At 38.8% G+C, this 72,089-nt stretch overlaps 1 protein-coding gene across 1 annotated transcript; it reads right to left on the bottom strand.

The window, feature by feature from the left end:
* Positions 1–2,884: 2,884 nt before the first annotated feature.
* Positions 2,885–36,835, bottom strand: FDX1 (ferredoxin 1). Its single transcript, XM_057695743.1, has 4 exons — positions 36,451–36,835; positions 33,045–33,169; positions 16,129–16,258; positions 2,885–9,545 (listed from the first exon to the last, which is right to left on the bottom strand). Exons 1-4 carry the CDS (start codon positions 36,645–36,647, stop codon positions 9,419–9,421), a joined length of 579 nt encoding a protein of 192 aa, XP_057551726.1. The 5' UTR covers positions 36,648–36,835; the 3' UTR covers positions 2,885–9,418.
* Between the last annotated feature and the right edge of the window lie 35,254 nt (positions 36,836–72,089).

The following is a 72,089-nucleotide window of genomic DNA, read 5'->3' on the forward strand; positions in this document are numbered from 1 at the left end:
AGGGCTTTAAGGAGCTGATTTAAAAAAAAGAAAAAGAAAAAAGAAAAAAAGGGACTTCTCTGGTTGTCCAGTGGTTAGGACTCCATGCTCCCAATGCAGGGAGCAAGGGTTCAATCCCTGGTCAGGGAACTACACCCCACACGCATGCTGTAACTAAGTGTTCGAATGCCACAACTAAGAACCAGCACAACCAAATAAATAGATAATTTTAAAAAAAGGCTTAAAAAAAAAAAGACGTGAAGTAGGGAGGGGCAGGATGGGGGAAGGAGGTAGGAGGAGCTAGTATGGAATTAATATATTGGCAGGAATTGTGAGTGGGACAGGGAGGGATTCCTCTCCTTCTCAAACCTCATGGTCAAATGTTTAAAAGAAAAGCATTAATAGCATGACCTTCTAAGTTTTATTACCAATTAGAATTTAACATGCTTGGGAGTTTGGGATGAGGTGTTAAGTAGAAAGTACGTTAACCTGGGCAGGGGTGAGTTTTTTCAGTTCAAAATTAATGCCCCTACAAAAAATAAGAGCAATGGAATGTTTCACCCAGATGGTCTGGCTCTTTAATAACTACAAACATTTTGAAAAGACTTAAAATATTTTTCAACTTTTCTGTGCAGTTGCATTAGGTGATGACTGCTGACTTTCTTATTTCCTGTTCAGTTTTTCCTTTGCTCTCTCTCCAAATAACTTTTAGCTTGGAAGGCTGCAGTCAGTCCACAAAATTGGACTTGTGGCATAAAAAAGTTGTGTGGAACTTCCCTGGTGGTCCAGTGGTTAAGACTCTGCCCTCCCAATGCAGGGGGCGGACGGGTTCAATCCCTGGTGGGGGAACTAAGATCCCGCATGCTGCACTGCGTGGCCAAAAAAAAAAAATTAAAAGTTGTGTAATAATGGAGACACATGAGTACCAACAGGTGGTGCCCCCATCCAATGCCTTGTGATGAGCTCTGCTCCCCTGCAGTTCAGCATGGACTCTGAGCTTGAGGATGGATATTTTGAGGTGTGCACGTTAACCACATCAAGATGAGGCTCTCACCCTGTGGGACAGGGTCTCACTGGGGCTATGGAAGAGCTCCAAGACTCCCATGATGGCTACACAAATGGAACCAGCCAGATGGCTGAGAGCTGGTGCAACAGTCAGACAAATTTTAGTCCCTGGTGGAGGAAAGAAAAGCCTCGGCTACCTCCCTCTCTTTGTCCTCTACAATAACAGAAGGCTCCACATCCTAAAGGTGTGATCGCCAGGCAGGGCACCCCAGGACCCACAGTAGAAGCTGCTAGAGCTGGGTGCCAGGTCAAAGTGTGTCCCCTCCACTGATGGGTAAATTCTGGCAGCGTCCTTAAAAGAAATAATATTTTTGTCTTCCTGAAGAGTTAGTTCAACTGTCTGGCAAAAGTAATAAAGATTAAAATAACACTTGAGAGTCTGTTTCCTCATCATCCTGATAAGAGCTATAACCCAAGACTTTAACCTCAGAAGCTGTTGATGGTATGTAACCTTTTTCCTTTTCTTTGTTTGGTTTAGCGAACTCATTTAACATAATCACACTTATTTAATAAAAAACTCTAACCCGAGATTCTCCCCTCTCAAGCCCCTCCTGTTTTATCCCAGAAACCTTTCAGGGCACAGTAGTGGGCAAAGGAAGTAGGTCTTCTCATAGGAGCTTCATTCAACAAATTCAACCAATATTGACTGACCACCTACTGTGCATCAGATACTCCCCATAAGGCATTTGGAATGTAACAGTGAATAAAAGAGGCTCAATTTTTTTTAAAAAGAGCCATGGTCTTCAAATATGATCCGAGGTATATCTCATCACCTGAAACTATTGTACACATGAGAATCTGACTGGCAAGTTCACCTAATTGCCAGGACCAGCTCAAAACTAAGCAGCAGAGCACGCTACTCCCCGCAAGAGATTTACGAACTTTTCCCCAAAGTGTTTTAACTTATGCTTGAAGAATGGCTTACCTACCATGCAAGATCTACCCAATGATCATACTTTTAAAAATTAGATTGGGCTGTCAAGAAGTGCATAAAAAAATATGTGTGTGTGTGGTTTAAAAAGTATGTTAAGACTCTCGTGTATATCCCAATTTAGTGGGTTGGGGAGTAAGCTGATCACCGTAGTGCTGTTATGCTTTTCAGAAAAGTTTCCATACAGCAATCTGTATTTTAGTAGGATGAGGGGCTGTGCAGTTTGAAAGAAAAACTAAACAACTTATACTTCCATTTTCAACAACAGGTCCTTCCCTTCTTTCACTTTTGTTGGAAGTTGCTCCTTGCTTTTTCTGTCAATAAAAAGGCAGCGTTTTTTCCAGCCCACATACACACTGTATTCTTATTTGCTTCCTTTTGTAGTTATTATAGCCCAGAAATTTTCAGCTCATAACTATTATTTGAGAATTTAATACACGTGGTTATCAGTGGGATATGTCTCTAACATAAAATATAATAAAACACTTCCATATTTGGTGCATTCGTCAGATGGGTCGTTAGGTTTAAGAGTAATCCCTTTACACATTTGCTTTTTAAAAATAACTATTCTGAATATAAAAGTCAAAGAATCAAGTCTCATTTTCCAATTCATATGTAATAGGAATACTACCAATGTTTTAATGCCTAAGGGTAAAAGTTTGTCAAGAAGCAACAACCAACAATCACACAGTGCTTTGCAGTTAGCAAAAGTGTTTACACACAACATTTTTGAAATTAAATAATTACTAAACTTTGTCCAGTGGATATTACTGTACAGATGAGAGAGTAGTTTGGCTGAAGTATGGATATCATCATCCCTACTTAACAAATATGTAACCAGAGACACAGCAGGGTTAAGTGACCGTTCATGGGGGAGGCATAGCCAGGCCTCAAGCAGTCACTGTGCAATCTTTTATTAAGAACTCATACAAATATACAGTGATCACGTCAAAAATTTAACTCATTTAGCATGGGGATCAGCAGAATGACAAAGTTCTTTCAAAGAAAGACATGAGAAACTGATACACAAACACATACACACGCACAAAACAAAAAAGAATGCTGTAGTAAGACTGCAGAGATAGATACAAAACTGGATAATGCCTTACAAGGCAAGAAAACTGTAATTCTTGGATTTACCTTTTTTTACCAAACATATCCTTAGCAACTTACTAATCTTCTCTAAGTTATTTAACATCTATCTTTAGAGGGACTGGGTCCGAGCCAGTAGTAAGTACCAAGTCAAAGTTACCTCCTCTGGAGCAGGAGTCAGAGAATTTTTTCTGTATAGGGCCAGAGAACAAACACTTTAGGTGTTATAGGCCATTTGGTCCCTGTCACATCTACCTCAACTGCGTTGTTGTGGCATCACTGCAGCCATAGGCAATAAATGATAAATGCGCATGGCTATGTTGCCATGACATTATTTACATAAACCAGGTGATGGGCTTGATGCTACCCACAGGATACTTTGCCAACTCCCCTGCTCTAGAACATCACCGTGACCCTTAGGTGGCCCAGTTAGACAATCCTCTGACTACAACTTTGAAGAGACCTGCAGTAATCATTTTGCTTTATTTCCAAGTTTTAGATAATTTTTTAAACATACCCAGGTTTTCAAATGATAAATTTGCAGTGCTTTTCCAGCACTACATAAGGGAGCTTACTTTGCTAAGGCTCGTTTGGACTTTGGACTTCTGTTACGAAACAAAATAAGGCTCTATTAAGAACTTTACAACAAAGCTACTGAGTGTTTTCAATACCTGTCTTTGGCTTGCTTGGTTTGGAAAGATTCTGGGACTCCCTATCGATTTTCCATGGCCCTGAAGAATGCCCCATCAGGACCAACAGGAAACCTAATGCTGATGAGAATTCACTGAGGACCTGTCAGAAATACAGGATTGCACACTTCCAAGATGAAGCAGCACTGATTTACAGGCGTGGTCATAACAGTGTCACACGACTCAAGGGGATGGAGCCATGTACCACCTATAGGACCTCAGCACTCAGACTTCAGGAACCAATGACCAATAAGGTCTAAGACCAGCAAAGGAACCTGCATTCAGCTCAATAGTTTCAGCCAAGATGTTTAAAAAAAAAAAAAAAAAAAAAGACAAAATTTCATTCTTTTTGTGGCTGAGCAGTATTCCGTTGTATTTATACACCACATCTTCTTTATCCATTCATCTGTTGATAGGCACATAGGTTGCTTTCATACCTTGACTATTGTAAATAATGCTGCTACGAACACGGGTACACACACCTTTTTGAATTTTCAACTTTTCTGGATATATAACCTGGAGTGGGATTGCTGGATACGATAGTTCTACTTTTACTTTTTGAGAAACCTCCATACTATTTCCCACAGTGGCTGCACCAATTTACATTCCTGCCAACAATGCAAAGGGTTCCCTTTTTTCCACATCCTTGTACACATGTATTTGTGATCCTGATGATAGCCATTCTGACAGGTGTGAGGTGATCTCATCGTGGTTTTGATTTGCATTTCCCTGACGATCAGCGATGTTGAGCATCTTCTCACGTGCCTGTTGCCCATCTGCATGTCCTCTTTGGAAAAATGTCTATCCATGTCTTCTATCCATTTTTCTATACATCTTTATTGGAATATAATTGCTTTATATTGTTGCACCAGCTCTTGCTGTACAACACAGTGAATCAGCTATATTTATACATATATTCCCATATCCTCTCCCTTTTGAGCCTCTCTCACCCTCCCTATCCCACCCCTCTAGTTCGTCACAAAGCACCAAGCTGATCTCCCTGTGCTATGCAGCAGCTTCCCACTAGCCATCTATTTCACATTTGGTAGTGTGTATATGTCAGTGTTACTCTGATGCTGATGTGTAGAGGATGTTTATGTTTTGGATATTAACCCTTTATCAGTCATATCATTTGCAAATATTTTCTCCCATTCAGTAGGTTGTCTTCTCATTTTGTCAATGATTTCCTTTGCTGTGCAAAAGCTTTTAAATTTAATTAGGTCCCATTTGTTTATTTTTGCTTTTATTTCCCTTGCTTTAGGAGACACACAAAATATATTGCAGTGATTTAAATCAAATTTTTCCATTTACAACAACATGGATGGACTCGGGGGTATTATGCTAACTGAAGTCAGACAGACGAACACTGCATGATATCACTTACATGTGGAATCTAAAAAATATAACAAACTAGTGAATATAACAAAAAAGAAACAGATACAGAGAGCAAACCAGTGTTACCAGTGGGGAGAGGAAAGGGGGGAGGGGCAACATAAGAGTAGGGGATGAAATGGTACAAACTATTATGTATAAACTACAAGGCTATATTGTACAACACCGGGAACATAGCCAATATTTGATTATAACCATAAGTGGACTATAAGCTTTAGAAATTATGAATCACTACATTGTACACCTATAACTTATACAACATTGTACATGAACTATATACTTCAATAGAAAAAAAAGTTACAAAGATGACAAGTTGAACACAATCCTTTTAAATACAGTGGAGATTATCTGACCTCTCAAGAAAACACTCCTATGTATCCTGACTCCTGTTAAGTTGGAGTTAGGATGCAGGCACAGTATAAGGCCTATATTGAGCTCATGTAATCTCATCAGTAAAAGGTGACTACCAAAGAGCAAAATGCTAGAAGCATTTTCCTTATAAGACCAGGTTCTGATTAATTCACCTACTGTGGGCTAAACACCACAACAGAAACTGCAGTTACAAAGTTGAACACAACCCAGTCCTTACTCTTAAAAAGCTTAACCTATCAGGAGAAAAATGTAATAAGTGCCACATGTACAAACGCTAAAAAGGACAATCTGAGGCAGAGGACTGGGGAAGACGAGGGAGCAGTAAAGACCCACTGGGATAAATCACACTGAGGGTTAATGGCTTCAGAAATGACTAGCAGACAAAGGAAGCCAAAAAGGCACAATGGCTCTGCTTAATTTTATAAAATTATTACCAAATCAAGTCTAAAAATTAAAGGACAAATAGTATATCCAGATAATAAGATAAGCAAATGGGAGTCAAAAGGAAAGAGGAATAGGACATTGATTAGGTGATGTACTACTAACAGTTTTTATAGAAGCAATGCCTCTCACTGGAGAGATCTTTCCCACCAGCTTCCCTCTTAAGCTGCTTCCAGTAGATTTAAATTATCTTTTAACGTCCTATTCCTGTTGTTATAGCCACATTTATTTCTGTCTGCAAGTGATCATGCCTTCCTCCTGCCGGTTGGTTTTCTTATTTTTCAGTTTCTAGAAACTTTTAAACAGAAGAAAATCTGATAAAAATGATGATATCATGTGATGTACTGACATAGTAAAGGAATCCTGCTGTTGCTTAACCAAGATCATGCTTCTTTTCTTAAATATTTCTCCAACAGGAAACAAAGTTTATATGTAATGTCTGAACATCTCTGAATGGTTTACACTTAGAATAAAGTTTCATAGGCTATTTTTAGAAATGTACATACAATTACTTATTTTTTTTATTTAGAGTGACGTTACCGTATGAATAAGAAAGCCATCTAAGAAATTCTGATCCCAAAATATGATTTACCACAAAATTTCAAGTAGTTAAAAAAAGGAAAAGCAATTAAAAGAGTTGTTAAAAGGAAGAAAAAGAAAAGATGGGAAAACATATCCTGAATCTAAATATCCCTTAGAAAACATTTTTGCAGGTGAAATGCCATTGTTCTAATGCAGAATGACCAGTATAAAACCACATGGATCACCCACCATACGAAACTTAAAAAAGAGGAAAGCTGTCCTTTAAGACAAAAATTAGTATTTTCACAGTGAAAGTTAAGCAAAAGGTTTTGGGAATTCTTAGAATGCTTCACTTTTAAAAAAAACAAATTCAGCAGTTCTGAATTACTTATATAATTACAGGCTGGTTTTCATCTGCAAAAACCAAATACGACACTAAGTATTAGCATGTAACCAACAATTATATAGAGTACTATACCAAAGAAAGATGCCTTTCTTGACAGCAAAATGACAGAGAAATGTAAACTAAAATTACACAGCATTGAAAGGAAGCCCACCACTCTTCCCTTTGATTTAAATTAACTGTTAAGAAGAAAACTGCAAGGAGTCAGAGAATAAAACAAATGAACCATCATAATAAAGAAGACATAAGAATCCTTTGAAACACAATGCAAGAGAAAAATCTAACCCCTCTTAAAAAGTTTAGAACACTGTTAGTTAAAAAGCCAATTTTCAAAGGCAATGATGTGTCTGAAAATTAATCTGAAAATAATGGTTACTGTGATGGCTTTAAAACATGTTTGCAAATTCTTTAATATCCCCCTCAATTCAAATGATGGGTCAGACTTGGTATCTCACTTCTAATGAAAAAAACGGGCAGAAGTGACGCTGTGTGACTTTCAGCCTCCACCTAGCAATACTCACACGCTCTCTGTTAGGGCACTGGATCTCAGAAGCCAGCCACCACCTTGGGAGGAAGCCCAGGCCACATGGAGGGGCTATACGTGCGTGTTTCAGTCAACAGCCCCTGCAAAACGCCCAGCGGACACGACCATCAACTTGCTAGCCACATGAGGGAATCACAAGGCTTCAGAGGATGCCAGCACCTGGCCTTTAAGTCTTCTAGCTCAGGCGGCAGGCATGCTGAAGCAGAGAGGAGCCACCCCTGCTCTGCACTCTCAATTCCTGACCCAGAGAAACTGAGACAATAAAGTTGCAGCAATAAACTTAACACCATTACCTAGAATGCACACACATCAAACACATTTTTTTCAAACTGAAAAAAGAACTTTTATACAAATCAATTATAGAATATATGCTCCACTTAATACATTTAGTAGGCTTTATTTAAGTAATACAACTAAACTTCATCAATAAGAAGCTCTCCTGAGATCTGAGACAGGCTAAAGTTTAGAGTACTTAAGCTGGATGTCCTCATTAAAGTGCTCTGGAAAGGAGAATTTAGGGAATCCTTGCAAGAACACAGGCGAATATGGAAGCTAATTAAGAGAACACTGCTTTGAAGTACTTTAGAAGTAGAACACTCTCCACAAAGAAGGCACTCGATGGTTATTAAGCGTCAAATGAGTATCAGAAGCCCTGAGTTCTTCCTTAATCACTTTTTACATATTAATTAGTTTAAAAGTATTCTATTTGGCAAATTGGTCAGCTTAGTTGAAGCAAATGATTTGTGCATACACATATTTTATCTTTTCCTGATAAAAGGTGAGCTGAGGGTGTTCCTGACTGTGTTCATCTCCGTATCCCCAATGGACATAACACAAAGCTGCAGATCAAACCTTGTACTTGACAAATATTTGTGCAAATGCTCAAAGTGCACAGATGTACCTGAAGTTAACTCAACTGTACAATTCACTTTTTACTAATTTTTTCTGCTCTTCCCCACCATTAGTCCAAACTAATGTTTTATAACACTTCCAAGAGCATACTTCATAACCCTTTATTATCATTTACCAGTTTATTCACAGTAAAGATAAAGTACAAAGGTCTGCCATGCACAGATGGTGATGTGAGGTTCTCAAACCACCCCCACCCCCGACTGTGCCCACCGTATTCACTGCATACCATGCGGCTTTGTCCTCACCGAGCAGACGGCAGCCCACTCATTTCCTTTTGCAGCTCAGGACGGAGAAACCCTAATCTATAAGGTGTCCATCTGTCACAGGCAGAGATTTATAAATCAGCATTATTTGTAAAAGGTTACAAAGACAGGCCATTCTGATTAGGATAAAAAAATAAAGACATCTAATTTTTAGTTTATTCCTCCAGCTCAGTTAGAACTGAGAGCAAACATCTCTGACAGTGCTCTATTACCTGTGTTCAGACTTACACTTTTCACTGAATCAAAACTTTGAAATATTAATTTATAAGGTCATAACTGTCTCTGAAATTAATCTGCTTACTGAGAAATTAAATAGTTGTCCATACACATTCACATTTAACTACTGCTATAAATAAGATACTCCTAATTTCTCCAGTTTCAATCTGAACACATGACTTGTAATAATAAGATACAGTTCTAGTACTGACCTTCTAATTTGCTACATGGCCCTAGACAAGTCATTTTACATCTCCGCCTCCACCCACATCTAACAGAGATAGTGATACCTTTTTCTAGCCTATTTTATAGGTAAGCAGGCATAAGATTTACATGAAAACATTTTGCTAATGTCACTAATCAAACACAGGTAAAATATATAAGGTTTTATCATGTTTACTTTCTAATATTTGATTTGTTTTTATAACAATCAAAATAAAAATGGCATACTTTCAGAACTACAAAATCAGTTACACAAGGTGAATTAAAGTAGCAAATCTAATCATAATAATAAATCCATTCATTCATGTTCTCGTTTAATTACATTAAGAAATAATAATTATAAAAATAGGTAAAATGTTGTGAAAATATTCCTATTTATTCTCGCTTAGAGGAGCTCATGCCCATATCGAGGGAATCTCTGGCATCGGACACGGCATCAGGCACTCGAACAGTCATATTGTCCATGGCCTTTGTCAAACATATTTGGCAGCCCAATCGTGATCTGCATAAAAGAGGGGGGAGGTATGATTTAGTATTAAGTATATATTAGTCACAAGGCAATGCAGTTAATAGGACCTTTTCTTACCCAAAGCATAGGGAGTTATTTACCTTTTAAATTTACATTAAGCAAAAAAGATACATCTAATCCTTTCAACTAAAGGACAACAGAATGTAAATATGAAAAACGAAAAGTGTGATATGCCAAAGCTTCATTTTAATCTTTAGTTTCTATCATCTACTAATTGTTTCACCGGAACTACTGCTTTTCAGTGACAGGACTGACAAGCAATGAAATAATGAGAAGGCACGACAGTGGAGAAGAGACCTGAGGTTTTAGCAATGCCAAGAGAAAGATTAATCAATTCCCAGATAATTAAAAGAAAGCTACACTTTTTAAAGCCTTTAAAACAAGAAATTTGGAATAAACACATAGACATAAGTCATCAATTATCAGATGCATACTTTTCCCACGATTTTAATATCTCTGAAACCAAATGCATCTTAAAATCAGTGGCATCTTACAATCACAGCTACATTGTGAGGTGGCAGTCACATCAGAGGTGTCTCTTCAATTGAGTTATGGGAAGTATGTTAATACTGTGTTGAATTTCATTACCATTCAAAATAAGTCCAAAAAGATGACAAAACAAAAATTAACAATACAGAAACACAGCATAAATTGATATTAGGAAAGTAAATATTTATCATTGGAAGAATAACTATAATTCCATTTTATTTTTTTCAGAATTATGACCAATTTTTTTTATATTTTCCTTTCAAAACAGTGATGTCAGATAGCTTCCTCCACAAGAGAGCAGACAGCAGTATCAAGCAGTATCAGCAGTATTTCGTCTTGTGGAACTGAAAACCACAGCCACAGAAAGATAGAGAAAATGAAAAAGCAGAGGACTTTGTACCAGATGAAGGGACAGGATAAAACCCCAGAAAAACAACTAAATGAAGAGGAGATAGGCACCCTTCCAGAAAAAGAATTCAGAATAATGATAGTGAAGATGATCCAGGACTTTGAAAAAAGACTAGATGCAAAGATTGAAAAGTTTACCAAAGACCTAGAAGAATTAAAGAGCAAACAAAAAGAGATATGCAACACAATAATGGAAATGAAAAATACACTAGAAGGAACCAATAGCAGATTAACTGAGGCAGAAGGGCGAATAAGTGACCTGGAAGACAGAATGGTGATCATCACTGATGCCGAAAAGAATAAGGAAAAAAGAATGAAAAGAACTGAAGACAGCCTAGGATACCTCTGGGACAATGTTAAACGCACCAACATTCGCATTATAGGGGTCCCAGAAGGAGAAGAGAGAGAGAAAGGACCTGAGAAAATACTGGAAGAGATTATAGTTGAAAACTTCCCTAACATGGGAAAGGAAAGAGCTACCCAAGTCCAGGAAGCGCAGAGAGTCCCAGGCAGGATAAACCCAAGGAGAAACATGCCAAGACATATAGTCGTCAAATTGACAAAAATTAAAGACAGAGAAAAGTTATTAAAAGCAACAAGGGAAAAACGACAAATAACATACAAGGGAACTCCCATAAGGTTAACAGCTGATTTCTCAGCAGAAACTCGGCAAGCCAGAAGGGAGTGGCATGATATATTTAAAGTGATGAAAGGGAAGAACCTACAGCCAAGAATACTCTACCCAGCAAGGATCTCATTCAGATTCGAGGGAGAAATCCAAAGCTTTCCAGACAAGCAACAGCTAAGAGAATTCAGCACCACCAAACTAGCCCTACAACAAATGCTAAAGGAACTTCTCTAAGCGGGAAACATAAGAGGTGAAAAGGACCTACAAAAACAACAACAAACCAATTAAGAAAATGGTAATAGGAAGATACATATTGATAATTACCTTGAATGTAAATGGATTAAATGCACCAACCAAAAGACACAGACTGGCTGAATGGATACAAAAACAAGACCCATATATATGCTGTCTACAAGAGACCCACTTCAGACCTAGGGACACATACAGACTGAAAGTGAGGGGATGGAAAAAGATATTCCATGAAAATGGAAATCAAAAGAAAGCTGGAGTAGCAATACTCATATCAGATAAAATAGACTTTAAAATAAAAAATGTTACAAGAGAAAAGAAAGGACATTACATAAAGATTGAGGGATCAACCCAAGAAGAGGAGATAACAATTACAAATATATATGCACCCCATCTAGGAGCACCTCAATACATAAGGCAAATGCTAACAACTATAAAAGAGGAAATGCAAGGCAGAAATAGAGACACAGATGTAGAGAACAAACATATGGACACCAAGTGGGGAAACTGGGGAGGGCTAGGGGGGGAATGAATTGGGTGATTGGGATACCAAATTGTACACTCTAAATATATGTTGTTTATTGTCTGTTAACTATATCTCAATAAAAGATCTTAAAAAAAAAAAAAAACAGTGATGTATACATCTATGTCGAAATAGCTCTAAATCTAAGAATAGCTCTTTCAGTACACATGAGATGTTAAGTGATAAGATCATTTTACACCCTTTTTAAATCAGTAGAGCTTTTTCTTTCTTAATGGCACATAAAAATAAATATTATATTAGTCTTATAATCAAATTGTCTTCAGTTTGATGGAATGTGATAAGTAGGTCTTGGTTTCATCAACATATTCATCAAGCACCTGCTGAGCACAGAACTAAATGTCAGTGGGTTTGCAAAAGAACAACAACTCGCTTTGGTCCTTACAGAACACCTCTCACATGCTGGGCGCCAGGGATGCCGTGAGGAGGCAGTGTGGGGGTTAGAGCCAAACAGACCAGTGGTCCAGAAACCAGCACTGAACACGACATGTTCACAAGCAACTTTCTTAACCCTGCCAAATATCAGGTTCCCAACTTCGTCCTAAAGATGGATAATAAGTGGGTTCCTCACAGGACTGCTGTGAGGATTAGTGGCTAATATCTGTTAAGGTGTGAACTTTCACACAGAAGAGCTGAGGCACATTTGTAGATAATCAATGTGTGAGATTGTGACAAATGCTACAGAGAGAGAAAGCTGAAAGGTCTGAGGAGAAAGCATTGACTTCTGGCCACAGAGATGCTGTTTCTAATGGGCTTTGAAGGCTGGGTAGAATTTGAATATTTAATAAAAGATAAAGAAGAAACACATTTGAGGCAAAGGTAACAGGGCTTCAAGGCATGTTTAGGCAACATGGGTTTCTGACGTGGCTGCTGTGCAGGCCAGGCAAGGACAGAAGAGTGATGGGCTAGAGAGGTGGCCAGGCCATGGACAGCTCTGAACACCAATGACGGGGTTCAGGATTTTACTGGTGAGCAACGAGGGACCACTGGGAGGCTTCTGAGTAAGGAGTGTGTACTACAGCCATGGGAAATACTGACTGCTGATAGAAAAAAATCCCCTTTACCAATAATTCCTATTTGTTGAATTAGAAACAGCCCTGACAATACTCAATTATGCATTAAGCTCTGTCTGCAAGAGAGAAAATGAGGCAAGCCAATTTAGACAAATTCATCAGGACGGTGGTGAGCCCTAGAGACACTGCTGGGTACTCTCGGTGTTCATATAAAGATAAGCAGGGTAATGCCAGTCTTCAAGGAACTTTCAGTAAGGGGAACAGGATGGAAAGAGCCATCGACGACACAGGGCAGAACAGAGTAAGTGCAGTAACAGAACAAGAAGCGTGTGGGAACACAGGGAGGGGTGGCACCGAGAGCCCCTGCTCGTTCGGTAACCCCAGAAGGCAAGGCAGTGGCGCTGCGGCTGTTCTCACTCCCCTACTTCCTCCTGGAAGGTCTCCGGCTCTAAGGGCTACCAGCATAGAAAGTCTCTTACACCTCTACAGGAGGAGACAGACAGCAAGTCCTCCTTGATTTCACTATTAATCCCACAAAACCTCAGGCTTGTGCAAACCTTGAGACACTTCCTCCAGTCACTGTTGCCATATACACCTGACAGTGGAAATATACTAGGTGTTGTGTTAACTTTACTTCTAAAGTTTGGTTTTCAATGCAGAGAAGTAGCTTCAAATAGTAAAAAATCAAGGGCTTTGGGGTCCAACGTAACTCATTCAAACCAGGGCTCTGTCATTCTCTAGCTGTGTGGCCTTGAGCAAATCTCTGAGAACTAAGCCTTGTGCTAGAAAATGGTGATAATACTGCCTAACTCTGAAGGTTAGAAATAATGTTTGTTAAATTCGTAGGCAATGTATTAAATGTCTGGCATTTGAATTAATATTATTATAGTTAGAATGCCAACAACAACCATTTAATGAATGCTTTTCCACCAGACACTGTCCAAGGAGCTTCACATACATTTATTAGTTGACACGACACAACAACCCTGTGAGGTAGGTACTATCACTTTCCTCACTTTACAAGTATGGAAACTGAGGCCTCTGTGTAGATTATCCACAGAAACTGGCAGCAGGGAGCAATGACAACCAATAAAAATAGGTTCACAGATAATTCTTGAATCTCTCTACCAACCACCAATTCCAAAAACACTTGGTGACGTCCTCTGTAAATCAAGCTCTGGAGATACAATCATGAAATAACACATGGCCACTGCTCTACTGGGGAAAGGGGGACATGTAACCAGTACAATAAGTGCCATGTGAGCCCGTGTATCAACAATCCATCACTAATCAAGGTTAAGGACACCCTGCAGTAAACACTGAAATGATGTTCTTTTATTTTTAAAAAGTAAAGACACTTACATAGCACTTAATTTTAAAATAAACCTATGGGACTTCCGTGGTGGTCCAGTGGTTAAGACTCTGAGCTCCCAATGCAGGAGGCCTGGGTTCGATTCCTGGTCAGGGAACTAGATCCCTCATGCATGTTGCAACTAAAAGCCTGCAGGCCGCTGCTAAGAGCCCACATGCTGCACCTAAAGATCCTGCATGCCACAACCAAGATGCCACGTGTGACAATGTGGATCCCGCATGCCACAACTAAGACCAGGTGCCACTAAATAAATAAATAAATAAAATAAAATAAACCCAAGAACTAAAGACTGAGTTTCCTTGTTTGGAAGTATATGGTACCCTACATACAGAAGTTTACATGCAGTTACTATCTTTGAACAAAATAATTTTCATTCCAAATATGTCAGTGTTTTCTAAATCCTACCTGTGAAAAGCATTATACTCTTTTACCACAAAGCATCTCTATTAAAATTCTGTGTACTTAAGATTATCAGCTATAAAATGCCACAAAAGCTATTTCCTGCTTCCCACTGTCTTGTTCTAAAACTTCTGAATTTTGTTATCAAGGTTCTTGGCTAGTTTACACTTACAATAGGTCTCATATCTTCTCACACTCATGTAGTACCTCTCCTAAATGTAGCTCTCCTTTCATTTTTTTTTTCATTCAGAATATTACCTGTTACATGCACCTACAAATTTTATCTGAATAAAAGAGCAAGCAGTTAGCTACGATTTATCCCTCACATTGAGAGAAACAATTTTCAGAACCGAATTAACACAACCATTGAGTGTATTCTGTGTGTTATTCTTTAGAAAAACAAAAAAGGATGTGTTGATAGAGAATGTGGCATCTGAAGCTGTGAGGGAAGACAGGTAGATGGCAGCCACAGTAAACACCAATGGCCTAAAAACTTCTGTGAGGATTAGATAAGAGAGTTTATGTTAAGGGTCTAACAAAACTATGGTTACATCATACACATGAAATAAAGCTATTATTATTACTACTATATTTTTTTTAACTATTTTTCATTAAGGCCATCAAATTATAGTTAAACACCAAAGCCAACCTTAATTAAGTAAACTCTCGTTATTTTGTCCCTTCAAACAGTAAATTAACTACCTACCTTCCCTAACTCAAAGCAAAAGACTAGATAATTGAAAAAAAATTAAGGTATCACTTGGTACCTCTTGCTACTATAAATCTTATCACTTTTAAGAGTAATTCTACCTATTAATAACAAGAAAAGGCTCTGATTAATTTAATGTACAGTTAGAAATAGAACTATTCATTTTAACATAATTACTATTACATATTAAGTTTTTTTTTAATTGTATTCTTTCAAGTAGGTAAAATTTTCCATTATAATTTCTTTCAATTATCAAATCTATCCTTCAAGAATACCATAAAAAGCATTAAATTTAATCCCAACCCATTAAACTGTGATAAATATTAATTCCTAGAATAAAATGATGAAAGATTTCTTAGGATCTAGAACTTACGCTTTTTTAAATTTATTTTTTAATCAACTTTTTTATTAGTTACCTATTTTATACATATTAGAGGATATATGTCAACCCCAATCTCCCAATTCATCCCATCACCCACCCCACCCAGTTTCCCCCCCGATGTCCACACATTTTAGAACTTATACTTCTAATTCTTCCAATTAATTTTTTTTTTACTTTTGTTAAAAGTTTCATAAGGATTAAACTGTAGAATACATAGAGAAATGTCACATATTTGATATTCAAAGTTTGTGACTGTTGTCTATCTACACTGGGAGAACGACTATCACATGCAGAGACAGACATGAACTAATAAAATTTTTATCCTCCCACATTATTATTACAACAGAGGTGGTCCAAAAATCTTACCTATCTGTTAGTCCATATGCCAGATCAAGCATGTCATTCTCTTCATCAGTGATTGCTTCTAATTTTTCAAATATGTGCTGTTCAAAGATGAGGTGACAGGTAGAACAAGCCAAGGTTCCTTCACATGCACCTACAAAAGCAACAGACATTGAACATGCTCCCCTCTTACATTCATCACAACTCAAAATTGACTTGAATTAATTAAATTAAATAATTTCTAAATTTAAAAATCAGCATTAGCATACATTAAGAATAGGACTTTATTTCTGAATAATAATGAGAATTAGGGACAACCCCCATACCCAACACATGCACACACATAGTTTGAAATCAGTTTCAAATATTATTTTTAAATGCTTATGGACTAGATGCTGTGAGGGAAAACACAAAAATACAAATCCTAATACTTACAAGTTAATAAACAGACACCCATACATACAAAAATGTATGCATTTTAAAGTTATATAGTGATAATTTATATAACAGCTATGCAAGTTGCTTACCTTTTCCTGGAGAGCTCGACGCAATTTATAAAGCCTCACAGTACATAAGAGGAATCAGAAAGTATTCAAACCAACATCTCAAGTTAAATATTTTTCCCTATCAATTTCTCCTTATAATCAGGACAGAATCAAATAAAGCCACTTTAAGAGTCATGTTGGTTTCAAATAAAGACAGAAGAATACTTCTCCTGTTCCATGTTTTTAAAAGTCATTAATTTAACAGTTATTTATTGAGTGCATATTATACAGCAGGCATGGTGGAAAGGGAACTGAAACATCACCTAGTCCAACCAAACTCTGACTGAATCTGCTCTGCAACATCCTTTTCCCAGGGTTACCCAGCCTTTGCTTGAAAACTTCCTGACAAAGAAATTCACATTGGTTAAGCCAGCCAATTTCACCTTTGGCTTCTACAGAGCTAAAGCCTGTCACTCTGTAACTTTCCACCTACTGCTCCAATTCTATTCCATGGAGTCAAATCCTTTTCTTTCTGGCTTTACTAAGATATTATTCAAATAAAATTGTAAGATATTTAAAGCATACATCGTGATGATCTGATATACACTGTGAAAGGACTCCTCTCATCTAGTTAACACATCTGTAACCTCATATATATACTTATTTATTTTTAGTAAGAACATGTAAGTTCTACTCTGTCAGCAATAGTGTTACCACTGCAGTCATCATGATTTACATTAGATCCTCAGTCCTTAATCACCTTCTAGCTGAAATTTTATGTCCTTTTACCTATTTACCTCCCTATTTCCCCAACCTCCTCCCCCAAACCTCTGGCAACCACTTTTCTGCTCTCTGCTTCTATGAGTTTATTTAGTGAATCCTTCTAACCTACAGCTTTTCATATATCTGAGAATGTTCTTTCCTCTCCAGGCTGAGCACACCCAGGTCCTCAAATTTTTCTTACATAATAACATAGTTCTAAATCCCTTCCCTCAGTCTGGTTGGGCTTCTCTTAAAATATGGCATCCAGAAAAGGATGTGATAAGACAGAATTATCCAGAACCATGTTCTCATTAAATTCTACCAAAATAAGTTATTCTGGTTTGTTTTTTAATAATAATTTTTAAAGCCATTATACAACTCTAAAGATTATAGAGTCCTAGGAGTAACTTCAGTTTGATTTAAATTCTATTGGTCAATAAACACTATATAAAATACTAATGGAACTACTATCAATAATTAGTGAACGTCTTAATCTTCCTCTGAACGAATTTATCATTTTTAACAAGAGCTGTTCCTTTAGAATTTAAATTTGTTATTCATATTTTATTTTAAAACATCAAGAAAGAAGAGAGAGGCTTCCTTAAACATTCATTTTTATTAAATCTCATTCAAAGCAGTAACAAGATGAGAGATACCATACAGTGACGCACGGGGTCAAAAGCATGGACTGGGGAGCCAGATTCCCTGGCTTCAATCCCAGCTCCACTTTTTACTAATGGCATCAACTTGGGCTACTTTACCCTCCGTGCCTTAACTTCCTCAGTAGTAACTGCACCAACCTCATATGTACTTGCAACCATGACTGACTGGTAGAAAGTAAGAACTATTCAAGTGTTGGTGATTATTATGATTTGGAAGTTATAAGAAAACTTAACAGTAATCCAACTTTTTAAAATATAAGAATAAGAATTAAACTCCAGAAGTTAAATGAATAGACTATGAATTCCTGCCACTCAATAATCTAATTCACCTTACTTGAATAATAAGTATATAAACATATATATACACATATTCAGTGCATTTATGTAATACACAAATATATATGGACACACCAATTGGTTATTTGAACAAGCAGTTTACTTTTCTATTTTTTTGTAAATTTGAGGCATTTTGCACAAAAAGGAAAATGGATATATTTTACTTAAAAAGAAGTGGGCTTCCACTGCTTAAAAAAATATGGACAGGTAGGAAGAAGGAAGGAACGAAGGAAGGGAGGGAGGGAGGGAGGAAAGAAAGAAAACCCCTGAGGTAAAAGGAGAACTGGTGTAGCGCAACCTTGAGGTCATCTGGGCTCCAGGTGAATCTGCTACAGTCTCAAGGGCCTCAGTTTTCCTCTCATCTGTACCACGAGAGATTGAAGCAGATGATATCTAAGGGCCTTAAGACTCGACAAAGAAGAATTGCAGTTCTTAATGGAGTTGTTCACAGGTATTCAATAAATATAGACTAACTTTGTTTTCTGTTTTTAATCTCAATACCCAATCCAGACAAACTCAAAACTAAAATGTCAATGGCTCTGGAGATACTATGGGACAAAATTCAGGAAATCCAGCATCTTTTGTCTTAAAATGTACATAAAACCTCCTTATAAAATATACCAAGCAACTTTCCTAATTTAAAAAAGCTTATAACTTCCCTTCAAATTTCTATTATTAAAAATAACAAATCCTGAGAACTGCAAGCCATGTATAACAGAAGATGCAAGAAAAACAAAACTCTGAGTCGAGGGTAGGAAGCAGTGCTGGGCACTATAGAGGCAGACAGGGGACCAGGCGTGCAGGACTCTCACGCTCTCCTAAGGAGTCTGAGCCTGTGCTATAAGCGCATTCCCTGTTGCCTGACACACTGGGGGGGGACTAGCACAGCCGCAGTGGGTGCGTTGCCACAGAGTGTTTCTGGCTGGGGTTATGAACACCTGTCACTTCACCACCTGTATCCAGCCCCTGGAGGATAAGAGGTTGCTGCTCTAGTTACAGGAGGCTACTAAACGATTTTGAGTGGGAAAGTGACATGGCATGTTTATTTTGGATAGATCTTGCTGGTGCCTATGTGTAAAGGATGGATTTGACATAAACAAGACAGAAGCTAAAGTTATCATGAGACTTCACCAAGGAGGAGGGGGAAGAGGAAAAGGAGGATAAGAAACTGAGAGAGCCAAGGAGAGAGTCCCCTTCCAAGAAAAGGAGTCAAAATACAAATGTGTCAAATAGTAGAGAGAGAACCAGAAAAGTGTGGTATAAGAAAAGCCCAGGGAAGAAGCAAGTACATACAATATGGTCTCAATCATCTTGGAATGCAGAGAAAAGTTCACATGCCAATAAATCCCTCCAGAAAATTTAGGACATTCCTTTTTTTACCACCTAGTCAGTCAAAATGAAGAGTTATCATCTGTGTTCCAGCTCTTCACTTTTTTCCCTAGGAAACCTCAATTCTTTTAACCTTCTCTTAAAGGCTTTATTTTCATTCTCTATAATTTTCATTGCTCCTCTCAGGAACCTTGCCAATTATTTCCACATCCTGCTTAAGTTGCCAAGTTCAGAGCTGAAGAGAATAGTCTAATAAGAACTTGACAAATGTTGAATACACACAGAAGATTAACTTTTGGTTCCTACACTCAAGTTCCTATTATATATTCTAGTCCCATATTTATTTTTTAGATAAACGTACCATGCTCAGGATTCCTCCTTATTTTACAGTTCCTTTCAAACTTTTTCTATCACAAACTGTCAACAGGTATGCTTTTTTTATTCTTTTTGCCAGGAAGAAACTCAAACATAACAGAAACTTTAAGACTCAGAATGAAATTAACTTAGCCTGTATAAGACAGCAATCACTGAACCAGAGACACATACGGTCATATTGTGGTACAAGTATCCTACAGAAAAAAACCTGGAGCAAAGATTTACAAACCCTGTGGATAGTACTTATAAGAAGAAATAGTCAATCCTGCAAAGATCCAAAATAATAAGACAATCTGAGCAGGTTTTTGGAGGGACTCTTTATTTTATTTTTTTGGATTTAAACTGTATGTTCTATAAAAAAGAAAAAAATTTTAGAGAACAGTGAAGACATGTCTCTGAAAAGGTATTAGGAGGAAAAAAGATTTTAAAAGTGAGCCTAAAACTATGAGAAGAAAACTTTAAGAAAAAGTTACTCCTTTTTTTTTTCATCTCATGATTTCATGATGGGTATCTGCCAATTTATTTGTTTCCTGGTCTTGTAATTAGAGGTAGCCCCCCAATTAATAAACATCTGACTTTTGTCTTTTCGGTATACAGGTCTGACTCTTAACACATGTATAAGTTTGTGTACCCAATACCACCACCAGGATACAAAGCAAAAGAAACTCCCTTGTGCTTGTTGTGCCTATGGAGTCACAGCCTGCGTTTCTATACAGTAACAACAAACTACCATAAAGAGAGATTAAGGAAACAATTCCACTTACAATTGCATCAAATAAAATACCTAAGAATAAATGTATCTAAGGAGGTAAAAGACATATATTCAGAAAACTATAAGACACTGATGAAAGAAATTAAAGACAACACAAACAGATGGAAAGATACACTGTGTTCATGGGTTGGAAGAATTAATATTGTTAAAATGACCATTCTACCAAAGGCAATCTATAGATTCAATGCAATCTCTACCAAATTACCAATGGCATTTTTCAAAAATCAGAACAAAATTTTTTTTAATTTGTATGAAAACACAAAAGACCCCAAATAGCCAAAATAATCTAGAGAAAGAAGAACAGAACTGGAAGCATCAATCTCCCTGACTTCAGACTATACTACAAAGCTACAGTAACCAAAACAGTATGGTACTGTCATAAAAACAGACACAGATTAACAGAACAAAATAGAGAGCCCAGAAACAAACTCACACACCTATGGTCAATTAATCTATGACAAAGGAGGCAAGAATATACACTGGAGAAAAGACGGTCTCTTCAGTAAATGGTGCTGCTTGGAAAACTGGATACCACATGTAAAGGAATGAAATTAGAATACTCTCTAACACTGTATACAAAAAAAAACTCAAAATGGATTAAAGACCTAACTGTAAGACCTGAAACCATAAAACTCCTAGAAGAAAACAGAACACTCTTTGACACCATAGCAATATTTTTTTGAATCTCTCATAAAGCAAAGGAAATAAAAGCAAAAATAAACAAATGGGACCTAATTAAACCTAAAAGCTTTTGCACAGCAAAGGAAACCATTGACAAAATGAAAAGACAACCTACTGAATGGGAGAAAATATTTGCAAGTGATACAACCAATAAGGGGTTAATATCCAAAATATATAAACAGCTCTTACAGATCAATATTAAAAAAAAAATCCAAATTTAAAAATGGGCAGAAGACCTGAAGAGTATAGCCACAATGTAACACAGTATGGAGGTTCCTCAAAATATTAAAAATAGAACTACCATATGATCTAGCAATCTGATTTCTAGGTATATATTTAAAGGAAGTGAAATAACTATCTCAAAGAAATATCTGGACTCCCATGTTCACTGCAGCATTATTCACAATAGCCAAGATATGGAGACAACCTAAGTGTATGTCTATGGATGAATGAAAAAGATGTGGAATGGAATGGAATATTATTATGGAATAATAATACAATGGAATATTATTCAGCAATAAAATAGAAGAAAATCCTGCCACTTGTGGAACATAAATAGACCTTGAGGGGATTATGTTAAGTGAAATAAATAAGATAGAGAAAGACAAACAGTGTATGACCTCACTTATATGTGGAATCTGAAAAAATCAAACTCACAGAAACAGAGAGTGGTACTGGGGGCTAAAGGAAAAGGGGAGGGTGGTCAAAGGGTGTAAACTTTCAGCTATAAGATGAACAGGGTCTGAGGATCTACTGTAAAACACGGTGACTACAGATATAATACCGTACTATATACTTGAAATTTGTTGACCGTAAATCTTAAATGTTTTAAACCGCCCTCCCCTCCCTCCACACACACAAAAGAAATGATGTGAGGTTAACCCTATTGTGGTAATCTTTTTGCAGCTGATATGTGTATCAAACTATCACATTGTACATCTTAAACTTACACAATGTTAGTTGTCGATTATATCTCAATAAAGCTAGAAAACAAAACAAAACTGACTGTGGTGATGGTTGCACAACTCTGAGTCAAAAACTATCCACACTCTGGCTGTAGAATTTACTTTAACTTCTTTACGACAAATATATCATTTTTCAACATAATCTCCTTGCTTTTCAGTACACTCTGTCCACCTGTCAACAAGCTTTCATATTCCCTCATTAAAAAATGTTTTAGGCTGAGCTGCGAGCCACAGATGCACCGCTGTCTTCACTTCTTCATCAGAAGTGAATCTTTGTTCTCATAGGGCTGCTTTCAGGGACCAGACAGGTGAAAGTCTGATGGAGCAAGATCAGGACTATAGGGAGGATGCTTTAACACCTCAAAACGAAGTAATCCACGATGGACTTGGGTTTGTTTGTGCAAAGATGGGTACTGAAACAACTCACAGAAGAGCATAAACAGAAGTGTTTGGATATCTGCAAACAAAACTTGGTCCAATACTCTAAGGAAGGTGAAAGTTTCTTTAAGAGAATCATTACCAAACAAGACATGGATTCATCACTATGAGCCTGAGAGTAAACGGCAGAGTATGGAATGGAAACATCCTCAATTGCCAACGAAGAAAAAGTTCAAAAGTCAACCATCAGCTGGAAAATTGATGCTTACAGTTTTCTGGGATCCTCAGGGGCCAGTTCAACAATCAACAGCGCTCGTTACAGTGAGATGCTTATTGAAGAGCTGACGCCTAAACTTCAGATTAAATGCAGAGGACTGCTATTCAACAGCGTTGTGATCTTGGCATGACAATGCACGTCTGCACACTTCTGCCCACACTGTCAACACTGCAAAAACTTCATTTTGAGGTGTTAAAGCATCCTCCCTATAGTCCTGATCTTGCTCCATCAGACTTTCACCTCTTTGGTCCCCTGAAAGCAGACCTACAAGGACGAAGACTCACTTCTGATGGAGAAGTGAAGACAGCAGGGCATTCGTGGCTCACAGCTCAGCCTAAAACATTTTTTAATAAAGGAATGTGAAAGCTTGTTGACAGATGGACAAAGTGTATTGAAAAGCAAGGAGATTATGTTGAAAAATGACATATTTGTCTTTTCTAAAAGTTAATTAAAATAAATTCTACAGCCAGAGTGCAGATAATTTTTGACTCACCCTCGTACTAAAAAACATTATATACTTTCAGTGAGTAAACTATATGGTATGTGAATTACCTCTCAGTAAAGCGCCTCCAAAAAGAAAAACAAAAAACAAAAAACTCAACTAGATGTATTTTTAATAGGTCTACCACTGAACTCTTAATTCTATTTCACTCATCTACAAGTGTATGTTTTGGCTAATATTATGCTGTCTTTATTACTGTAGCATCAACAGTAAGTTTTAAGATCTGTACTATACATACTTCTTCCAACTTTATCCTCCTCTTCTAAAACTGTTTGGCTATTCTAGTTCCTTTGTTTTTCCGTAAAAAAGTTTAGAATCAGCTTACTTTATCTACAAAAAACCCTGGTGAGATTTTAATGGGAAATGTATTAAACTATATATCAATAAAAACTGACATCTTTACTATGTTGTCTTCCAATCCATGAACACAGTATGTCTCTCCACCACGTAGGTCTTTGCTTTCTTTAATCAGAGTTTTATAATTTTCAGGATATTCATGCTATACATATTTTGTTAGATTTAAAACTAAAAAAATTTCATTTTGGGGAGCTACTGCAAGTGTTTTTTAAAAATTCTTTGGTTTCCAACTGTGCACTGCTGGTATACAGAAATAAAATTGATTTTCGTGTGTTGACCTTGTATCTTAGGACCTTGCTAAACCCACTTAGTTCTAAGATTTTTTTTACAGATTCCTTGTGATTTTCTATGTAAACAATCATCTAAAAATAAGACAATTTTACTTCTTTCTTTTCAATCTGTATGCGTTTTCATTTCTCTTTCTTTTTTCGCTTTACTATACAGACTAAGACTTTCAGCATGATGTTAGTAGGGTGATGAAAACAGACACCTCTGCCTTGTTCCTAACCTGAGGAGAAAGGCATTTCATCCTTCACCATTAAGCATGACGTTAGCGGCAGGCTTTCTGGAGATACCCTTTATCAGCACCTGACTTTGCGTCAAATCTGGCACTGTCCACTTGTTTTCAGTTAGAACACGGGAGCTGCCACCAATTCTATATCCCATTTGACAGAGTCCACATCCTTAATGAACATCCCTGCAGCTCCCCACTCCACCAGAGCCACAACCCAAATTGCAAAGGCTACAGGAAAGAACAAAGTGGATGACGTTCCTATTGGGCCTCATCTTCTAACTCCTCTTCTTCAGCATCACAGAATTTCCAGGCTCCTATCCACCCTGAAATCATCTGTCTTGAAAACCAGCAGTATATATATTCCCACTACCAGACTGCAAAGTGGAGTCCCCACAGTGTATGTGGAGTGTGTGCATTGTGTGTGGGCCCAAGCAGTTAAGTTCTTGATCTGGTATTAAAAGTTAGAAGTTGCAATGCATTTTCTTATAGAAACCAGGCTATAAATGGTGATTAAAGCTGGTTATGAAGAAACAGGTTCTGTGGGTTGGCCCGAAAAATTTAGCCACCACATGTAACAGTATTTCCAATGGAAAACAAATTCCAAATGCCAAGTAGTTGACCTAAAAATGGATTTGGTAAACAAAACCTATCCCTAAAATGGGAAGTGTTTGTTTTTTATGCTTATACATAGGGAACAACTCTACAAACAGTGGGAGGCAGCCTATCAAAAAAAAAGGATATAAAAGCAACTATAGAACCTCCGATCTAAAACTGACAGCTGATCAAAATATGGGTACACTGATATAATAATACATGTGGAGAGATAGGGATTGAAAGTGCAAAAGTTACGTGACTTATGCTTGTACACAGCGCCAAAGCAGCACTGACAGCTGTCAGCTTTTAATGTCTTTGTAAGCGGTTGGTATGTAAGAGTAAAGTAATGGGAGAAATGTGTAAACATGTGTGTGTATACATATGCATGTGTGTATCCATAGATTTACATATACAGATACATACTCACATATATTAAACATAAAGTGATCACATTTTATGAGGAACACATTCTCAAAGATTTTGAAATTGCTGAAGTCTCATAATTCCAGTTATATTCTCAATGAAACAAAATGTAAAGTAGGGAAATGGGTTCTTATAGTTCATAAATCTATAACCCTCATATCATGTTTTTGTTGCTAAATATACTTAGGTAGAAAAAACATTTGAAGTGAAACTTTTTACATTACTATGTCCACCTTTCAAATAATCAAAAATACTCCATGTCTCACAACAGACAATAATCTGATCTGACTTAGGGACACATTACAGCCTTATTAGCCCCTGATGCCAGCATTTTATCCATCATCCTTGCTTGGTTACACAACAGTTGTCATGAATTACAGGTATGTACAGTTTAGTGCTGCTTTAATTTTGTTGGCATTCTGGCTCATGATTCAGAGTTCTTTCTCCTAAATTAACAGTAATATAAATCATGACAGGTTTTTGGCTTTCTTCATTGCATTCTGTCACATTTAACTTCTGTTCCAAACTAATTCATTTTTGGATGCATTTTTCGGCATTAACACTTAATGAATGCTTGGCTGAAACTGTTATAGGCTCTAAAATGATATTAAATTATAACCACAGTTTAAAATATCAGCACTATAGTCAACAAAAATCACATAGACATCAGATGTCTGGAAACAGCACAGTTCATGCGATACTGACAAAGGCTGACAGGTATTTGTTTACAATTGTAAAAGGTATTGAAACAAATGTAAAATTTATAATTCACACAGCCTGCCAGCTTGAAATTATGGGATTCTTGACAAAAGTTTTGGTTTTCACAGTACTTCTGATTTTACTAGAGTAAGAACCTTCATATTGTTAACCTGAACAATTTCAAATTTGCACAATTTAAAAATTACATTAAGAATAATGTAATAACTTCCCTGGTGGCTCAGAGCTTTAGAATCCGCCTGCCAATGCAGGGGACATGGGTTCAAGCCCTGGTCCGGGAAGATCCCACATGCCACGGAGCAACTAAGCCCTTGAGTCACAACTACTGAGCCTGTGCTCTAGAGCCCGAGAGCCACAACCACTGAAGCCCACACGCTGCAACTACTGAAGCCTGCGTGCCTAGAGCCCATGCTCCGCAACAAGGGAAGCCAATGCAATGAGAAGCCTGCAACAAAGAGTAGCCCCCACTCGATGCAGCTAGAGAAAGCCCGCATGTAGCAAGGAAGACCCAACACAGCCAAAAATAAAAAAAACTAAAAATAAATAAATAAGTGAAAGAATGGGTAAGGCAGGGCTACTGGCTGATTTCGAGGTTGATGATGAGGAAAACTTCTCCAAGCTGAGGTTTTGTTTTTTGTCTTTTTAAAACAAGACTGATTCTAACCTTTTGCACAGAAGTGTAGAAATTGCTGCCATAAAACTAATTCCCAGAGAAAGTTAGCTATATGCCAACTACTGCTCCTCTCATGTAATGTGAAAGTTTTCCACCAGGAAAAGACTGTTGTGTGTGTGTGCGCATGCGCGGGCATGATGTGTGCTAAGATAATCTGGAGAGCTATAATGATGCTGACAAGACTGACTGCCTAACCCCTTCCCCAAAAAAAACTCCAGGGGATAGCTATGTGGAAATATCATATGTTAAAAATATGAAACTTCATATAAATAGAAGACCTAACTTTCTAGAGTAAAGCTTGATCCCCCAGAGCAAGAAATACATTAATCAAGAGTCAAATAAACGTGATACGAATAAGCAGAGGTTTATATGGTCATTACCAGTTCATCCAATTCGAATAATTTCCCACAAAACAGACACATGAAGGAAATACGTAATATTTAAGGAAAAATCAAAGTCTGAGATAATAAACTAGGTAAATTTGATCAGAGTGGTGTAACTGCCCCCTAGTGACAGAATACTATAATGCACTCTGAAAACAAAGATCATCCAAAAAATCTACATTAATATAAAAGTTGGATAGGAATGTTTATCAATTTATTGCTTCCAAAACTCACGATTGTCCCTTTTTTTACTCATTTATCCATTCATTACTTCACTTCCTATATAAATAACACAAGAATGATTTTATCCTTCATCACAGTCCCTTGGGAGAAAAATGTACAAGTAAACAAATATATAATTAATAGACTGTGATAAATGCTATGAAAAAAGTGAACAGGATGCTGTGATGGAGAATAACAGGTTCAGGGTAATGAAAGAACTCCTATTTTGGACTGGGTGGTCAGGCAAAGCCCCACTAAGGAAGTATTATAATACAACATAAACTGAGACCAGATGGATGAAAAGGAACACATACAGGATTTTCAGGGTGGAGTGAGAGGGAAGTGTCCCAGGTAGGAAAAAATGCAAAGCATGCACAAAGTCTCCAAGCTGTAAATTCTGGGTGAGTTCAGCTCTTGATAAAAGGACAGTGTGGCCAAAGTGAGAGAAAGAACAATGAGAAATAGGGAAGAGGAAGAAGGTCAGATGGGGCCAGGTAATGCATAACCTTTTAGGCTAGGGTAGGGAATGTGGATTTTATCCTAAATGAAATGGGAAGTTACTCATAGTTTTTAATCAACAGACCTGTCTGATTTGCCTTATGACATAAACATAGAAAAGTATTTCTGGGGATGTTCATCCTTAAAGTTATTTAAAATAGTTGAAAACTGGAAGCCACATAAATGGCCAGAGGAAGAGATGGATTAAATACACTGTGGCATTTAAAAGTCTCCCCCTCTGCCTCCCTCCTACCAACAGGTAACCACTGATATTTGTTTTTAAGACTCCTTCCAGAGATTTTTTTTTTTCTTTCTTAAACACAGCCATATAGTACCCCTTATAGGACTATATATCAGTCCTCTGTTGATGGGCATTTACTTCTTTCAAATCTTTTGCTGTTACAAATATCTTTGCAGTAAAAAGCCTTGTACACGTCTTTTCCTAAAGCTGAGACTGAATCTGTAGAGAAATGTACAGAAAGAGATTTACTGGATCACAGGCTCCACATTAGCCTTCCCAGAACACAAGAGATCAGCTTTCTCAAGGGCAAAGTTCACTATTTCTTTATGTTCCATCACACAGAGTGGTAAGAGAGTCCACACACACACAGGTGTGCAAAGGCCAAAGGATATTTCCACATGCTTTCCTTCAGCTCTCTGATCTTTTATGACAGCTGATTTAACATCTTTGTCTAGTAAGTCTAATACCTGGGCCTCCCTGGGGACAGCTTCTATTGACTGTTTTTTTTTTCCTCAGTATGGGCGATACTTCCCTGTTTCTTTGGGTGTCTTGAAATTTTTTATTGCAAAGTGGACATTTTTAAATAACATAATATGCAACTCAAAACCAGGATCACTACTGTCTCCCCTGGGTTTGTTGCTGCGGCTAGCTTTTTGGTTGTTTTTGTTGCTGCTATTTGTTTCTCCAGTGATTCTTCCAGACTAACTCTGAGGTCTGTATTCCCTGTAGCGTGTGACCACTGATGTCTCCACTCAGCCTAGTGGTTGGCTAGACGACTGGATGAGGTTTCCTTCAGTGCTCTGAACCAGTGAGGCTTCTACCCTTTGCTGAGGAGCTTGGCGCATGACTATGCACACCTTCAACATTCAAGCAGCCTACGTGTCTGTCTTAGCCTTCACCTGCATGGGACCTCAAAGTCAGACAGAGATGAGAGACTGGGGCCCTGTCAGGTCTTTCTTGGGCACAAACACAGTCCTACATTTGTGCATGGCCTTCTAGATCCATGAGGTATTTCCAAGCCCACTACAGACATCTCATCCCCCAGATCTTCCCATTAGATTCTCAGGCAGGCTCTTATTTGCTCTAAGTGGCATCACAGCCTCAGGCAGCACAGTGTTAAACAACTGCAGGTAATTATTTTAGACGGAAGTCCTAGGGACAGAGCCTCCCCACAGAGCAATCTCTGAGGCAGGTCAAATAACAACTCCCTGGAACAGAGCGTTCCTGAGAAGCTGCAAGACATAGGTGACAACGTTCTGGAGATGGGACTTTCTGAGGAACTCAAACCAGTCTGCCCCTCCAGTGGCCACAAGGCTGCTCGTTTTTAAGGCTACTGCTGAACTGGGGAGAGGAGAAGGACAGGAGGCCAAGTTAAAATGTCACAAATCCTACTGCTCTTACCAACGTAACGTAGCCACTGGAAGCATGTCACTTCCAATATCCTATTTAACCTAACAACCCTATGAGGTTAGAACTATTACAATTCTATTTTACAGAAGAGGAAACTGAGGCATACAGATGTAAAGCAGCTTGCTCCAGGTCTCATAGCTAGCAAGCGACACTGTTGGTTTATGGACCACAGCTTGTCTGATTCCAAAGTCTATTCTCAATTACTGTGCAACGTACTACTCTTCATTTGTGAGAGAATAATTCAGAGAAACCAAGCTTAGTCAAAAGTGTTGCTGAATATGAACTCATGATGGAGGATCAATCATATATAAATTTTATAGAATATACAGTAAAACCTTGGATTGTAACTTGTTCTGCAAGTGTTCTGCAAAACGAGCAAACATTTCTAATAAATTTTAACTTGATAAACGAGCAATGTCCTACAATACGAGTAGTACGTGACGCCAAATGTCACATGATCACAACTGAGCCAATGGAGCTGACCACCAACCAACTGATGGATCTGCATCATGAGCAACAGCAAGAGGTTATGGAGGAGATCTCGTCTGCAGAGGCGGAGGAGAAAAAGGTGGAGGAATTCCTCACTTCAAATGAGATTAGGGGATGTGTAAAATGTGGGAAACTGTAATATTTTGTAGAAAAGCACCACCTGAATAAGGCTGTAGCAGCGCGAGCGACAAATCTGTTTAACAACAATGCAGTGTCACACTTCCACGAAATCCTCAAAAGGAGGCAAAAGCAAGTGTCATTGGATAGGTTCCTTGTTAAAGTTGCACAAAAAGAAAAAGATTCCATTGAGCCAATAGATAGTATTGATTCTGTTAGTGATAGTGAAAGTCATCCTACACAATAACCCTCCTCTCTCGTCTCCCTCACACCAGCCACAAAGGTTTTAAAAGGTAAGTGCAGGTTAATTTATTTTCCTTTATATTTTGCATTTTCTTTATTATTTTGTATTATATTACTGTATTGTAATCATTTTTCTGAGAATATTTTTTGGGTTGTGGAATGAATCATCTGAGTTTCCATTATTTCTTATGGGGAAATTCACTTTGATATACAAATGCTTTGGACTACAAGCATGTTTCTGGAATGAATTATGCTCGCAAACCAAGGTTTTACTGTATATATAAATTATCAATGGGTTCTTTTCCATAAATTAGTCATTCTTAACCATGGTACGATCTGAACCATGTGCAGCTTTTTAAAAGGATACCTGCACAACCTCCCTCTCTTCCTGTACTATCAAGGACATAACATTTTTAAAAGTTGTGCAGAATTCTGAAACTCAGTCCTAGCCAAGAACCACAGCAATAGAGTAAAAAGTTCCTTAAAACCAGAACTATGTCACTATTTCATCACCTAATTTCTACAACAAATGTTCACAAAGGAAAGATGCTTCCTGGAGAAAACGGCATAAAGAAAAAAGTGGAGGTTTAGGCGTTAGAGAGACTTAGGTTTGAATCTTAGCCTTCTTGCTTGCTACACATATGGCCCAGGAAACATTAACTTCTCTGAACTTTCCTTCATCTATAGAACAGAAGTTAGGAAAAAAATCTACTTCTTAGAATTGTTACAGTACTAGAGAACGCACGCTGGGATACAGTATGCACTCAAATGGTAGTTGTCATAGTCATCCTTGAAACTGACATTAGATTCAGAAATTCAGCAAACATTACTGAGTGCCAACTCTGGTTACCTGAGTGATAACAGTCTTTCAAAAGCACACACTCTAATACGGAAAGGGACATTCCCCCTAAAAAAGGAAAACTGCGATGAGGATTAACACAGAGAAGTATACTTAATATACCATGGGAAAACGGGGGAGGAGAAATAATTCTGATCTGGAAAGTGTTCTTAAAAGCACAATGTGAACACTGCCTTGAAAGAAGAATAGTCAGATATACTCCCTGGACCTGACTGCAGACCAATGGTTCTCAATATTTAACATGCATCCAAATCACACAGAGGGCTTGTTAAAATGCATTTCTGGGCCCTCCCCCAGACTTTCTGATTCAGTAGGTCCAGAGTGCGGCCGGAGAATCTGCATCTCCCAAGCAACACTGATGGAACCCTCTTAGAGAACCACTGTTCTAGACAGAGAGAATGCTCGAGCAAAACTGACAAGCGATATACAGGCTATCCCTGAGCTCTAAGATGGCAGTTTCCAGGACGTGGCCTCTGTGTGAGAGGTTAAAGAATACAGTCAAGAATCCAGAAGTGAAAACTTTCTAAACAAAACACTTGCTTCTCTAATAAGAGCTAAATTAACTACTCTTTCTAGGAAGGTGAGCTGACATTCAAGACTACATATGGTGACGAATGCTAACTAGACTTACTGTACAGGTGATCACTTCACAGTATATACAAATATCAAACCATTATGTGGTATACGTGGAACTCATTAATATCAATTATACCTCAATAAAAAAAAATAAAAAAGCAGTAAGTAAAATAAAACTCACTTAAAACAAAAAGACTGCAAAAGATCAAAGTAAATAAGAAAATACCCATCTGGGAATTCCCTGGCCGTCCAGTGGTTAGGACTTGGCACTCTCACTAAAAGGGCCCGAGTTCAATCCTTGGTTGGGGAACTAAGATCCCACAAGCCTTGTGGCACAGCCAAAAATAAACAAACAAATAAATAAATAAACTTTTTAAATAAAATCTAAAAAAGAAAAAAAGAAAACACCAGTCAAACCCAAATTGAGGAATATTTTACAAAATCACTTACCAGTACTTTTCAAAAATATCAAGGTCATGAAAAACAAGACTGAGGAAATGTCACAGGAGACTAAGGAGATATGATAACTAAATGCAATGTAGGATCCTGGATTGAATCCCAAAACAGAGAGACATTAGCCAAAAAGCTAGCAAAATTCAATAAATCTGTATTTTTTTAGTTATTGGACCAATGTTAACTTCTGGGTTTTGATACTGTATTATAGTTATATAAATTGTTAACAGTAGGGGAAGCTGAGTGAAGATTTTACAGGAACTCTCTATACTATTTTTGCAACTTTTCTATAAGTCTAAGATTATTTCAAAATAAAAAGTTAAAAGAAAAGACTAAGTTAAAATGATTTAACTACCTATCTGTGATGTGACATTTACTGTCTCAACCTGGTATCTGTCAATTCCACTTGCTACTCCCAGCTTTGAATCACATATATATCAACAAGGTAATGAGGCAACAGACTTTAAGGCATACAGCTAATAAATGTTCAAAGAGCAGAAACAGAATATCACTCTTATTCTTTATAAGTGAGAATATATCTTGAATATTAATATTTCACTTAGTATGCTGCAGTAAAAATTCCTCAAAAAAACAAAGCTGAAACCTATAGTTTCACTTATAAATTTCAAGGAATATTCCATACTCACCAAAACCATCAATATCTAGATTATTTTCAACCACAACATCTAGTAGAGAGTCACCAACTTTTCCTTTGGTTGTTAATGTTTCACCATCACGGTTTATAAAGTGGACTGTTATTTTATCTTCCGAGCTGAAAAAGGAAGCAGTTCTTTATTACTTTTAATAATTTCAAAAGATACTTTAAAATAATTGTTTTAAGAACTTGTAAGGTCGGGCTTCCCTGGTGGCACAGTGGTTAAGAATCTGCCTGCCAATGCAGGGGACACGGGTTCAATCCCTGGGCCAAGAAGATCCCACATGCTGCAAAGCAACTAAGCCTGTGTGCCACAACTACTGAGCCTGTGTTCTAGAGCCCATGCACTGCAACTACTGAAACCCACATGCCTAGAGCCCGTGCTCCACAACAAGAGAAGCCGCTTCAATGAGAAACCCTTGCACCACAACGAAAAGTAGCCCCCTCTCGCCGCAACTAGAGAAAGCCCGTGTGCAGCAACGAAGACCCAACACAGCCAATATAAATAAATAAATAAATAAATAAATAAAATATATATATAATTTTAAAAAATAAATCTTAAAAAAAAAAAAAAACCTGTAAGGTCAAAGAAATAGGTTATGTGTGTGTCCCTGTGCATGCAAATATCCTCCTTTATAGTATATCCTCTTCTTTCCAAAGTTTATTCGGGAAGGAGACACCACAAATCAGAGGCATCATCTATCTACCCACCTACCAGGAGGGAAGCTCTGCCACCTTAAAGGAAACAGTAAGTATGTCACTATCAAGGCCACCTGTAGTCTGTATCTCCCAAGTGGTCACAGTGGTTAGGTCACAGCTATATCAAACGCTTAGCAATCATTACCACTCATGAAGTCTGTTTTGCTCTCACACAGCTCTCTGAAAAACAATGTCTCTATAAATGTGTCCCTAAAAGACTAGATGACGGTTGTGGAGAGCTTTAAAAACAAATCATTCTGCTACTCATAAGGCAATTGTTATGCAAGTGTCTGATAAGTACAGTCACTGAGAGGCAGCAGTTTGATAGCCTTCTGAGTAACTGAACACCTCGTTTTGGTCCATATAGTGTACCTGAAAAACAAAGGGACTAGAAAAAGGTTTTCTTTGTTTGAATCTGTGGGAAGATAAACATAATACCTCCTTACATGTTTCATTATTATAAGATATCTACCAGCTAGTTCTCAGTTAGCTAGCTAGCTTAAATTTCTTACCCTTCTCACAAACATCAGCCCAAACTCTGGGAAAAGAAATCATATTATCAACTAGATACTTCTCCTCCACTTTTAGTCATTTAAATTTTTACCTCACAATTGAAAAAATGTACTTCAGCTTAAAAGAATTAGTTGTAATTTTCACTACTGCCCATAGATGGTAACAGTCCATCAAAGAAAACTTTGTTTAATGTAAGTAAAACCTAGAATTACACCATTTCACAGCTATAAATATATCAAATTATCAAGTCCAATCACCTCATTTCCCAAACAAGACAGCTGAGGCCCTATCAGATAATGTCATGAGAATTCAATGCTGAAAAAAGAGGATCCTTTGCAACCTAAATCACTATGAAATATAAAGTACTATATCAGGGTATTTTGGAGTAAAAGGAGTTTTTCAACTCTCAATTACTGAAAGCTTATCTAAATGTTAAACTTCAAAGTCAGAACTACAGCTTCTAGACTGCTCTGTCCAATTGAACTTTGTGCAATGACAGAGATTTTCTATAGCTGTGATGTCCCAGACAGTAGCTACAAGCCACGTGTGGTTATCCAGTACTTGAAATGTAGCCAGTGAAACTGGGACACTGATTCCTTAATTTTATTTAACTTTAATTATATTAAACTCACATGACTACATGTGTTTAGTAGTGACCACATTGATAACACAAGCTTTAGATAATATGGGTCAGAAAATCCAGTTGTAGCTCCCAAGTCTGTGATAGGAAACACAGGCCATCAATGGAAACTGTGCCAATGAGGGGGAAAACAGGTTTATGATGGAACAGACAGATGTACTTCTCTTTAGGACAACCTGATGTACCAAATCAAACAGTAACTTTGGGGGAGATAATTCCCATTTACAAAAGTACTCATGTTCCTTTAAATACTAGTTACACAAATATGTTCAATATATGTCCCACTCTACACACAATTTTTCAAGAAAGCATCCAGTGCAGAAAACAAGGCATCCAGGCAGAGGGAGGTCAAAGACAGGAAAGTACAGTGTAAACAGAGACAAATAACCCCTGCCTGCCTTCCCCATTACTTCCCTCACAGTTTATGCAACAAAAATGTATTGAGCACCCACTGTATCACGAGGTTAAGGGGAAAAAGATGAGTCACTCCTCCACCCTGTTCCCAGGAAAGGCATGAAGCAGAAACTAGAGTGGAATACAAATCCAACCCTTTCTCCCCGCAGCTCCTGCTTCGTGCTACACGACAGCAAGGGTCAGAGAGCTGTTCAGAGACTTGCATTACATAAGGCTCCACCACAGTGCTATACTCTGAAGTTATGAGCAAATTTTCTATTATATCTAAGGGGATTGTGTCTTTGAGAAACAAACCTGCCGAACACTATAAACTGCAACATATCTTGGGCAAGTTTTTTTCTCATCTCTTTCGACACAATACAAAGCAGTCAACGCTGTGGGCCTAGGAGGCAGCTGATGCTAACAGGACCAGACACAAGACTCCCTGCATTACCTATATGCTCTCATTTGTTCTCTAGATAATCCTGTGAGGCCGACACGACTGCTATCCTCCACTTACAGACGTTAGACAAACTGGACAATAAGTGTCAAAGCCCAGTTTAAAACCCTGCCTTGCCAGTCCAACGCAGGGGCTTTTAACCCAACAGCCAGCGGAGGAGAGCACACACACAGGGAAGCTCGGCGACAGAGCGGGTGTATCCTAAATGGACAAGGGCTTGGAGACAGAACGTCCTGACCGAGCAGGAGGAGGACGGCCCAATAAGAAGCCGCTGGCCCGGACGTGAACGCGGCGCACCTTACGAAGGTCACCGCGGGTTCGCGCAGAGCCAAGGTTGGACCCGCGCCAAACCGCACGGAGAACCAGCGGCAGCAAGGTGCCCGGCTCTCCTGGGGCACAGGAGGCGCTGGCACAGGGAGATCGGGGGTCCCGGGTCCCCGTTCCTCGCCAGGCGTCGGCGGATCAGAAAGGCAGCTCGGCGGCGGGACGGAAGGGAGGCAGAGACCACACCGAGCGACCAGCCGGGGCCACGCGGAAGGCGGGGCGAGGCGGGCGGGGCCGGGCGTGTGGCCCGCACGCCGGCGCCCGGGAGAAGCCGACGGAACGGGAAGCCGGGCGGAGGGTGCACGGCCCCCGCGAGGGGCCCCCGCGAGGGCCCCTCGCCCCCACGCCCGCGCGCCCCCCGCCCCTCACCTGCTCCGCGCGCGCGCCGACACGCTCAGAGCCCGCGTCGCCGCCGCGCCGCCGCCCAGGCTGGGTCCGCCGCTCCCGCCCTGCCCCGGGCTCCCCCAGAAGCCGCTGGCGCCCGCGCGGGGTCCGGCGACGAGCAGCCACCGGCCGGCTGTGTCGCCGAGGGCGGCGGAGGCGACGCGCAGGAGGCGGGCGGCCATCGCCTGTCGGGTAACTACGGGAGGCGACGCAGGTCGCACGGCAGCGGCCGCGAGAGGGCGGCTCGGCGAGGGGACGCGGGCTGACGCTGCGCCTGCCGGACGCGCGGGGCCGCGGCGAGGGGCGCGTGAGGCTGCAGTCCCGCCGAGGGCCTGCTGCGTGCACCGCCCAGGGCCGCGCGCGCCTTCCGGGTGACTTATGAATCCCGACAGCTTCGAGCGCGGCCCCGCCCCGCCCCGCCCCCGCCCGCGCCCCGCCTCCCGGGCGTGGTTTTACAGGCGAGGCTAAGCGCCTTGTTTTACTTACTGACCAGGTTTAGTATTGACCTTGCTGTTTTGTTAGTGTCTAGAATTGCCAAGCAGGAACGGTAAGTTTTAAGTTAGCTGAACCTCTGACAGGAAGATCAGTAAACAGTGAAACAATCCCCAGTTAACTAAACCACTTGCTTTTGTCCTGCGCTTCCCTCCTCCTCCTGCCCATTAAAAAAAAAAAAAAAAACAAATGTGAGATTGTCATCTTAGAGTTCAAAAACTATGATAAAAGGGAATTCTAGCCGTTGTCAAACAAGAACAGGAGGAAATTTCAGAATGCCAACAGGCAGACACACAGAAGAATAATTATGACTATAAGGTTATAAATGATCGCAGCAATGAATAAAACGAGGATACCTAAGAAGGCAGATCGTGATCCTAGGCTTTGAATGGCAAATAAACGCTCGTTGAGCACCTGAAATCCAGAAGCCTGAACAGGAAACTGATGAACTGAGATTTTTTTTTAAAGAATTTCACAAAACCAGGAAGATGAAGTTAAAAATACAGTTTATCACGGTTAATACGTTGTGGTGGGAAAAGCATGGGCTATGAGGTCAGAAATAGTGATGTTCAAATCCAAGGTCTACCACTTTTGAGCTCTTGAGACCTTGGACACATTATTCTCTTAGAGGATCAGAGTCTCCGTAACAGTTCTGTGTGGATAAGATGTTCCATCCTTCAGGGCCATCCTGAGGGTTAGACAAGCTAACACGCAGGATGGGATAGTGCGTCACAAAGAGCCATAACTCTTCCTGGGCCTTCCTGCCTAAGGCTACTCGTCAAAGGCTAAAGTCAGGTGGATGCTGAAAATATGCTAAACACAACAAAAGATACCCTGAGAAAAGTCCCTCGAGACAACGTATGGTGAGTATTGAATCTGAGAGCAGAGAGACGGCAATCATTGGGCTTCTAAATTGCCTCAATCTTCCCATAAAGAGAAAGACGTTCAAGTTGAACCGGTCACAACGAACCCTGCAAGTAATCCGGGAGAGGGAGGTTGTAAAAAAAAACAGTTAATCGTTTTTTATTAGATCAAATCTCCAGAGTCAGATGAATTACTTGTAGGAGGAGAACTGGGGGGAAAAAACAAACAAACAAAAACGCTACAGATGATCCCTCTCCTCCCAGCCCTCCTAGTGTATACCCAGCTTGAGCTCCGCTACGGCACTTTGAGCTTTCTGCTTTGTGGGGTAGTTTTTGTTAGTTCATCTTAGTATCTCCCACACTGCCAAGGACAGGGCCTTGAGCTTATGAAGGTTTTAAGAAGTATTTGTGAATAAATGAATACTGTCATGTAAATTTCCATTCGTAATCATCAGAATCATGAATCCTGTGCGTGAAGATTAAAGATGAAAAAAAAAAAAAAGTTTTCCAGATTTTCAAAGGCCAGTAAGGGTACGTTTGAGAAATTATAGATATCAATATTCAGCAGTATTCAAGAGAGAATTCATAAACAGATTTGAACACAGATAAAAAAGCAATATGGACTTACCGAGGACAAGCTTTTGCTTACATATTTCTCTGGCTTATAAAACTTCCACCCTTGCCTCTTTCACTCCTGTCAAAATCCATCTGTATTCTGAAACGCATCTCAAATTCAATCTTTCCCATGAAGTCGCACCTACTCATCAAAAAAGATCATCCCTGCCTCTGCTGAATGCCTAAGACCTTTGTCTATTCTTGTAAAATTTATGCTACCCATTGTTTCAATAGGATTAATATTCATGAAAGTGCTTTGTAAACTGTAAAGTGTTATGAAATTCAGGTTCACTGTTTATCAGCTCTTACTCTGAGCTTCACGGTGCCATGTGCTCTATCACAAATACTTTGTGTAGCTCCTTTAGACTGAAGTAGGAAGGCAGTCTTATTCGTCTTCACATCACCAGCACCTGGCCTAGTGCCTGGCATGAAGCAGCCATTTAACAGTATCTTTGTTAAGAACTGTTAGGAACTTTCACAATTTTTATTTATTTATTTATTTATTTATTCTATTGGCTGTGTTGGATCTTTGTTGCTGCATGCGGGCTCTCTCTACTTGCGAAAGTGCAGCTACTCTTTGTTTTGGTGCACGGGCTTCTCATTGCAGTGTCTTGTCACAGAGGAAGGGCTCAAAGTGCTCAAGCTTGAGTAGTTGTGGCATGTGGGCTGAATAGTTGTGGCTCGCAGGCTACAGAGTGCAGGCTCAGTAGTTGTGACGTGCAGGCTTAGTTTCTCCATGGCATGTGGGATCTTCCCAGACTAGAAATCGAACCCGTGTCCTCTGCATTGGCAGGTGGATTCGCAACCACTGCACCACCAGGGAAGTCCAATTTCACAATTTTTTAAAATTAAAGTATACTTGATTTACAATATTGTGTTAGTTTCAGGTATACAGCAGAGTGATTCAGTTATATATATTTTTGCCTATTGTTTTCCATTATATGTTATTACAAGATATTGAATATAGTTCCCTTTGCTACACAGTAAATCTCTTGCTTATCTATTTTACGTATAGTAGTTTGTATCTGTTAATCCCATACTCCTAATTTATCCTTCCCACCCTCCCTTTCCCCTGTGGTAAACATAAGTTTGTTTTCTATGTCTATGAGTCTGTTTCTGTTTTGTATATAGATTCAGTGGTGTTACTTTTTAAATTCCACATATAAGTGGTATCATATAGTACTTGTCTTTGTCTGACTTACTTCACTAAGTATAATAATCTCTAGGTCCATCCATGTTGCCACAAATGGCAATATTTCATTATTTTTTATGGCTGAGTAATATTCTATTGTATATATGTAAACTATATCTTCTTAAACCAATTGTCTGTTGATAGGCATTTGGGTTGTTACCATGTCTTGGCTATTGTAAATAGTGCTGCTATGAACATTGGGGTACATGTATATTTTTGAATTCGAGTTTTCTTCTTTTCTGGATATATATACTCAGCAGCAGATTGCTGAGTCATATGGTAGTTCTATTTTTAGTTTTTTGAGGAACCTCCATACTGTTTTCCATAGTGGCTGTACCAATTTACCTTCCCACCAACAGTGTAGGAGTATTCCCTTTTCTCCACACCCTCTCCAGCTTTATTGTTTGTAGACTTTTTGATAATAGCTATTCTGACAGGATTGAGGTGGTATCATTGTGGTTTTGATTTGCATTTTTCTAATAATTAACAGTGTTGAAGCATCTTTTCATGTGCCTATTGGCCATCTACATGTCTTCTTTGGAGAAATGTCTGTTTAGGTCTTCTGCCCATTTTTTTATTGAATTGCTTTGTTTTTTTGATATTGAGCTGTATGAGCTGTTTGTATATTTTGGAAATTAAGCCCTTGTTGGTTGCATCGTTTGTAGATATTTTCTCCCATTCCACAGGTTTTCTTTTCCTTTTGTTGATTTTTTTTCCCCTGAGGAAAAGCTTTTAAGTTAGATTAGGTCCCATTTGTTTATTTTTACTTTTATTTTCTTTGCCTTGGGAGACTAATCTAAGAAAATATTGCTACAATTTATGTCAGAGAATGTTTTGCCTATGTTCTTTTTTAGGAGTTTTGTGGTGGCATTTCTTATATTTAGGTCTTTAAACCATTTTGAGTTTATTTTTGCATATGGAGTGAAGAAGTGTTCTAATTTCATTGATTTACATGTAGCTGTCCCACTTTGCCAACACCACTTATTGAAAAGACTGTCTTTTCTCCATTGTATATTCTTGCCTCCTTTGTCATAGATTAATTGACCATAGGTATGTGGATTTATTTCTGGGTCACTATTCTCTTCCATTGATCTATATGTCTGTTTTGAGCCAATACCATGCTGTTTTGATTACTGTAGCTTTGTAGCATACTATGAGGCCTGGAAGGATAATGCCTCCAGTTTTGTTCTTTTTTCCTCAGGATTGCTTTGACAATTCTGGGTCTTTTGTAATTCCATATAAATTTTAGGGTTACTTGTTCTAGAAACTTTTACAATTTTTATCTCATTCCATTAGCACAGCAATTCTGTAGAGTAGACATGCCTTTAATCAATAAATATTTATTGACATTAGCAGTGTGTAAATCACTGTACTAGTGCTGGAGACAGCAGTGAACAAAACAATCTCTGCCGTCTTATTTTACAGATGAACATACTGAGGTGCACAGTGGTTGGGACTTTCTAGGTCTTCCTGGTCCCAAGTCTAGAACATAAGCACAAGAAATGACCATTTTATCATTTTTATTCTATTTTATTATATATTTACACATAGTATTCATATAATTTTATTATATTACTGTATATTATATTATTAATATATATTTATATCACATCTATTTTTCACATCTATTTTTAATAGTAGATGCTTAAGATTCTACACAATCTAAATAATTTAGGAATAGGTTCAGAAATTAGCATTATCTAAAATTTTTAAAAGGAGTATGAAATTAAACCTAAGTATATTTCACTCCAAGAAATTACTCACTCTACTTGCAGGTGATTTATTAATATGGCTGATGATATCGGTGGTTTCCTAATTTAAATTAAATCACTGATATTTAAATAAATTGCCATCTTTGTCTTAATTGATCTTCCTGCCTGCAATCTTATCTTGCTCTAAGGTATCCTTCATCCTGCCAGTAGGCTAATCCTATTAAAATATTGATATGATCAAGTTACTTTTGTCAACCTTAAAAATAAAACAGGCAGTTATTCAACCAGCAAAATGAGTTTATTCAGGAATAGCAGAGGAATTGCAACTCAGGACATGCAAGCTATGGCAACTGATAGGCAAGGTCAGAGAACAAAGAAAAGGGGCTTGCTTTTATAGAGGAGAGGAGGAAGTTGGGATGGGTTGTTTTGAACAAAAGTTCATTGAAGACCAATGAGAGTTCAGGGTGGTGGCAGCTTTTCATTGGCCAAATGTGGTGGTTTCTCATTGGCTGGGTTATTGCTGGGCAAGGAGAAAAATTTTCTTTTCTACTGCCGATGTGTGTAAAGTAAGCTGCTTCCTGTTAGGGAGTGAAGGGTGTGCTTCTTTCTGATGGAGTCTGCAAAGGGCAATGAGTGGTGGTGTGTGAGAGCTCCCCCTTCAGGGCTTCTTGACTCCATTTCAAATGAGGTTTCCTTTATTTTCACTTTCTGGATAAAATCTTTGAATGACATTCCATCATCATTATGTGATATTCCATCACCACTGCAATGACCGTTTATTAGTAGAATAAAACAAACTGCTCAGCTGGACCCACAATGTCCCTCAAGTTCTTTCCACCACCCATCTGTCCTGCCTCATGCCTTTCTCCCCTGCTTTATGTTATGTACTCCTCTGCCTGCACCTGGCGAAACTGTAGCCAGCCTCCAGGATTCAGCTCAGCCCTTGCAAGAACCATTCTCTGACATACACAACTTTCATGAACCTTACAACATTACAAATCCCTCTGTCACTGCTTACAATTAAATCATTATATGCAAATAAGAACTTGAACTAAGTGGCTTGTTCAGTTTTAATTCCCATTTCTTAGTTAAGTTTACTTTTTAGGTATACTAAGCTGTTAAACATGCCCCTCAAGTGTTAATAGTTGTTTGTCTCTTTTTGTGATCTTAGCCACTCCTGATCAACAGTTCACCTCGGCATGCAAAATGCTGGTGTTCAAATTCTACCAATCCTTCTTCATTGATTACCTAGGCTACTTCTGCAAAGATAGACTTACCCTCATCTCCTATTCAGATATCCTGAAGCAGAGTCTGTACAGAAAAAGCAGAATAAATGCTTGATTGCCTCCCTTTATTTATCTGTCATACTTACAGGTTTATTCATGTTTTCTATTTATTCAAAAGCTGGTTTAGAAAGTTATAATTTTCTAGTGAATGGTGTATTTTACCTAATTCACAATACTTACTGGCATAAAATTTTTCCTATTATTTATTTATCTTTTAAAAAAAATCTCTGATATATATATATAGGCATATTGTTTTTTATATTTCATGTATTGTTTTCTGGGTCATCTCCCTATTTTCTTTGAATAATCTTGCCAAAAGTTGATTTTATTAGGCTTTTCAAATAACAACTATGGACATCGATCTGTGCTGTATTTTTGTTTTCTAATTTTATTTATTCATTTATATTTATAATTTCCTTCATTCTAAGTTCCTTAGATTTACTTGTTTGTCCTTTTTCTAACTTCTTGATGTAGATATAAGCTCATTAATTTTCGATTTTGTTTTTTAAAGAAGTATTTAAAGTTCTCTATTAAATTTTCCTTAGTTCTATGCTTGGCTGCATCCAGAGTTTGAAACAAAATTCTTTATTGTTTAGTTTAAATATTTTCAAATTTCCACTCTGTTTATCCTTTGACGGTGAGCCATTTGGAAGTGTGTTTTGAAATGTCTAAATGTACAAAGGTTAGAAATCAATAACATTGCAGAAGCAAAGATCAGTGAGCCTGAAAACACAGCAATATAAACTTTCCAAAATGACATCCAAAGATAAAAAAAGACTAGGGGAGAAGAAAAAAAAACCATGGCATCATTGGCCTGTGTTACAATGTCAAGGGGTCTAACATACTTCTATCTGAAGTCCCAGAAGAAATAGATGAGGCTGAAATAAAGACATTTTTAAGCCAACAAAAATTAATTGAGTTATTGCCCTCAGATTCTTACTGAAAGAACTTATAAAAAGGGTGCTTGTAATCAGCAGCTTCTGACCTGGCCCCCAGTGATCCCCACCTGTTGGGATTCATGCCTAGGTAAAATCCCCTCCTCCTGAGTGTGGGCCAGACCGAGTTATTTGCTTCTAACAAATAAATACAGCAACGGTGATAGGATGTCACTTCTGGCATTAGGTTATAAAAGACTGTGACTTCTGTCTTGTTGGCTTTCTTCCTCTACTGCCCTCATGCTTACGTGATATGATGAAAAAGCTGCCATGTTGGAGAGGCTCACAGAGCAAAGAACAAAGGGTGCCCTCTGACAAATGGCCAGCAAGGAACCAAGACCTTCGTCCAGTTGTCCACTCTTGAAGAACTGAAGCCTGTCAACAAACACTTGAGTGGTGGAGAAACAGATACTTCCTCAGTTGAGCCTTGAGATGACCACCTCCCCTTGGACACTTTGATTGCAGCCCAGGAGAGACCCTGAAGCAGAGGGCCCAGGAAAGCCACACCAGATCCTGACATCCAGAAACTGTGAGATAATAAATATTGTTTCAATTTGTTACATATTAGAGCAATTTGTTATGCAGCAATAGACAACACAATGTTCTTCAAAAATAGTAAAACTGAACCCAAAAGGAAGGACTAAGAGGCAAGGAGAAATGATAAGCAAAAAATAAGCGACTGTATAGATAAATCTAAATAACACTTGATTGTACCAATAACTATGATCTCATCAGAGGATAAAAATGAAAGCAATGATAGAACTATATTACTGGACCAATATATCATATAAAGCAGGAAAGGAGTAATGAGCCAAAGTGTTATTGGCAGGATGTTTTTTCCCTTTCTTCCTTTTAGGAACAGAATACCCTGAATTTTAGCTGAGCACATTACTTACCAGCCAGAGGCCACATTTCTCAGCTTCTTTTTCAGCTAGGTGTGTCCTTGTTACAGTTTTTGCTAGTTGTATGCAAGTGGAAGTGATGTGTGCAAACAATCTTTTTATAAGGAAGCCATCTCTATTTTCCTTTTCCATGGGCTAGAAAATGGCAACAACTAGATTGATCACATGAGATGCAAAAATCAATGGAATCTAAGCATTAAAGATAGCAGAGTAGCAGAACCAATCTACCAGTCTGAGTACCTGAAGGACCTCATGTAGTAGAGTTCCCTACCTATGTGGATGTGGCATTGTCTTCCCACCTCCCCAACCCCCCTCCCCCGCCCATCATGGCCCACTTCTGAAATATTCCATGAGAGAGAAGCCAACATGTATGCTCTTTAAGGTACTTATTTTAAAGTCTTGCAGCTTCCCTGGTGGCACAGTGCTTAAGAATCTGCTTGCCAATGCAAGGGACATGGGTTCAAACCCTGGTCCAGGAAGATCCCACACACCGCCAAGTAACTAAACCCGTGTGCCACAACTACTGAGCCTGTGCTCTAGAGCCTGAGAGCCACAACTATTGAGCCCACATGCCAAAACTTCTGAAGCCCGTGCACCAAGAGCTCCTGCTCTGCAACAAAAGAAGCCACCGCAATGAGAAGCCTGCACACCACAATGAAGAGTAGCCCCTGCTCGCCGCAGCTAGAGAAAGCCCACATGCAGCAACAAAGACCCAACATAGCCAATAAAAATAAATGTTAATGAATTTTTTTAAAAAAGGATAAATGTGGTCACTATCTAATGCTAAACATTTAAATTAACCTGCAGTATCTAGTGACTCCAAACTTACTTACAAGTTTCTAATGACATAACCTATATATATGTGACATATATGTGTCTATATACATATTATTTATGACAGAATTTCATGGAAATGGGCAAATATACAATCATATTGGGAGTTTTTTTTAACATACTTCTTCCAGTAACTAATAGATCAAATAATCAATAAGAATGTAGTAAATTTCACACGTGTAGTAACCTGCACTTAAATAATCCAATTTTCGAATAAGTTTGAGAGAACACTTAGAAAATTGACAATGTACTAGGTAATAAAGTGTCAGTAAGTTTCAAACAATGATTTCATGGAGAAAACAATGTAGTTGAAGTAAGTTAGAATAAGTGTCATTTACATATCTTTGTTCTACAATGTCAGTTCCTCAGAAGGTAGATAGAAATTGTCCAAATGGATTTTTATGTAAATTAACTACCCCTGAGATATTTATAAAATTCTGATATTTCAAAGTTGGTGTATTTTCTTTGGGGGACCATATTGCACTGTGAGTCAATCACAAACATCAGTAGTCTTCATTCACACTATTGATCTTGTAAAAGGTTAACTGCACAATGTTAATTTATGTTCATTAAGTTTTCTCACACAAAACGGCCTGAAATTCCTTCAACTCTACAATTTTAGAAATATAGTGTATGCCATATTTTAAATTTCTGAAATGTGGGCTAAACTATTTCTTGCCAAAAGTTTCCAAAAGATCCAGTTTCACCAAGCATAGTAAAACCACCAATGCATTTATACATCTGTGTGTGACTATCCCAACAGAGATGGGGTCAGCATTGTCCTGAAAAACCAGTGATTCGACTTTCTTGCCAATACCTCAAAAGTCTTCTTCAGCCTTGGGCCTGGGTTAAGCCATCTCAGATGTTGTAGAACAGCAAACTTGCATATTGTGTGCCTACTTCATCTACGGTGCAAGCCAGTGGACTGTAGAGTTTTGATGCTGTTTACTTATTCATGGCATGTTTCATTTAAATTTTTTTAATACAAAACATGTGATAAGTGGACCTATGTTCTACATCTTTGCCAGAGATTGCTACCTTGGTGAATGTTGCTCACCACCCAATTCAGCAAGAATCCAGTCATGAGCCACTGCAGCACTCACTGACCTGCAACACACACTGGAAAGAATTCAAGATGATGAGGCACTCTGTGCTCCAGGAAAACTGGCAGAACAGGCCCTCAGATATGTAGATATTTTCAGGGGAAAATTTTATGAACCCAGATTCTTTCATCTTCCCGTACTGAGAAAAGCACTAAAACCATTAGCTGAGAGACCCACACCTTGTGACTAACACGCTTCTACCAAGAGTGTGCTTGACTGCACATACCCCTTCACCAAAACACATATCTACTGACCTCCTCACCCCCAGCCTCTCTGGAGAGGCTCCTTAGAGCTATGTGAGAGATGTCTCCTGGGCTATAGTCCTCCGTAGGTCCCCAAATTAAAATGAAACTCAAAGCTGTCACATTGTGCAGTTTTTTTCAGTAGACAATTAGTTCTCTTTGGCTGCTGTAACAAACCGATTATCCCACAGTTCTGTAGGATGGATCCATACTGGGACCTGCTGGGCTAAAGTCAAGGTGTGGGCAGGACCTCGTTCCTTTCTGGATGCTCAAGGGGAGAATCTGCTTCCTTGTCTTTCCTGGTTTTAGGGGCCGCGTGCGTTCCCTTAGCTGCCTCTATTTTTCGGAGCCAACAACAGCTGGTCTGCTGAGTGAGACCTCACGTGGCTTCTCTCAGACCCTTTTTCCATCATTGTCTCTCTCTGACCACAGCAGGTTCTCGTTTTTAAGGACCTGTGATTAGTTTGGGCCCATCTGGACGATACAGGATAATCATTTTCAAGGTTCCTACCCCTTAAAACAACTGCAGAAAATCTTTTGACATATAAGTGAGCATTTTCACAGGTTCCAACCATTAGGTCATGGACATCTATGTGGACTATTATTTTGCCTGCCATCCTTGAGTTTAAATATCAAACAAGTTTAGTATTAACACTAACCATTGGAGGACTCTCCATCATCACTCTCACTTTCTGTGCCAATTTTGACCACTGTGTGTTTAGTTTTCAAGACTTTCCTAAATATATAGAGGTAACGCATATTGTGCCTTCCGTGGATACCATGTCCAAAGATTCTATGGTCACGTGAAATTTCTTACTAACAAAAGAATAAATATGATAACAGCTAGCGTTTATTGAGAGCTTACTCTGTGCCAAGCACTTGCTTTACATGTTTGACTTTTTAAATCTTCATAAAAAAACCCTATGAGGTAGCTATCAGCATTATTACTGTTTCATTTTGATGAATACAATGAGGCATAATCTATATTTAAATTAAATGAGGTGTGGAGTGTTACCAAAAGAAGTGATTCTAGATGGGCTTCAGTACAGTAGTTCTTATACAAACATCGCAGAAACACTACATATTTTATATTACATTCTACCCCCCAAAGTGGATTTATTCCTTTCCTCCCTTGGAGTCGAGGGAAAAAAATAGAACAGAATCTACACATTTCGATTTCTTTGATTCTGAAAGAAATGCTTCTGCTGGAATTGTGTGTGTGTGTGAGAGAGAGAGAGGGAGGGAGGGAGGGAGGGAGGGGGAGGGAGAGGGAGAGATTGGCGCGCACTATCCAAAGGGATTTCCTCTGGTTCTATTTTTCATCATTTGTGCCATTTTTGCTCTGTGATATCTATTTAAGACATTATGTGTGTATTGTTTTGCCTTTGGAGTTTATTAATATGCAGTTATTAATTTGGAGTTACTAATATGCAGACCATACTAGAATCCAACAACAAATAAAACTCGGTTAACAGGGCTGCAGGGAAGCTCAAGGCCAGTCTCCAGGAATGCAGCATTTGATCTTTCTGGATTAAGATTAACTACAGAGCAGTTGCCAAATTTCCTTGAACTTCCTTAACATGACTCTCTGAGTTACAGAAAAATATTTCTGTTTAGTTCCAAAGTCAGTGGTTATGTATTAGTCTGCTGCAAAGCTTCCGATTTGGGGTTTGCTTTGAAGAATCCATTTCTACCAAAATTTACCTTGAATTTTGACCAGCATTTCAACGTCCCAACTCTTTTTTAAAAGCTACATCTTCACGCAAATTAAAACCACTCTGCATACCATCTTCCCTGTCAGATTACTTAAAAATCCAATGTTTGACAGCACGAGGTTGGCAAAGCTGTGGGCAAGCAGGCACTCTGATACAGTCCTTGCCGGTGTGTAGAGTGGTCTGACTTCTATGGAGGGTGATGTGATAGTATTTATAAAAGTTTCAAGTTTATTTACTCTTAAACCCAGGAATTCCACTTCTGGAAATTTGTCCTACAGATACAGCTGTGTATAGCATGAAATGGTATGTGTACAGTGTTATTTATTTGCAGCATTTTTGGTTTGTAATAGCAAACTATTAGAAATGCCCTTCAAGCATCCTTCATTAGGAGATTAGTTAAATAAAATATGGTATTGTCCCACAATTGGATAATACACAGCTATAAAAAAATTAATAAAGTAAAGGAAGCGCTTTGTTTGTGCTGATGTAAGGTAATTTCCAAGGCACATTGTTAAGAGAAAAAGGCGACATGTGAAACAGTGAATATAATGTATCATTTTGTGTGTAAGAAAGGGGAGAAAATAGGAATATTTACATTCATATTGCCTGAACTTGCATAGATAGATAATCACTGGAAGGATGAATAAGAAACAAATGGAGGCTGGGGAAGAAGGGTAGATGGGGCAAGGTGGAGAGCAAGCCTCCTCAGCGTATGACTTGTGATAGTGTTTTGACTTTTGGACAGCGAAAATGCATTACCCTCTCAAAACAAAACAAAACTTTCAAAAGAAAAAAGATTTGTCGTTCTGTTGTTCACAGATATTTCTAAGCATGTTATAATTTTTGAAAACCTTGTGTATGAACTCAAGGCATTCAGAAAGTGGGAGCAAGGGAGGAAAATGCAGCAGTCTCCTAGAAGAAAACTTAGGACCAGCAGATGAGAGAAATCTAGGTTCAGAAGGTCATAAATGACTAAACAACATAATTTTCTGGCTAGAATGTTACCTAATTATTCTTACAGATTAATCGAATTGAGGCTCAACATGTTAAGTGACTTGCCACCATCACTCATCTGATTTACGGACAATTCCAAGACCCTCGATTAACAATCTCGATGTTCATTTCTTTACATCCTGATGTTCTCTATGGATTAATGATACCCCCTCTAATGAGGTGAAAATAACATGTGTCAAGTAACTTCAGCATTTTAACATATACTAACTAGTTTGATTATCACATATTATTCTGGTAAGGCAGTATAGTGTAATAGTTAAGATCGTGGGCTCTGGAATAAGACTTTGAATCTCTGCCTCATCACTTACTTGCTGTGAGATCTTGGACAAATTGCTTAACTTCTCAGGCTTCAGTTTCCTCATCTGTAGATTGAGAATATACCAGTACCCACCTCAAAGGGTTGATGTGAAGGGTAAACAAGGTAATGCACATGAAGGACTAGCTTGGCACCTAACATGTGCTCCCTGACTGTTATTTCTGTTATTGCTTTTATTTTACAGATGAAAAACTGGGATTTGGGGGAATCGTTGGGTATCTTGCCCACGGACACATGGTTTACAAGTGGTGGGTCAAGAACTCAGTCTAGCTTTCCTCACTTAAAAATCTCATACTCTTTCCATCCCTATATAATCCTTAGCTTCAATGCACTTGACATCTAACTCATTACAGCATTTTTTCTACTTTGGCTTGCTCAATCAATATGAGTCTTTGTACAAAAAAGAAAAGGTAACAGCCTAATGTTGGATGGGAGAAAAAATCTCTTGCATGCAATCAGATTTTATTTTGTTGTCATCATAGAATCTAACAGATAAGTAAATATTAATTGTTTTGTGTATGCTAACCTTATATTCCTTGACATCTAATTGGTGATTAGAAAAGATTTTGCTTGCATAAAGAAGCCAATTTAATCCAGACAATATTAAATATATATAATATATAAAAATACAATTATATAAAAATTATATATAAATGATACAGTGAATTATATACATATAAATGATGTATATTTATATAAAATATAAAAGTATACATATTATATATAAATGTTTACATGTCTACAAATTCTGCACATGTGTAGAATTCAATAAAATATCTTTGTTTTATAAAAATATGAAGAAATTAACATCCAAGTGTATAACATAATGATTTTATATTTGTACATATTGCAAAATGATCACCACAAGTCTAGTTAACATCCATCACTACGCATAGCTACAAATTTTTTGTTTGCTTCTGTATATACTATACTCATATATAAAGTATATATTTTTGTGCAATTTATAAACTCCAATACCCCATCAACAAGTAAATAGATAACCAAATCATGTTAATTCCATCAATGAATACAACTCAGCAATAAAAAAGGAATGATCTGCTGATAAATACAACAGGGAGAAAGAAGCCAAACACAAAAGATTGCATATCTTATGATTCCATGATATTAAGTCCAGAACTGGCAAAATCAATGGTGATAGAAATCTAATCAGTGGTTGCCTGGCTTTGAGAATGAGGAAGTACTGACAGCAAAAGAAGTGTGAGGAAACTTTCTGGGGTGATGCAACTGTCCTATGTGTTCAGTGGTAACTAGTTTGTATACATTTGTCAAAACTCACAGAGGAGTATACTTAAAATGTAAGCATTTTATTTTATATTATATTGTGTGTGTATAAAATATGCCTCTCTGGAGTTGGTTTAAAAACACATCTCCCTCCAGCTACTGTTCTATTTCTCTGTTCCCTTTTCCACAAAAATTCCTCAAAAGAGTTATATGTATTCTGTGTTCCTTTTCTCTCCTCCCATTCTCTATTTAAACCATCAATCCCTTTGGCTAGTGAGTCAATCTCTCCCTCTCCTCCCTGCCCCGCCCTCACACACACACGCAATCCCAGCAGAAGAATTTCTTTCAGAATCAAAGAAATAGAAATGTGTAGATTCTGTTCTGTTTTTTCCCTCGACTCCAAGGGAGGAAAGGAATAAATCCACTTTGGGGGATAGAATGTAATATTAAATATGTAGTGTTTCTGCGATGTTTGTATACTATGAAAACTACTGTTCTGAAGCCCATCTAGTATCATTTCTTTTGGTAACACTCCACACCTCATTTAATTTAAATATAAATTATGCCTCATTATATTCATCAAAATGAAACAGTAATAATGCTGATAGCCACCTCATGGGTTTTTTTATGAAGATTTAAAAAGTCAAACATGTAAAGCAAGTGCTTGGCACAGAGTAAGTTCTCACTTCACTGAGATTGCCTGAGTCAAGGTAATCAGTGACTTCCGTGTGGTAAATGCCATGGTCAATTTTCAGTCCTCCTCTTGATCTATCAGCAGCATTTGTCATGTCAATTACTCTTTTCCTCTACAAATGCTTCCTCCCCTTGTCTTTAAGGACACATTTTTAAATTATTTTTAATTTTTTTTTTTTGGCCACGCCACGCAGCAGCACGCAGGATCTTAGTTCCCCAACCACCAGGAATCGAACCCGCATCCCTGCAGTGGAAGCATGGGGTCATAACCACTGGACCACCAGGGAAGTCCCAAGGACACATTTTTTTAAATTGAAGTGTAGTTGATTTACAGTGTTGTGTTAGTTTCTGGTGTATAGCACAGTGATTCAGATACATACGTGTGTGTGTGCATGCGTGTGTGTGTATATATATATATTCTTTTTCAGATTCTTTTCCATTACAGGTTATTACAATGTATTGAATATAGTTCCCTGTGCTGTACAGTAGGACCTTGTTGTTTACCTGTTTTATATAAAGTAGTGTGTAACTGCTAATCCCAAACTCCCACTTTGTCCCTCCCCCACCCTCTTTCCCCTTTGGTAACCATAAGTTTGTTTTCTATGTCTGTGAGTCTGATTCTGTTTTGTAAATAAGTTCATTTGTATCATTTTTTTAGATTCAACATAAAGTGACACCTTATGGTATTTTTCTTTCTCTTTCTGACTTATTTCACTTAGTATGATAATCTCTAGGTCCATTCATGTTGCTGCAAATGGCATTATTTCATTCTTTTTTATGGCTGAGTAGTGTTCCATTATGTATATATACCACATTATATATATACCACACACCACTTCTTCTTTATCCATTCATACGTTGATGGACACTTACATTGCTTCCACGTCTTGGCCGTTGTAAATAGTCCTTCTCTGAACATTGGGATGTATGTATCTTTTCAAATTAGAGTTTTGTCCAGATATATGCCCAGGAGTGGGATTGCTGGATCATATGGCAACTCTATTTTTAGTTTTTTAAGGAACCTCCATGCTGTTCTCCACAGTAGCTATACCAATTTACATTCCCACCAACAGTGTAGGAGGGTTCCCTTTTCTCCACACCCTCTCCAGCATTTATTATTTGTAGACATTTTGATGATGGCCATTCTGACCAGTGTGAGGTGCTGCCTCATTGTTTTTGATTTGCATTTCTCTGATAATTAGTGATGTTGTGCATGTTTTCACGTACCTGTTGACCATTTATACTTCTTCTTTAGAAAAATGTCTATTTAGGTCTTCTGCCCATTTTTTGATTGGGTTGTTTGTGTTTTTGATATTGAGTTGTATGAGCTGTTTGTATATTTTGGAAATTAAGCCCTTGTCAGTAGCACTGGTTGCAAATATTTTCTCCCATTCCATAGGTTGTCTTTTCATTTTGTTGATGATTTCCTTTGCTAAGCAAAAGCTTTTAGGTTTATTTTGCTTTTATTTCTCTTACCTTGGGAGACTGACCTAAGAAAACATTGCTATGATTTATGTCAGAGAATATTTTGCCTATGTTCTTTTCTAGGAGTTTTATGATGTCATGTCTTATATTTGGTCTTTAAACCATTTTGAGTTTACTTTTGTGTATGGTGTAAGGGAATGTTCTAACCTCAGTGATTTACATGCCGATGTTAATGACACATTTCTTGGGTTCTGCTGCCTCTCAGTCTCCCTTGCTGGTTTGTCCTCAAGTCCCCAACCCTAAATGTTGGAGTGCCCCTGGGATCAAATCCTCAGAACTTCTACTTGCCCTGTTTCTGCTGAGGGACCTCATGCAGGCTCCTGACATTAAAAATATATCTATAGGGACTTCCCTGGTAGTGCAGTGGTTAAGAATCCGCCTGTCAATGCAGGGAACGTGGCTTTGACCCCTGGTCCGGGAAGATCCCACCTGCCACGGAGCAACTAAGCCCATGCACCACAACCATCGAGCCCACATGCCGCAGCTACTGAAGCCTGTGAGCCTAGAGCCTGTGCTCTGCAACAAGAGAAGCCTGCGCCCTGCAGTGAAGAGTAGCCCCCGCTCTCCACAACTAGAGAAAGCCCACATGCAGCAACGAAAACCCAATGCAGCCAAATAAATAAATAAATTTAAAATATATATATATTTTTTACATATGTATATAATATATATAAGGAATTCCCTGGTGGTCCAGTGGTTAGGATTTGGCGTTCTCACTGCCAGAGGCCTGGGTTTGACCACTGGTCAGGGAACAAAGATCCTGCAAGACACATGGCCAAAAAAATCTAGATACAGATATAGATATAGATATAAATATAGATATAGATATAGATATATACACACACACCTATATGCTGCTGAAGCACAAATGTATACCTCCAGCTCAGGCCTCTAGTCTGAATTCCAAATCTGCTTTTCCAACTACCTACTTGACATCTCTACTTGAATGTCTAAAAGGCCTCTCAAATTAACATATGCTAAGTCAGATTACTGATTTCTGAATCATCCCCATGAGAAAAATTTCCTCTTCCCAGTCTTCTCTGTCTCAACTAATAGAAACTCTGTCCTCTGGTTTTTTCAGGCTTAAAAGCCTTGTAGCCATCCTTGAGACCTTACTCCTTCATCCCTCATCCAATCAATCCATCAGCAAATCCTGTCAGCTCTATCCTTAGGACATTTTAAAATTACCCCACTTCTTATGCTCCAGCTGCTGCCACCCTGGTAACGAACTACCATCCTTTCTTGCCTGGATTATTGCAATATTCCGCTATTGTATCTCTCCTTCTGCATTTGCTGTCCCTGTAGCTTCTTCTCAACACAAATTTTATTAAAAATTTAAGTCAGATCACATCATTCCTCTACTCGGAATACTCAAATGGCTTCCCATTTCATTCCGTGCAGAAGTAAGAGCCTTACAGTGGCTTACAGGACCTCACCTGATCTGCTCTCTCCTGATCTTATTCCCCATCCGCACGCCCCCCACTTTTCCAGTCACTCAGGGCTTCTACCTCAGGGCCTTTCACTTGCTGTTCCTTCTACCTAAAATGTTTTACTGCAGATAACTACATGCCTCACTCCCTCACTTTCTTTAGGTACGTTTTCAAATGGTACACTTTTAGTGAGGCCTCTGTAAATCGCAGGGTACCCCCTCCCCACTCCTTATCTCCTCTCCCTTGCTTTACTGTTTTCTACAGCACTTGTTTCCTATCTCACATTCCTTATTTTACTTACTTATTTACTGTTGGTCTCCATATCCACCCTTCCCCCACCTCCTAGAATATACTCTTCAGGAGGGTAGGAGCTTAATTTTTTTAAGTTAATTTTTTATTGAAGTATAGTTGATTTACGATATCATGTTAGCTTCAGGTGTACAGCACAGTGATATATATATATATATATACACACATATATATACACACATATATATTCCTTTTCAGATTCATTTTTCTTATATAGGTTATTAGAAAATATTGAGTAGGGGAGAGAAAAGATGGCGGCGAAGTAGAGGGACGAGGAGTGCATCCCTCTCCACAGATGCATTGGGAATGCACGGAAGGACGCAGTCATTCCCACAGAGAACCAGCTGGACACCAGCAGACGGCCTCGGACACCAGAAAGGACTGCGGGGAGCCCGACATAGCCGGTAGGGAGGTATCTACGAGGGCTCAAAGAGGGTGAAGTGGCGGAGCTGTGGCAGACGGGAGGGAGTGAGAAACATACGGAGGGTCTGCAGCGCAGCTCAGCATTCCCGGACCAAGACATCAATCCGCGGCTGAACGGAGGGTCCAGGAGCGGGAGCGTGGGAACCGGAGAGCTGGTTCAGGGTGAGAAACATTGTTGCTGGTAGGGTGACGGACCGAGAGGACAGGAGGGAGGAGGTCCGCGGAGAGGAGTACCCGTCCCTGAGAGCTGCCCGGCCATGATGGCGGCTGGAGGCTGCAGGCTCACGGGTGGGGGGGGGGGCGGGGAGGAGCCGCGCGTGGCCTCTCTCTCTTTCGGTGCCTCTGCAGCAGGCAGTGGAGAGAGGCCCTGCGGGCCACCTAAGGCGCTCAGGGATAACAAGCACCCTCAGGCACTCGGGCGGGGCTAGATTAAAACCCCTTGCAATGCCAGCAGCAGGGAGGCTGCCAAGAGAAAAAAAACAACAACAACAACAGCAACAACAAAAAAAAACCCGAGAGAGGCCCAACTCTAAGACTTTCTGTTTATGCCTCAGCCACCGGCCTCCCTCTGCATCAGGCACCTCCAAGCCTGACTGAAACAACAGTGCACCACTGCTCACTCACTCCCAGGAGAAGGAGCCACTATTGTACCCTCTCCCTCCCCACACACCGAAGCTTACAGACGAACAATAAAGGAACCTCTGCTGGTCACAGAATAATGCAAAAAAACCCAAGGCAAGGAGAAGGACACTTACAGCTGAGACGCTAAGGAAACAGAAATAGTAGTATCAATACCTATTGAACTGGTCCATTCTGGGATCAGTTCAGGATTTTTTTTTTTCTTTTTCTTTTTCTCTCTCTCTCTCTTTTTTTTTTTTTTTCCTTTATTAAATACGATCTTAGCCCTAAGGGATCTACAAGTTTTATAACATAATTTTTTAATGATATTTTTTATTCTTTTTTTTTTTTTGCCTTTTTTATATACTTTTATATCTAGCTAAGTTTTTGGTAGTACGGACAATATACTCTCATACTTTCCTTTCATCCCTATTTTTTATACATTTCTATTCCTTTCTTTTTATTTGCATATTTCCAACCACATTACGCTCTTCTGTTCCCCTTTCTTCCAGCCATTTTAAGTTTATTTTATCTTAACATACTTATAAGCAACACTATCGGTCTGCTCAGACTGCTTGCTCTATTCTCCAGATGACGCACTGCCTTGGTATTTAATATTAGGCTTTTGTCTTTATCTTAGTTCTTAGTACAGTTGTCTAATTACATTCTGAGAATCTCCATTCTCTCTGGTGGTACTCTGGCTCTTTTCTATATTTGATCCTAGCTTACAAAATCTCCCTGGATTAATGTTTGTATGTGTAAGGTGTTATTTGTTTGTTTGTTTGCTTTTGCTTTTGTCTCGGATTTGTTCTGTCTCAGTTGTCAATTTCTGTTGGGTTTCTCTTTGAATATCTGGTAGCACACTGGGGTTCTGTCAGGTCTTTCCAGAGCCTTATGTCCTAACGGATTCAGTAATTGTGTGTCTTATACATGTATGTGTTTCCTAGACTTAATATTCGTTTAATCCAATACTTGGACATTAGTCTGAGGCTTGGACAGTCTTCTATAAACACCTCTATCTCCAGGACAAGCAACCCCAAAAGTTTGGACAACCATGAGGAAACAAAGAAACACCATGCAGGCAAAGGAGCAGGAAAAAAACCCACAAGACCAAATAAATGAGGAGGAAATAGGAAAAATGCCTGAAAAAGAATTTAGAGTAATGATAGTAAAAATGATACAAAAATCTCAATAACAAAATAGAGAAAGTACAAGAAACAGTTCATAAGAACTCAGAAAAACAAACAGCAATGGATAACAAAATAACTGAAATTAAAAATACTCTAGATGCTATAACCAGCAGAATGACTGAGGCAGAAGAACGAATAAGTGAGTTGGAAGATAGAATGGGGGAAATAAACGCCACAGAGCAGGAAAAAGAAAAAAGAATAAAAAGAATAGAAGACAGTCTCAGAGACCTCAGTGATAACATTAAGCATACCAACATTCGAATTATAGGCATCCAAGAAGAAGAAGAAAACAAGAAAGGGTCTGAGAAAATATTTGAAGAGGTTATAGTGGAAGACTTCCCCAACATGGGAAAGGAAATAATTAACCAAGTCCAAGAAGCACAGAGAGTCCCATACAGAATAAACCCAAGGAGAACTACACCAAGACACATATTAATCAAACTAACAACAATTAAACACAAAGAAAAAATATTAAAAGCAGCAAGAGAAAAGCAACAAACAACATATAAGGGAAAACCCATGAGGATAACAGCTGACCTTTCTACAGAAACTCTGCAGGCCAGAAGGGAATGGCAGGATATACTGAAAGTCCTGAAAGAGAGAAACCTACAGCCAAGAATACTCTACCCAGCAAGAATCTCATTCAGATTTGAGGGAGAAATCAAAAGCTTTCCAGACAAGCAAAAGTTAAGAGAATTCAGCACCACCAAACCAGCCTTACAACAAGTGCTAAAAGAACTTCTCTAAGTAGGAAACACAAGAAAAGGAAAACACCTACAAATACAAACCCAAAACAATTAAGAAAATGGTCATTGGAACACACATGTCAATAATCACTTTAAATGTCAATGGATTAAATGCTGCAACCAAAAGACACAGACTGGCTGAATGGATACAAAAACAAGACCCTTCTATATGCTGCCTCAGAGAAACCCACTTCAGACCAAGGGATACATATAGACTGAAAGTAAAGGGATGGAAAAAGATATTCCATGCAAATGGAAGTCAAAAGAAAGCTGGAGTAGCAATCCTCATATCAGACACATTAGACTTGAAAGTAAAGACTATTAAAAGAGACAAGGAAGGACACTACATAATGATCAAGGGATCCATTCAAGAAGAACATATCACAATGGTAAATATCTATGCCCCCAATATAGGAGCACCTCAATACATAAGGCAAATGCTAACAGCTATAAAAGGGGACATCGACAGGAACACAATAATAGTGGGAGACTTGAACACCCCACTTACATCAATGGACAGATCATCCAAACAGAAAATCAATAAAGACACACAAACTTTAAATGACACATTCGACCATCTCAACTTAATTGATATTTATAGGACATTCCATCCAAAAACGGCAGACTACACTTTCTTCTCAAGTGCACACGGAACATTTTCCAGGATAGATCACATCTTGGGTCACAAATCAAACCTCGGCAAATTCAAGAAAATTGAAATCATATCAAGCATCTTCTCAGACCACAATGCCATGAGACTAGATATCAACTACAGGAAAAAAACTGCAAAAAATACAAACACATGGAGGCTAAACAATTCACTCTTAGACAACCAAGGAATCACTAAAGAAATCAAAGAGGAAATCAAAAAATATCTAGAAACAAATGACAACGAAAACACAACAACCCAAAACCTATGGGACGCAGCCGAAGCAGTTCTAAGAGGGAAGTTTATAGCAATACAGTCCTACCTTAAGAAACAAGAAAATTATCGAATAAACAACCTAACGTTACACCTCAAACAACTAGAGAAAGAAGAACAAAGAAACCCCAAAGTGAGCAGAAGGAAAGAAATCATAAAGATCAGAGCAGAAATAAATGAAAAAGAAAGGAAAGAAACCATAAGAAAAATAAATACAACTAAAAGCTGGTTCTTTGAGAAGATTAACAAAATTGATAAACCATTAGCCAGACTCATCAAGAAAAAAAGGGAGAAGATGCAAATCAACAGAATTAGAAATGAAAAAGGAAAAGTAACAACGGACACCTCAGAAATACAAAACATCATGAGAGACTACTACAAGCAACTATGTGCCAATCAATTGGATAACCTGGAAGAAATGGATACATTCTTAGAAAAATACAATCTTCCAAGACTGAACCAGGAAGAAACAGAAACCATGAACAGACCAATCACAAGTACGGAAATTGAGGCAGTGATTAAAAATCTCCCAACACACAAAAGCCCAGGACCAGATGGGTTCACAGGCGAATTCTATCAAACATTTCGAGAAGAGTTAACACCTATCCTTCTCAAACTCTTCCAAAATATTGCAGAAGGCGGAACACTCCCAAACTCATTCTACAAGGCCACCATCACCCTGATACCAAAACCAGGCAAAGATGTCACAAAAAAAGAAAACTACAGACCAATATCACTGATGAATATAGATGCAAAAATCCTCAACAAAATACTAGCTAACAGACTCCAACAGCACATTAAAAAAATCATACACCATGATCAAGTGGGGTTTATCCCTGGGATGCAAGGATTCTTCAATATACGCAAATCAATCAACGTGATACATCATATCCACAACTTGAAGGATAAAAACCATATGATCATTTCAACAGATGCAGAAAAAGCTTTTGACAAAGTTCAACATCCATTTATGATAAAAGCTCTCCAGAAAATGGGCATAGAAGGAAATTATCTCAACATAATAAAAGCCATATATGAAAAACCAAAAGCCAACATCGTTCTCAATGGGGAAAAACTGGAAGAATTCCCTCTAAGAACAGGAACAAGACAAGGGTGTCCACTCTCACCACTATTATTCAACATAGTTTTGGAAGTTTTAGCCACAGCAATCAGAGAAGAAAAAGAAATAAAAGGAATCCAAATTGGAAAAGAAGTAGTAAAATTGTCACTCTTTGCAGATGACATGATATTATATATAGAAAACCCTAAAGACTCTACCAGAAAACTGCTAGCACTCATTGATGAGTTTAGTAAAGTAGCAGGATACAAAATTAATGCACAGAAATCTCTTGCATTCCTATACACTAACAACAGAAGACCAGAAAGAGAAATTAAGGAAACTCTCCCATTCACCATTGCAACAAAAAGAATAAAATACCTAGGAATAAACCTGCCTAAGGAGGCAAAAGATCTGTATGCAGAAAACTTTAAGACATTGATGAAAGAAATCAAAGACGACACAAACAGATGGAGGGACATACCATGTTCCTGGATTGGAAGAATCAACATCGTGAAAATGACTGTACGACCCAAAGCAATTTACGGATTCAATGCAATCTGGATCAAATTACCAATGGCATTTTTCACAGAACTAGAGCAAGAAATCTTACGATTTGCATGGAAACGCAAAAGACCCCGAATAGCCAAAGCAATCTTGAGAAGGAAAAAATGGAGTTGGTGGAATCAGGCTTCCTGACTTCAAACTATACTACAAGGCCATAGTGATCAAGACAGTATGGTACTGGCACAAAAACAGAAAGGAAGATCAATGGAATAGAATAGAGAACTCAGAAGTAAGCCCAAACACATATGGGCCCCTTATCTTTGACAAAGGAGGCACGAGTATACAATGGAAAAAAGACAGCCTCTTCAATAAGTGGTGCTGGGAAAACTGGACAGCAACATGTAAAAGAATGAAATTAGAACACTTCCTAACACCATACACAAAAATAAACTCCAAATGGATTAAAGACCTACATGTAAGGCCAGACACTAGAAAACTCCTAGAGGAAAACCTAGGCAGAACACTCTATGACATCCATCAAAGCAAGATCCTTTTGGACCCACCTCCTAGAATCAGGGAAATAAAATCAAGAATAAACAAATGGGACCTCATGAAACTTAAAAGCTTTTGCACAGGGAAAGAAACCATAAACAAGACTAAAAGGCAACCCTCAGAATGGGAAAGAATAGTTGCCTATGAAACAATGGACAAAGGATTAACCTCCAAAACATACAAGCAGCTCATGAAGCTTCATACCAAAAAAGCAAAGAACCCAATCCACAAATGGGCAGAAGACCTAAAGAGACATTTCTCCAAAGAAGACATACAGATGGCCAACAAACACACGAAAAGATGCTCAACATCACTAATCATCAGAGAAATGCAAGTCAAAGCCACAATGAGGTATCACCTCACACTGATCAGAATGGCCATCATCACAAAATCTGGAAACCACAAATGTTGGAGAGGGTGTGGAGAAAAGGGAACTCTCCTGCACTGTTGGTGGGACTGTATGTTGGTACAGCCACTATGGAAAACAATTTGGAGGTTCCTTAAAAGACTACAAATAGAACTACCATATGATCCAGTAATCCCACTACTGGGCATATACCCAAAGAAAACCATAATCCCAAAAGAAACGTGTACCATAATGTTTATTGCAGCACTCTTTACAATAGCCAGGACATGGAAGCAACCTAAATGCCCATCAACAAATGAATGGATACAGAAGATGTGGCATATATATACAATGGAATATTACTCAGCTATAAAAAGGGATGAGATGGAGCTATATGTAATGAGGTGGATAGAACTACAATCTGTCATACAGAGTGAAGTAAGTCAGAAAGAGAAGGACAAATATTGTATGCTAACTCACATATACGGAATCTAAAAAGGGTACTGATGAACTCAGTGACAAGAACAAGGATGCAGATGCAGAGAATGGACTGGAGAACTCGAGGTATGGGAGGGGGCGGGGGGTGAAGGGGAAACTGAGATGAAGCAAGAGAGTAGCACAGACATATATATACTACCAACTGTAAAATAGTCAGTGGGAAGTTGTTGTATAACAAAGGGAGTCCAACTCGAGGATGGAAGATGCCTTAGAGGACTGGGGCGGGGAGGGTGGGGGGGACTCGGGGGGGGAGTCTAGGAAGGGAGGGAATACGGGGATATGTGTATAAAAACAGATGATTGAACCTGGTGTACCCCCCAAAAAAATTAATTAATTAATTAATTAATTAAAAAAAAGAAAATATTGAGTATAGTTCCTTGTGCTAGACAGTAGGTCCTTGTTGATTATCTATTTTATATATAGTAGTGTGTATACATTAATCCCAACCTCCTAATTTATCCCTCCACCCACCCCTTTTCCCCATTGGTAACCATAAGTTTGTCTTCTACGTCTGTGAGTCTTTCTGTTTTGGAAATAAGTTTATTTTGTATCACTCTTTAGATTCCACATATAAGCAATATCATATGATATTTGTCTTTGTCTGACTTACTTCACTCAGTGTGACAATCTCTAGGTCCATCCATGTTGTGCAAATGGCATTATTTCATTCTTTTTTATGGCTGAGTAATATTCCATTGTGTAATGTACCACATCTTCTTCATCCATTTGTCTGTTGATGGGCATTTAGGTTGCTTCCGTGTCCTGGCTATTGTAAATAATGCTGCAATGAACATTGTGGTACATGTATCTTTTTGAATTATGGTTTTCTCTGGATATATGCCAAGGAGTGGGATTGCTGGATCATATGGTAGCTCTATTTTTAGTTTTTAAAGGAACCTCCATACTGTTCTTCCTAGTTTGTGGCTGTACCAATTTACATTCCCACTAATAGTTCAGGAAAATTCCTTTTCCTTCACACCAGGAGGGTAGCAACTTTAATACACTCCCAATGATTATATTAAATACTCTGATTTAAATAAATCAATGTTTTGTCCATAGTAGGCATTCAGTAAATATTAATGGAAAGAATTACGAACTAAAAATATTTATCCTTGGACTTGAGAGTAGAAGTAAAATGAAACAGCCAGAAATGCAATTCCAAGTGTTAGAAATATGCAGATAACCAGGTGGACCAGATTCCCTGAGGTAAGGAAGGCAAGGGACTGGACAGCTATATAAGCAATGTGTTCACTTAGAACCCAAGACCAAGGTCAGTTCCTGTGATTCTAATAGAGGTAACAATTATCAACAGAAGATCTTCCAGAAAGTGAACCTTTGCATATTGAAAATAACAATTGATCACTGAAAATGAATGGAAGTTTCCAGCTCTCATAAGCTCCCACTAACCAAAGTAAGTATTGATTATTAAGGAACTTTCCTCCAAAGAAGAAAATGTGTCCAGGAGGTACAATCAAAAAACCATTTAAACTCTTTCTGTCCAGGAACAGAGCTTCACAGAGTCCTATTACAGTATAACGTTAAGTGAAGATGTATTAGAGTTCTGCTTAATGAGAAGGTTGCAAACAAAGCCATAATGGGGAAACGTAGGCAGCATTGGGCATCTTTGTCCAATAGGTGGAGCCAGAGTAGAAAGGAAGCAGTTTTTGGCAGATTGTGAAATCACACAAAGAGGGGCTGCAATTAGGAATCTACTGTGGATTCCAGCCCCTAAAAGCCCATTAGTCACGCAGCCAGGGCTCTCTCCAGTCGGGTTGCGTAGCGGGAGGGAAAGGAGCATGAAATGAACTCACTGAACTTACCGCGTGTACAGCAGGGCAAAGCCATGCGCAATGGGGAAAAAACAAGTCTGATTTTAATTTGAACACCAAGGGTCTGTTTTCGCAAGTGTGCAAAAATGTGAACTTTAGGAACTGAGATGGTGTGAAGGTGGATTTGTGACACTCTTTGGATTATAAATAAAAGATTAGTAGTTATATTAAAGTTATAAGGCCAATCCTTGTATTAAAATTAAAGCCATAAGACTGTGGTTTTATGGTAAACATATGTGTGCTAGAAGGAAAGAAAGAAAAAATTGTAAAAAGAAGGCTTGTGATTCCCCAAAGTACTGTGGCTGATTAATAACCAGATACATAAAGTTTCTGCACAATTTGAACATTGTGATGCTAGTAACATTTATTGAATTACAAATATTGGATTATAGTTCATGGATGAACTTAGTACTCTACCGCTTTCAAGATGGTGCTCCCATAGAGCAAATCTCAGAGACAGACATTGAGGATTAGCCCAAGATTAACGGGGCAATTAGTAAACAATCACGCTGTCTTATGTACCTGCACTCCTTAGCTGTAAGCTCCTGTCAACCACAAAGAGTCACCTGCCTCCTTGATTTTTTGAACAGATTTTGTGGGTGTGACTGAATAAGAATACATTTCTCAAGAGAAGGGAGCCATGCTTGGGGGAGTGGGATGACAAGGTGCTGGTGAAGAGAGAGTGGCAGGAAGGAGAGCTGGGGCTGAGTGAGCTTGGACTCACAGGCCTGCCCCTGTCTTATCCACCTGGTGGGGGAGGGCAGGGATCATGACTGCTCCATCTTCTCTCTGCATCAACCTGTGAGGACAGCGGGGGAGAAGGACCAGGGAAATGTCATAAGATAGCTGGGCTGCACAAGGGCCTCCAGAAATGAGCCTGCATGCTGTTCTTCTGCTACACTCAGTGGGGGCAGACAGGGCATGGGGTTGACACCCGGATTTAACAAGGTGGGGGTGGGCCAAGAGGGTAAAGTACCACAAGATGGAAAAGGGAGCCTAGGGTGTACATTAAAGGAGTTGATTATAATGATTGGCCATTGAATTTCAGTTGAATAAGAAGATCAATGAAGATGGAAGTCACAGGCTCGGTCTGAGTCTATTCTCAGTGGCCAGGGTTATAGGAGGACAAAGGCCGTAAGAAAGCAAGGAGGAGCCTTGTCCTGATGGCCTCTGACAGCAAGTAGAACCCAATCTCTAAGCCAGTGATCCAATTTCCTCTGCCTTAGATGACTCTTGGGTCCACTGGCTCATTCTCATCCCTCAGGCTATCGTGAAGCCTTCCGTGACTTCCACAGCTAACATAGGTCCTCTCTGCTGTTTCCATCACACAGCTGTAATTATTTCATTTATTTGTTTACATGTTTATTATCTGCCTTTTCTGCTAGAATATAAGTTCTGTCTTATATTCTCATCTGTTCCCTGTCCCACAGCATCCTCAGCACCCCGCAGACAGTCCAGCACACAGGAAACGTTCTATAAATATTCGTTGAATGAATTAACTGATATTCTGGGCTGGTTAAAGTGCCAAGCACTAAACTAAGTTTTTTATGTATATTTTCTCCTTTATCTTACATGAGACAAACATTCATTATGAAAAAACTAAAGCTTTAAGAGGTTTATAATTCGACCAAGGCTCACATAGCAAAGCTGAGTCTTTCTGATTCTAAAACCTCTGCTCTCACCTCAGCAACTTTCTTAAATAAATAGTTTGTAAACTAAGCAATAGTGCATTATGCTAAGGTTTTCACAAAAAGCCGAGGAAAAAAAATAGGAGATGCAAAAAAAAGTGGCTGTGGTCCTAACTTTTATTACTGCTCTGATGTTTGCTCATATGCTAGACATTCCATACATTTCAAAATCAAATTGGGTGCAAATTTCAAATGAGAAGATGCAAGATCCTCCTTAAGAGCCACTATCTCTTCTCATCATACCTCCTTCTTCTTTTCTTTCTTCTTTGCCAATAGTTCATGCTTTCTTTCAGCTCACTACTTCCTTTCTTCGCTCTCTGGGGACACTCAAAACAAAGATACAGGGAACTTCCTAGGTGGCGCAGTGGTTAAGAATCCACCTGCTGGGGCTTCCTAATTGGCACAGTGGTTGAGAATCCTCCTGCCAATGCAGGGGACACGGGTTCGATCCCTGCTCCAGGAAAATCCCACGTGCCGTGGAGCAACTAAGCCCGTGCACCACAACTGTCGAGCCTGCGCTCTAGAGTCTGTGAGCCACAACTATCGAGCCCATGTGCTGCAACTACTGAAGCCCGCTTGCCTAGAGCCCAAGATCTGCAACAAGAAAAGCCACTGCAATGAGCAGCCCACACACCACAATGAAAAGTAGCCCCGGCTCGCTGCAACTAGAGAAAGTCCATGTGCAGCAACAAAGACCCAACGCAGCCAATTAATTAATTAATTAATTAAAAACAAAGATACAGAATTAGACTGCATTGTTGTACTATTACAAGAAGGAAGATCTGGTGTAGGACAAGTACAAAATAGTCAAACTTAAACAGAGAGGGGTACTGAGAAGGTATGAAAAGTTAAAAAAAATAATAAAATGTCCCAAAATCTATATTGCATATAAAGATCTAGGATCCCAGAAATACTTGTGTATGTGTGAGTGAGAGAGAGAGTGTGGAGATCAAAACCAAATAATAACCCATATATAAAAGAACCAGTGTGAAACTGAGAAGCAGCTTGTTGCATTGACACTTGGAATAAAAATGTGATTTGACTTCTGTCATTCTTTTAATAATATGAATGTTATGATTAAGACTAAAACTAACAAATAGAAATAAAAGACTCAGCTTGAAACCTCAAGTTTTCAGAAATAATATTCTTCTATTTGCATCTCCTGGCACTGCTGCCAAATGTGACTCATACATACAAAGTCCAGAAAGGAACTAAATTACAGGGCTTTCAAAGAAAACAATTATTCCCGGCGTCCTCGAAATTTTCCTTAAATAAGTTAAAAGAAGGCAGATACAAAACTCCTTATTCATCGCCTGCACAAAAACCTTCATGGAGGCAATTGGCTCTTTGCCCCAGGATATGACAGAAATGGGGTGAAAACATGAATATTTTGCACCTGTTCAGGTTCAGGTGGGGGAGTGACCAGGCCTGTGGTTCCTGGGAAGTCTGACAAGGGACCTGCTTTGCTGTGTCTTCTTATCACCCATTGCATGTTTTGCAGGGACAGGCTTGCAGGCCTCAGAGGATGCTGTTCCTTGTGAGGCTGGGAAGCCAGAAGGAAGCTAAGGGTATCATTCCCTACCCCACACCGTTCTCACATTTTTGTCTGTAGGAGTAATGCTAATACCTATAACATTTTATCCTGCTGCCTGAGGCTGGGGTGTTCCCATCAGATGAGCGATACGGGAGAAGGGGCTTTCTGTTCTCCATGCGCAGTTGGGCATGTCACTTACACTCTCCACAACCAGAAGGAGAAAGGTAATTTCTCCAAAATTTTATCTTTTTTTTAACTTTTTTTTAATACTTTTGTATTTAATACAGCAAAATAAATGTGAGTGTTTTGATTTGTTGTTGTTGTTGTTTTTCTCTCTTGAGAGCTACTCACCTTTGTTTCCTCTCTAAGGGGGAAAGAAAAAATATTTAATAATTAGTTTTGGGATAACAGGAAAACTCCATTCTGAAACAAATTCCAACTGGATCAAGGATGTAAATGTATAAAAGAAAATCTGAAGGTATTAAAAGAAAACATAGAAAGGATTTGCATTAAATACAGTGGACTGATCGTATGCTTTTATCTTTTCTCCCTATAGTAAGGTAAATAATGGCTCCCAAAGATATGTCCATGTCCTAATCCCCAGAACCTATGGGGATTAGGACCTAACATTTTACCTTAAATGACAAAGACTTCATGATGTGATTAAGCTAAGGCCCTTGAAATAGGGAGATTATCCTGGATTATCTGAGTGGGCCCTAAATGCAACAACAAGCATCTTTACAGGAGAGAGAAGAGGGAGGTCTGACATGGACACTAGAGAAGGCAGTGTGATCCCAGGGCAGAGATTGGAGTGAGGAGCTACAGGCCAAGGAAAGCTGGCAGCCACCGAAAGCTGGAAGGGCTGGGAACAGATTCTCCCCTGGAGCCTCCAGGAGGAATGTGGCCCTGCTGACACTTTGATTTCAAGTCCAGTGAAACTGATTTCAAATTTCTGGCCTCCAGAAATGTGAGAGAATAAATTTCTGTTTTAAGTCACCAATTTAGTGGTAATTTGCATAGCATCCCTAGAAAACTAACACATTTCTGGATCCACCCAAACTCCACCAAAATAACAGTTAAGGGAGGGGAAATGATACAACTCATAGAGATAAAGAGAGCAGCAGAAAAGAATTTCCATAAATTTTTGGAAAATGGAAAAATGAATGAATGAGAGGTAACTTACTTATCAGAGTAGAGAAAACTGCAACCCTAAGAGCCAGGAGAAAGGGCCATGAACAAGACGTTCACTTCTCCCAGAGAGGTCTGCTCAGGGTCACCAAGCACCCTGCAGGGGCAGGAGCTGGGAGTGGGGCTGAAACTGGAGGAGAGTGGCAGTAAGAATGAGACTTCAGGTTGCTCGCCACCCCCTGCTTGATGCTGGTCAGCCTAGTGCGAGGTGTATCCTTGTTTCTGGCCTCCCCCACCTCAGTCCATTCCCCTAATCCCACCACTCACATTCCTTCTGTTGGAGAGAACTGGTCTCAAGGTTGTTCCTAGGTGCAGGGAGGCTGGGAGATGCAATGCAGGGCCGGCACGGCTTCCCACCACCCCTCTCTGCCGCCAAGGTAGGCATGCTTTCTGATGCCCCAATACCAGCATCTGCCACACTCTCTAAGGCACATTGTCCTAAAATTTCAGAACACTGGGAATAAAGGGAAGATTCTAAAAGTCTCCCAAATGAAAAACCTGGTCATTTTACGTACTAATGATCAGCAATCTGACTGGCATCAGACTTTAAAAGAGCAATACAAGATACTAGAAGACAGTAGGGCAAAACCCTCAAAATTCTGAGATAAGATAGCTTATAACTGAAAAGTTTCTATCCAGCCAAACTCCCACCAAATGTAAGGGGAAAATAAAGACATTTTCAGACATGCAAGTTTTGATAATTTGCCCACCATGCATCATTTAGGAGGAAGCTACCAAAGAGCATAATTCAACACAATGTGGAGTAAACAAGAAAGTAGAAGGCATGGAATCCAGAAAAAAAAACACACAATAAAACAAACAGAGGATGCACCCAGGAGAGCGGTAAAGGGGAATCCTGCGATGAAGGATGTTTGTCACACCTAGCAAGCAACCATCCCTAGAACAGAGGCCTGTGCAAGTGTGAAGAGGAGGCATTTAAGAAGAAAAACAGAACTGATAAATTATTTAATGTGTTTGAGAATTTGAGGGAAAAATTATTACTAAGAGTTTGCCAAGTCTGTTGGATCATTTGGGGGGAAAAAAGTGAGGATATGTAGAAAACTAAGCAATTTAGCCAGGAGTAAGGGGGATTAGCAGTTACGAATGCCAGGAAAAACAAAAGGTTATGCAAGAAGAAGATATGATTACGATATACTACTTGGTTCAGTGGTGAATAATATTTGATAGTCATAATTATATAAACACTGACTTTCGACTTAACTAGACATTTCAATATAATTATGTTGGGAAAAGAGGAGGGAGGAAGTTAGAGTTGGATAAGAAATCAAAAGCCTCAATGATTTCCTTTCCAGGATTCTAATCTGTACGTATTTTTGACATATGTACAAAGATTTATGTACAAAGAAGTTCACCACACCACTGAACAAGAAATAGCAAAAGAGAGACAACTTAAATATCTGTCAGTCAGAGGCTAGTTAAACAGATCATGGTTAAATGGAGGACAAAGCAAGCTTTAAAAAAAAAAGCCAAACAATAAATGATGATATGAACAACCAGATAGTGAAAACAAAACAGAACAAAGTGGGGAGAGGTGGGTCCAATATACTACCACTTGGGGGGGAGGGGGAATAAATATATGTCTTGTGTATGTACAATTTCTGGAGAGATACACAAAGAAATGCTAATAGTGACTGCTTCTATAGAGGGGAAATGATCAGGCAGGCAGGGATAGGAAGAGACCTGCTTTTCACTACACACCATTTTGTTATTTAAAATTTTATGCTACTAAATGTATTACCTCTTCAAATGAATAATTTTTTAAATAGGGGGAAACCAAACTGGCAAAAGGAAGAGAAAAACAGGAACAACATAATCAGCCCCACTTAATATCTCAGCTTAATAGTCAAATATCATCTTAAAATGTCTTTTCTGTATTTTTAGCATTTTTCCTTTAGGTGGCAGCAAGTGAATTTTTTTATACTGTCCACCTGTCTAGCCTTGAGGATCACTTCAACAGTGGTGTTTGGATTTCTTATTTTTCCTTTTCATAAGAAAATATTTCTTAAAATGTTTAAGTGTATATTGATGAAATGCATGGTCTGGAAATATGCCTGAGTATTGTTATGCAAAAGAATGATAATAATAATAAATTTAACAGCATGTTACAAATTTCTGAAAATGTAAAACAGACTGGGAAGATATTCCCCAAAATGTTGACAGTGATTATCTCTGGGTAGTAGAACAGCTAATAGGTGAATTTGTTTTTCTCTTTGAGCCTTCCAAATTTTCTACGACGAACATGGTAGAAAGGATAAACAAGGCTTAAGTGTCAACTGGCACCCAAACATTTCCAGTATCACAGAGTTTAGTTTCTTAATTGTGGGTGAGACATTCTAGTCATAATCAATTCTGAGGGGAGGTGGTGAAGATACCTATAAGCTCCCCACTAAACTGGGAGGCCAAGCCTCACAAACACTTGCACCCCTGTTGCCTAGCACACATCTGGCGCATTTTAGGTATTCAAAGACCATTTGTAGCCTGTTAAATGGCAGTGAGTTTTCAGGGAAAGGTAAAAAGCTTCCTAAACAATTTCTTATTCCTAGAGTAGTTGAGGGGTAGTCCTTTTAGAGGTATTTCTGATGGCTAGCAGAAAGGGTGCTCCCATCTCAAATAAACAGGGCCAGAGCATGACTCCTGGTCCCCAGAGGAGCCTGTGGGATGGTGAGTAGATCTGCCAGGTGAGTCATTGCAGTGGGACAGTACAGGTAGACTCTGTGCTGGCTGAGGGGAAGGACCGCATCTCCCTTCTTTGAAAAGATACATCAGCATATTTATCTGTGAAAGAGAAAACAAATCTGGTGTGTGATTTATAAATCCCTCAAACACAGGAATGCAAACTGGTGTAGAACACCAAAGGAGAAGACTGAGAATAAAAAGGTCAGATGCCATATGACCTTTTCTGAGTATATACCCGTAAGGAATGACAGTGGGGAGTTTTTTTTTTTAAGATTTATTTTATTATTTATTTTATTTTGACTGCAATCAGTCTTTGTTGCTGCACACAGGCTTTCTCTAGTTGTGGTGAGCGGGGGGCTACTGTTCATTGCAGTGCTCAGGCTTCTCATTGAGGTGGCTTCCCTTGTTGTGGAGCATGGGCTCTAGTGTGTGCAAGCTCAGTAGTTGTGGCTCTCGGGCTCTAGAGCACAGGCTCAGTAATTGTGGCGCGTGGGCTTAGTTACTCTGTGGCATTCAGGATCTTCCCTGCCAAGGGATCGAACCCATGTCCCCTGCATTGGCAGGGAAGCGCAACAGTGGGGACTTGAACAGATACTTATATACCCATGTTCACAGCAGCATTACTCACAATAGCCAAAAAGTGAAAGCAACCTGTGTCCAATGACAGACAAACAGATAAAGAGAATGTATATACATACAATGGAATATTATTCAGTCTTTAAAAGGAATGAAATTCTAACACGTTACATTGAAACTTGAGGACATTATAGTAAGTGAAATAAGCCAGTCACAAAAGGACAAATATGGTATGATTCCACTTATTGAGGTATCTAGAGTAGTCAAATTCATAGAGATGGAATGTAGAATGACGATTGCTAGGGACTAGGGGTGGAGGGGGAAATGGGGAATTACTGTTTAATGGGTACAAGAGTTTCAATTTTTCAAGATTAAAAGAGTTCTTTAGATGGACAGTGGTGATGGTTACACAATAATGTGAATCTACTTAAAGCCACTGAACCATACACTTAAAAATGGTTGAAACGGTAAATTTTATTACCAAAAAAAATGCCTATATATGGAACGAGGAAGTAAGAAATATTTTCCTATATTTTACCAATATCTTAACAAGAAGAAGTTGATGTTTATTCCAGAACTGTTCTGTTATACAGACATGAATTATTTGTGAATGTTAATAATATTTGCAGACATCTAATGAGTCAGGAACTGTGCTAAGGGATTTATGTACATTATCTTTTAATTCTCAAAACCAATTATTATGGTCATTTTCAAGTTCAGAAAAGTGAGGCTCAGAAACTTTAAATCATTTTCCCCGGGTGCAGGGTTAGTCCCTGGTAGAGCCCAGATTTGATAGATTTATTACTGTTAAGCATATTGCTCTTTTCAGGGTTTGGATTCTGCTTTTTATAATAAAAGTTTTTTTGATTCTTA

Source organism: Hippopotamus amphibius, chromosome 9 (assembly GCF_030028045.1).
Source record: "Hippopotamus amphibius kiboko isolate mHipAmp2 chromosome 9, mHipAmp2.hap2, whole genome shotgun sequence".
Classification (NCBI taxonomy): Eukaryota; Metazoa; Chordata; class Mammalia; order Artiodactyla; family Hippopotamidae; genus Hippopotamus; species Hippopotamus amphibius.

Excerpts from the sequence above, each read along its gene's own strand:
- FDX1 (XM_057695743.1), bottom strand. The coding sequence starts at position 36,647 with ATGGCCGCCCGCCTCCTGCGCGTCGCCTCCGCCGCCCTCGGCGACACA. Across the intron at positions 33,170-36,450 it reads TCGGCGCGCGCGCGGAGCAG|CTCGGAAGATAAAATAACAG; the intron begins GTGAGGGGCGGG and ends TTCCTTTTTCAG. Across the intron at positions 9,546-16,128 it reads GCATATGGACTAACAGATAG|ATCACGATTGGGCTGCCAAA; the intron begins GTAAGATTTTTG and ends TCTTTTATGCAG.